General features: G+C 41.9%; 4 protein-coding genes across 4 annotated transcripts in view; 2 read left to right on the top strand and 2 right to left on the bottom strand.

Moving 5' to 3' along the window:
• The first annotated feature begins 21,526 nt into the window (after positions 1-21,526).
• Positions 21,527-37,229, top strand: LOC147863099 (kinesin-like protein KIN-12F). Its single transcript, XM_087321771.1, has 35 exons — positions 21,527-23,041; positions 23,158-23,313; positions 23,400-23,483; positions 23,565-23,684; positions 23,833-23,946; positions 24,068-24,160; positions 24,388-24,477; positions 24,586-24,656; positions 24,747-24,821; positions 25,145-25,232; positions 25,311-25,369; positions 25,537-25,600; positions 25,719-25,784; positions 25,944-26,282; positions 26,365-26,600; positions 27,074-27,143; positions 27,226-27,294; positions 27,375-27,428; positions 27,513-27,614; positions 28,085-28,165; positions 28,266-28,343; positions 28,628-33,877; positions 33,960-34,067; positions 34,196-34,332; positions 34,405-34,492; positions 34,587-34,661; positions 34,741-34,962; positions 35,039-35,137; positions 35,260-35,334; positions 35,411-35,469; positions 35,541-35,763; positions 36,067-36,237; positions 36,326-36,391; positions 36,487-36,606; positions 36,760-37,229. Exons 1-35 carry the CDS (start codon positions 22,040-22,042, stop codon positions 36,883-36,885), a joined length of 9,930 nt encoding a protein of 3,309 aa, XP_087177897.1. The 5' UTR covers positions 21,527-22,039; the 3' UTR covers positions 36,886-37,229.
• A 1,305-nt stretch (positions 37,230-38,534) lies between these two features.
• LOC147863098 (uncharacterized) lies at positions 38,535-40,161 on the bottom strand. Its single transcript, XM_087320722.1, has 4 exons — positions 39,921-40,161; positions 39,719-39,817; positions 38,948-39,096; positions 38,535-38,861 (listed from the first exon to the last, which is right to left on the bottom strand). The coding sequence occupies exons 1-4, from the start codon at positions 40,144-40,146 to the stop codon at positions 38,706-38,708; spliced, it is 630 nt and encodes a 209-aa protein (XP_087176848.1). The 5' UTR covers positions 40,147-40,161; the 3' UTR covers positions 38,535-38,705.
• A 26,322-nt stretch (positions 40,162-66,483) lies between these two features.
• Positions 66,484-71,039, top strand: LOC147863097 (pentatricopeptide repeat-containing protein At2g03380, mitochondrial-like). Its single transcript, XM_087320803.1, has 2 exons — positions 66,484-70,753; positions 70,917-71,039. The coding sequence occupies exon 1, from the start codon at positions 66,662-66,664 to the stop codon at positions 69,773-69,775; it is 3,114 nt and encodes a 1,037-aa protein (XP_087176929.1). The 5' UTR covers positions 66,484-66,661; the 3' UTR covers positions 69,776-70,753; positions 70,917-71,039.
• The window catches only part of LOC147863096 (uncharacterized), an 8,338-nt gene continuing 7,115 nt past the window's right edge, over positions 70,867-72,089 (bottom strand). The window contains exons 12-16 of the mRNA XM_087321769.1: positions 72,049-72,089; positions 71,881-71,957; positions 71,661-71,808; positions 71,419-71,580; positions 70,867-71,160 (exon numbers count right to left, since the gene is read on the bottom strand). The exon at positions 72,049-72,089 is cut by the window's right edge and continues 30 nt beyond it. Coding sequence (XP_087177895.1) covers positions 70,867-71,160; positions 71,419-71,580; positions 71,661-71,808; positions 71,881-71,957; positions 72,049-72,089 — 722 coding nt within the window. The remainder of the gene's footprint in view (positions 71,161-71,418; positions 71,581-71,660; positions 71,809-71,880; positions 71,958-72,048) is intronic.

Genomic DNA, 72,089 nt, shown 5'->3' with positions numbered 1-72,089 from the left:
AATGGAACCCCAGGAAGGCGAAATAATTTTAGCAACTCCATTTGATTTACTACCACGAGTCGAGACCCACGAAACACTCGTAGAGCCCTCTGAGGGCCGTGGCAGTCGATCTTCATCAAACCTGAGAATGGTTAAGGCCTGGATCAGGAAAGGGAAGGACAAGGAAAGTGAAGTGGACATCAGGAATACTGAATCGCAAAAAATGCTCACACGGATTGAGGTTGGAAATCCCTTGTCTGTGGGTGTTGAGTTTGTTATGTTGCAAGCATTGAGGATGCAAGATACGCAGGTACCCAAGATCGTGGTGAACATTGGTAATCCAAGGGGAAGAGTGCACGGGTGGACTAGAGCACACATGGTCCTCTTCAACAACAACTCAGGTAGACCGGAGACTGGTTATTCTTTTGACTTGGAGCCTGATTTGAAAGATGAAAGGGGAGAAGACTCGTCCTTGAATTCGTTTTGTAACAGGGCGGCATTGTGTCTCCAATACCTTACATTTGAAAATGAGGTTGTGGGGCTGCAAACATTATGGAAGAGCTCCCCGATACAAGGGGAGCTGATGGAACTTGCTCAAGATGTTCCAGTGGTTTGCATATGGAAGGTACAGGATCTAGGGCTAAAGCCTAGTTTGTTCCACTTCCATTGTGCTGAAGTACCCAAGAATCAAGAATGGAAAATAAGTATGGAGTGGGAATTTATATGGCGTATGGTAGAGACATATTTGTCGAGCATGGGAGACTCCCCTTGGCTTTTTTTGTGAACCCACGTCAATGAGAATTTGTTCTTGGAATGTGCAAGGACTTGGTGGGTCTCAACATCCGCTAGAGAAGCGTCAGTTTAGGAGAGAATGGGAAGTTGATGGCCTTTGTAAAACGATTGATATTTTGCTCTTACAAGAGCATCACCTTGGCCGAGAAAGAACGAAACTTTTCAAAGACCCGTTGCCAGGGGATTGGTACACATGGTGGGCTCCGGCTCACGACATGTTAGAAAGGAGAGGTGGAGTGTGTATTTCGGTGAGGAAATCAGCGGATATCACCACCTTGGATCATGGCATATTGATCGAAGGTAGGGCCATGTTCTGCTACTTGGAATGGAGGAATGTAAAATTTGGGGTGCTGAATGTCTACGCACCTAACATTAGCAATGAGAGGACCTCATTTTGGAGACTGTTGGCAAACAAAATTCTCTCCTTCGACAATTGGATTGTGGCGGGGGATTTTAACATGACAGAGAGAATGGAAGATTGTCTTGGGGCTCATTCGAACTTGCTACAAGGGGAGGAGCTTAGAGCGTGGGGTTTCTTAATTTCTATGTTGGGAATCCGGGATTCATGGTACTCTAGTATGGCGGTTGAGGTGAATTCCTTGAGGTTCTCACGATTTGGTTGGAAGGAGAGTGAAGGATGTCACTCTAGATTGGACCGCATCTATGTGAGCCCCGGGATAGAGGAATGGGGTGGCTACTCATCCATTCTAGCTGGTTTTACATATTTGGATCACCTTCCAATATCCTTGACTCTTGAACCTATTTATAAGAAGAAGAGTGAGAGCAATTTGAGGATTCCTCCGAAGATTTTTGGTATCCAGAAGGTTAAGGATGCAATGAATACCATTTGGACGACATCCCCATCAGCCCACGACCCAATATAGGTATTGGAGGAAAAGATTATTAATTCTTCTTTGTTTCTTCAGAAAGTGGCTAGGGAGGAGCTGGTAAGGTGTCAATACCGTTTGCAATGCCTGAGGAAGGCAGTCATCTCAACTCAAAAGCTCACGCAAGTGGACCCATGTTGTGCTTGGGAAAGACAGGCTGCAGGAGGCCACTAGGTTGTTGCAGGAGGTTAGACAGCAACGTGAGCAATTCCTCTTCAGAAAGTCGGCAGCATGGTGGGCTGTCAAGGGTGATAAAGTTAACATGGAGTTTTTTCTTACCAAAACTCCGAAAAGGAGGGGAACACATATTCAGAGTCTCAAACGGGAGGATGACTCAATGACATTTCATCAAGAGGAAATCTTGCAAATTGCGACTAATTACTACATCAACCTTCTAGCTCCTACGTTGACAAACGACCCTCCGAGTAACCTGATGCATGATGTAATTACATGCTTGAAGACCAGGATCGGAGAGGCAGCTAAAGCGTAGTTGTCAAAAGCCATAGAGGAGGAAGAGATTGTAGCGGGGCTAGACAAGATACATAGTATGGCTTGTCTTGGTGCTGACGGCCTTCCCAAAGCCTTCTTCAAGGAGTTTTGGGAGCAAATTTTTCCAAGCTTGAAAGCTGGACTACAAGAGATGTGGAGAACGGGACGGATGTCGAGTAGCTTCAATGAAGGCTTGATCTACTTGATTCCGAAATCGGAGACTGCGTTGCACGAGATTAGACAATGGAGGCCCATTACAATTTTAAATCTAATTTATAAAAAATTTGCTAACATATTAGTGCAGAGAATCAAGCCCTTCCTAGGAGATATCATCCAATCCAATCAAACCGGTTTCATGGAGCATCATTCTATTATGGACAATGTGATTTTGTTTTGGGAGGCTGTTGCAACGACGAAGGAGACCAATCAAAACTTAGCCTGTCTGATGCTCGACTTCGAGAAAGCCTATGATCGAGTGCAATGGTCTTTCTTGGAAGAAGTGATGAAGGTCATTGAGCTACCTTTGGAGTGGAGGTGTGTTGCCCAAGCCTTATATTGGAATGGCTCGAGTAAGGTGTTGATTGCAGGGAGGAAAGGAGCTCGAATCTTTCTAACTCGATCCATCAGGCAGGGTTGTCCTCTTGCCCCCGTTCTTTTCCTTTTTATTACTGAAGCAATGCCTGCCCTTTTTAACAATCAAGGGGCAAATCTTCATGGTCTGTCGATCCCTAATTCAAGGAAGTCCCTGCTAGACTCGGAGTTCGCGGACGATACAATGCTATACCTCCAAGGAAATGAAGTGAATCTTGAGAGGGCATAGAGTGCTATTGAGCTCTTTTGCAAGGCATCAGGAGCATCCATCAATTGGAAGAAGTCCAAGGGTTTTTGGATTAGCTTGGAGTCCGAGCCTATTTGGAAGCCAAATGTTGAATTCAAATGGATTGCAAACGGGGAAGCCACTCGGTATCTGGGAACGTGGATTGGGGTAGATATCGACAAAGGAATTCAGTTGCAACAAATTCAAAGCAAAATTTGTGACAAAATTCGCAACTGGTCAGGGATGAACTTATCATTAGCTGGCAGGATCATAGTAGCTAACCATGTGCTCTTGTCTACGTTATGGCATGCAATTTCAGTGTGGATGTTTGACAAGCAAGCTATTCGTAATGTTAAAGTGTGTATTAGGGGATTCCTTTGGGCTGGGATGAGGAAAGACAACGCGGCAGCTAAAGTATCATGGTGTACGTTGGTTCTTCCCAAGAGTAAGGGGGGTTTAGGATTTATTGACCCTGGATTGCAAATTCAGGCATTGTTATGTAAGGTATTGGTAAGGAGCTTGCTACCTGGTAACGAGTTATGGAAAACATTGATACATAATAGGAGCATTGTCTGGAGTCCAAGAATGGGTGGGCATTGGAAGTCACACAAAGCGTGGCCTTTTTGTATGGCCTTAAAGTTGAGGAAATCTAACCGGTTGGCTGATTGTACTTGTATGTCAGTGATGTAGGTGTGGAGTATGCTCCGTGGGCATCTAAGTCGGAATCGTCCAAGTACTAGTGCTGAATGGATGCGCCAACCCCTCCTGTGGAACGAGATCGTACAATCGCCAGAAGGAACGATGCTTGGACAAAGCAAGCACATGTCGTGGGCTACATTGTATTGTCTAGGGATACACTCGGTGGCTGATTGGATGCGGCTGTCTGGCAATAATCGTGATCAACTATATGAAGACTTGGGAAAGGTCAGAAATGGCAGAAAGATGCTTGACGTAGTCAATACAACTGTCTCCTCGCTTCCTATTGGTAATGAGGAAGAGGGTGAATGGTCCGGACAATGTGATGATACCAGAAAAATTATCAATGTTAGGGGTCTATGAAAGAATGGGAAGACCGTCCAAATTGGATTATTAGATGAAAGTGCAGGTTGGTACCCAATTAGAATTGTGGCAAGAACCGGAAAGAAATGGAAGGTGAATCCACCAGTCGAAGAGGTTGAGGAGGATTGGATCTTGTACGTGGTTGAAGGCAAGCCTCTTGAGCGCGTAGAATGGGATCTCGTTGAATATACTTGGAAGGGAGAACAAGATAAATCATTAGGTTTCTTCGAATACTCGACGCGGTTGGGGAGAAAGTTAGGTTCGTATCGTGAGAAGTGTGCCAACAAGTGGTCCCATGCAGCTATCGATTCAGCCTTCGTGGATAGAACTAGGAGTAGGATATGGAACTCATCCCTTCCCGAGTGGATCAAAGTGTTTTTCTGGTTAATCACCCATCGGGTTGTTCCAACGGGAGAGTGGCTTGGGAATAGAGGCGGCATGAGTGGTTGCAAGGCCTGTAGTGCGAGCTTGGAGGACATCGCTCATTGTTTGTGGTGCTGCCCTCGAGCGCAAGAAATTTGGTTGAGGAGCTTAAGAATCTTGGCTCGGTTCGGGGTTGAGGTTCATGTATCGAGCGCAACAATCACTTGGTTGGCCATTGAATCGGCCTCGTGGTTTCAAGGGTGGAATGGAAATAGTCCTTCTTTAAAGGTGATGCAAGGATCTGTGCAACCAACGCAAGGAGGTTTATTCTTCTTACAGGAACGCTGCGTGGACATATGGGTATTAGTGGTCGGCCTTACGGTCTGGCAAGTATGGGTATCTAGGTGCAAGGAGACCTTCGCAGGTAAACGAACCCCACCGGTTGAGAATCTAATGATGATCTGGTTCAATCTTATTTCTACGTTGCGAGGTGAGTTTGAAAGTCTTCAAGGGCCATCTGACGCAAGTGAAGAAGCGAGAGCTCGTTTCTTGCTGAAATGGAGCGATTCGTCGATGCTACAGATAATGGATGGTAAAGTGAAGTGGAATTATCAACCACCACGGTGGTTGTTCCCTCCAAGTGTACCTAACATCTAGATGGGTGATGCCTTGAGGAGTGAATGGAGGACATCTATTCTGAATTCTGCTTGTATGAGGCTCACGTGGAGAATATGCGTTCGAGTTATGCTATACACATCGAATGATGTGGTGCTTTGGAGTTGTTTTTTTTGTTGTTTCATCTACACATATTGTTTTCCTTCGACATGCAAGATGTCTTATAAGATATGAGTTGTAAATTATCCTTTGTACATTGATTAACTAATGGAAGTAGTTTTTTTTTTGGAAAAAAGAGAGAGTCTAAATTGGAAATATAATGTGCATATTGCTCAAAGATTCTCAATTTGTATGGGCTCTCAATTCTCAAATATTTGATTCTTGGAAATACATACCTTTGTAGCAAAATGTTTTTTGATTGAAAGGCTAGCCTTTAGAGGACTTTCAAGAGGTTTGGGTATTTGTAAAGAGCATTCGACTTGACTGAAAACTAGAAACTCATAGATAAACCCTAATTTAGAGATGATTGTGCAACAATATCTATCCCCTCAAATTATGGGATCAAGCACTCATAGAAATTAGATTGTGATGTCACTTAAAGAGAAACTTGTAATATAACTTTAAGAAATACATTGGTAGCAAAACCTAAACCATTTAGAAGTCTTTGTTTGGATAACATTTTGTGGGATAACTTTCAATTTCAAAGGTTTGGACCCCTTAAGAGGTTGATTAATGTTTTGGGTAAATTGTCAAGATACCTGACTTTGTTTTTCTATTTGTAAAAATACCCTCAACTTTTGAGAAATGGTTTGAACGATCCTTTTCCCCAAATATAAAAGACAAAGGGGGCACAAATTGAGTTTTTTTGAGACTTCAAGGCTTAATCCAAGGGAATATGATTTTCTTCGGATTTGATTTCATAGAAATGATTATTGCTACAGAAAAGGAATATTTCACTTCAAAATTGGAGATGAAAATGGCAAAGGAAACCAATTTGATTCATTACTTGATCTAAAGAATGTTTCTAAGATACACGCTCTTTCATCACACATTAAATTTATTTTTGTGAAGTTCAACTAGTGTAGATTCAAGTTGCAATGCAAGAATGCAGTTTCCATAGAGAAGCACATTTCACAGCTACTTAGTTCCTTAAAGGTGAAATGTGCTTTATGTTTGTATTAGATCGAGATAAAATTTGTAAGAGGCATTGTATGAAGTTTCTAATGGGTTTCTAAATGCCTAATGCACAAGACAGAGAAAACTACGAGGAAAAAAAATGAAACAAAAGTTCACTCATTTCTTTTGGATGGGAGCTAGAGTAAATACAATTATTGAATATGAAGAAGATATTGCACACATGAGAACAATAAATAGTGCAACAAGTGATGGGCTTAGAAACCGCAAAGCCAAATAGTTGGGCTACAACATACTTTCATTGTGAATCCTTTGGGCACTATACTTCTAACATAACAAAGTTCTTAACATTGTCCTATTGAATGCTTTGATGGATAAATTCCATGTAGGAGTCAACTAAGGTTGGGTTGCATGGTAATTTATGGGGCAAAATGCATGTAATAGATTGGTTCCTAAAGAAGAGGAGTGCATAGCTAAATTTGTGAATCATGTTAGTAAATATAGAAATTCATGCTGAAATGATACTCTCTTTGAAGTAAACATAGACATGATACTTATTCGGAAAACAAATCTTGCACTTGTTCTATTTGAAAACATAGAGGAAATCCATGTGCTCTTCAATAGAAGCAAATTTGTGGTGCGAGAGAAGACATTATAAGTACAATTATCTTGAATATTCATTGAAATCATGGTGTAATGCATATGAAGGTGTCAGTATCTCATTCAACGATGTTTTAGACGAAGAAGAAATAAACATGAAACCTCATTCAACACTCAAGCCACCTAGGAGACTAAATAAATAGGTGTTTTCAAGTGTTCAAGATCTAGGCAAATTTGTCAATCATAATAAGAAGAGTTTAAGAAGTTGATTGTTGATTGAGTATGAGTGAAAATTCTAATACATGTAATGGACAATTTCTCCTTACTATGAATGTATTCCCCAATGTATTTCTTTGTCTTTCAAGTTCACAATCTTGTATGTGTGTGTATGTATATATGTGAACATGACCTTTAAGTTGAAGTGTTTTGGTGCCTTTGGGGTATCTTAACAATTTTTAGAAAAATCAAGTGGGGTATTTTGATAACTTACCCTGAAATTTATGTATCTATAACATGTGCGTGTCTCCAATTGCTTTATCTTGCACTCTGACAAAAGTTGATCTAATTGTTATTATTCATTAGCACACACGAGATCCTCGTCATGTTTTCAAAATCATAAAAAGTGGGGCATTTTGACTATTTCTGGAAATTGGTGTGTTTGATAGTTTCTTAAAAGTTTACCCATATTTTGACAAATATAAAAGTAAAACGGAAATTTAATTTACCCATAATTTGTTTTGCTTCTTATGTTTTTATCCCCTTTATCAAACTTTTTCGTGTTCATCCCTATCACTTCTCTTGTAGATATCTCTTTATACCTATTATCCTATTTAACTTGTATCCATTTGCAATATCTAGTACACTATTTGGAATATTTTCGAATAATAGGAGGGAATTTCTGGGAACTCTTTTTTGTTTTTGAAAGATTTTCTTCAATAATATTAAGAAAAAACGCTCGAAGGCCACAACTTGAATTTATCTAACTAGAAGCTTACAACTTTTTATGTACAATGATGTATAGTAATCCTAAGACCAAATATAGGAACTTGTAAAGGGTGTTGGTGATGGAGAAAGATGTGGAAATGTTGGTGTAGAAGATGATTCAGGAACAACATGAAAGAGGATATGCAGGATTACACAGAGAGAGAGTATGCTCAAAGTAAGACTATGTTACATTTATCTTCGAACTCAAGAAGAATTGTGTTACAATGTTAGGGTGAGCTTATATACTCAAGCCCTAGCTCAAGGACGTGTTCACACTTAGGATACAAGGTAGAAGGAGTCAACCTTTTATGCCAACAATTGGAATTTGTTGATGTACACTGCCATAGTGTATTGATATTCAAGAAAGGATCCATGAAAGTCAACAGTGCCATTGAGGCCCTTGATCTGACACTGCAAAGAGGGGCAACTTTCTCCATAAGTGAAGAAGCTTCTTCCTCCTCTTATTAACATTCTTTGGAGAACCATGCATATTGTCATATTGACCACTGACTGCTGCCATCAAGTTCTCCCATATCTCGCACAGTACATCTGAGAGACGAAGATATGTTGACATTGTTTTCCAGACCTGGACAGATCGCACCTGCGTTAGAGGTTGCTAAAAGGGACTAACTAATATCAATCTTCTATTATGTACCATCATGGCCTTGTGAACATCGTCTGCCTCATACAACATCAAGCTGGAATGTAAAACTCCCCACATCGTTGATCCCAATGAAAACAAGCAACCGACATTGATCGTTAGGAATAAAGAAGGGACTTTATTACATACTTGTTGAGCCAAGTGACAAGACAAGAGGACATGCTTGGTGGTCTCCTCCCGGTCTCCTAAGCTGCATGGCAAAAGCCACATTGCCTGAGATTGGGTGAAACATTCCTTTCAATGAATGATGAATTGGTAATGCCATATGCACTAATAACCACCTAAAGAGAATAAATCTAGTTGGCCCCTTGAATGACTAGATCCATCTCTAGTAGGTTTTCAAATGCAAAGTTGAGACACCCTAGTTAGTCCAATGTTTTTGAGTTGTTGATACCATTACATTCTTAGACATACGTAATGACTTTCCAAGTTTCACTAACTACTAAAAGAAGGGAACCTTTATGGCTTGTTCCCCCAAGGAATGTGACCAAAACAAACCCCCTATATCCCATATTAATCTTGCAATAGGTTCTTTTGTGTACAACCACAATTTATCACACATATGAGTGATGGAAGGATAAGGATCCACCCACCATTTCTTTCCAGTTTTAGCAACCACTTTGACTGGTGCAACTTGCAAGTTTTGTAGATAACTGCAATCAAAGGCATAAGGTTGCAATATGTTGTTTTGTCTAGAACCTCAAAATAAGAAACACACCCATTAGGTGAGACACCCTTGATAACCAACAATGTGTCATTTAATTGGCACCATGAACAACTTGTATGTGCAAGATGATCTACGTGTGACATCTACTGAAATTGAGTCCAAGTTCTTACCGATGGGGCTGGCCCATTATCCAATTTACCCTAGACAAGGTGAGTTCTAAGGCCTAACACTTTTCCTGCAGTATCCTAAAATAGAGTGTTACCCTGTGGGACAAGAGTGACAAGTGTGAAACGAACCAAAGGGAGCTAAGCACTAACAACCGAAGAAGGGAATCCAAATATCAAGGAAGGTGCGGGTGGAAAGCGTTGAGCAGAAGGGAGCTATATATATCAGGGAATAACAAACATAGAGGGAGTGCAGAAGGATCTAAGTGACTACGAGTAGGGATCGGCTAATAGAGTGTGAGTGAGTGTTTACTGATTATACTCGGTGTCATGGACAAGTAGACGAGGCTCAATACTAAGAGAGTGCGAGAGAGAGATCATAGACAAGATAATAAGAAAGAGAGAGAGAAAGTAGTCAAGAGAACAAGAATTGAATTATGATTCCGTAATTGGTGTTGTTCACCTTGATTAAGGCCAAGGTGAACCCCTGTATTTATACATGTTTATGGGCTCTAAATGTAGTCCCATGCAAAGACTCATTTTCATGCACAAGCTTCTGGAGATTTTTGGAAGCTTCTAAAATACTACATGCAGAATAGATAACTACAATAATCTAGTAAGGTAACATGATTATGTATTGGTTAAAACATATCGATTAAATACAATGGGTCAAGAGTTCGAATCATGACATGGATGTTGTCATTTTCATGACATTATCCCCCTACTAAGGCTGCCTTCGAAGATGCCTCCCCGGTTTTTGTGGATATTGGTGATGAAATGCGTGAACATCCGGTGCATTCTCCAAGTGTTGGTTTTTGTGGAAAGCTTAATTGGAGGTGGAGGTGGAGAGTGTTTTCTATGAATAGTGGATGGATGATAAGGTTCGAGAAGAGAGGCATGGAAGACATTATGAATCTGGAAATGTGGAGGAAGTTCCAGCCGGAAAGTGACGGGATTGACACACTCAATTATGCAGAAAGGCCCCAACTTCTTGTAATCCAACTTTCCACAAGGTCGAGTAGTATTGACATGGCGACGTAAGAGCCAAACTTGATCACCCACTGCAAAGGCGGGTGTAGCGAAACAATGTCGATCAGCTTGCGCTTTATACCGGTCCCTTGCAAGGATGAGTTCGAGGGAGAGGTCTTGATGAATGTCGGCTAAAATACGAGCACACCCTTCCGTTGATGGGTTCACAAAGTTGTTAGGAATGGAAATGTTGAGGTGAGGATGGAAACCATAGTTGGCGAAAAATGGGGTGACCCCAATTGAACCATGTCGCATATTATTATATGTGAACTCTGCCAAGGGTAGGATGTCAACCCAATCATCTTTTGGTAGCTAAGAGAGCATTGAAGGTATTGCTCAAGAATTTGGTTCAACCCACTCCGTTTGGCCATCGGTTTGAGGATGATAGGATGAAGAAAAATTCACTGTTGTGCCCAATGTTTGAAGGAGCAACCGCCAAAAATGAGAGACAAATTGGGGTCTGCGATTTGAGGTGACATCATCTGGGACCCCATGAAGCCACACCACATTCTTTAAGAATAGATCGGTTGTTGCTTCTGTTGAAATAGTCTTTGCACAAGGGGCAAAATGAGCCATCTTTGTAAACCAATCTACCATGACGAGCACTGTGTCATATCTGTGGACAAAAGGCAAGTCAGTGATGAAATCCATGGAAATTGATGCCCAAGGCCGGTTGGGAATGGGAAGTGCTTGGAGCAACCCATATGGCCTATAGTGGACGACCTTGGATCTAGCACAAGTATCACATGTCTTGATGAATTCCTTCATGAACTTCCATGGTTGAGGCCACCAATATCCTCGTGAGATTAATTCAAGTGTCTTTGTAACACCAAAATGACTAGCCAAGACATCATCATGACACTTTTGGAGAACTTGAGTTCGACATTGGCCATCCGAAACATATAAGAGTTGGTCTCGGTAAAGCAATCCCCCCTCGAATCTGACGCGGTCAAGGTCTTCCTTGGTCTTGGATTTAGACGGATCAATAAGACCTTCCTAAATTGTGTTGGTGAATTTGTTGGTGGGAAGTGCTTTGGCTATCTCCTCAAGCCAAGAGTCATCATGGAGCATGCATGTGGCGAAGAGCTGGAATTGATCTGGTTTAAGCAAACATTGAGATTGTTGAGTGCCATGCAGGACGAGATGGATTCCCTGCATGAGAACCACACATATGAATTGACTGAGTTGCCGAAAGGGAAGAGAGCACTCTAGAACAAGTGGGTGTATAAGCTGAAACCGGGAGATGTCGGAAATCCACCAAGGTATAAGGCCCGGATCATGGTGAAGGGCTTCCAGCTGAAGAAAGGAGTGGACATCGATGAGATCTTTGTCCCGGTAGTAAAGATGACATCCATCCGGGCGGTATTGGGAATAGCGGCAAGCATGGACCTCGAGGTAGAGCAAATGGACGTCAAGACGGTGTTCCTACATGGCGACCTCGAAGAAGAGATCTACATGCATCAACTGGAAAGATTTGAGAAGAAAGGGAAGGAGTACCTGGTGTGCCGGCTAAAGAAGAGCTTATACGGATTAAAGCAAGCCCCCCGACAATGGTACTGGAAGTTCGACTCCTTCATGACCGACCAAGGGTACCACAAGAGGCAGGCCGATCATTGCGTGTTTGTGAAGAAATTTGATGGAGGATATTTCCTGATACTCCTCCTATATGTGGATGATATGTTGATCGTCAGACGAGACCAAGGCAAGATTCAGATGCTGAAGAAGGTTCTGAACCGGACCTTCTCAATGAAAGACTTGGGTCCGGCAAGATAGATATTAGGAATGCACATCATCCGGGACCGGTTTAAGAAGTTGTTGTGGTTATCATAGGAGAAGTACGTGACAAAGGTGCTTCAAAGGTTCAACATGTCGGAGGCGAAACCGGTCGGATCGACACTTACGGCAAATTGCAAGTTGTCCGGAAAGAAAAGCCGGAACACAAAGGCAGAGAAGACGAATATGATGAAGATACCATATGCCTCTGCCGTCGGGAGCTTGACGTATGCGATGGTGGGTACCCGGCTGGACATCGGTTACGTTGTAGGAGTAGTCAGCCGGTTCATGAGCAATCCCAGAAGAGAGCACTGGAACGCGGTCAAGTGGATACTCTGGTATTTGAAAGGCACCTCGAGTATGTGCCTCCGGTTCGGCTCTAGTAATCCCCAACTTGACGGATTCACGGATTCAGATATGTCAGCTGATGTGGATACCAGTCGGTATACATCTAGATATGTCATGACTTATGCAGGGGTAGTTGTTTCGTGGCAGTCGAGACTATAGAAGACAGTTGCGTTGTCAACTACGGAGGCGGAGTACATGGTAGTTGTAGAAGCCGACAAGGAGATAATCTGGATGGACTTCATCGGAGAGCTAGGAATCCAACAGGAGGAATATCGGCTCTACTACGACACTCAAAGTGCCATCCACCTTGCAAATAACGCGGCCTACCATTCCCGAACGAAACATATCCAGCGGAGGTACCGTTGGATCTGGGAGAGAGTAGAAGATCAAGAGTTCGTGCTGATGAAGATCCACATGGAGGAGAACGGGTCAGATATGCTGACCAAGGTGTTGACAACTGACAAGTTGGACGCATGCCGATAGCAGATTGGGCTGATTTCTTGATATTCTCAATACTAATTATACTAATTCACTATACTTGTGAAATTCACGAGACTCCTACCTTTCTCTTTAATATTCTTATTAGCCTTAAATTTCTCCTCCTCCTAGTCCAAAGCCTCAACGGTTTCCATCTGACTCACATAATGATCTAGCGTCGAAAGGCACGACACCATGGAGAAAGAATTGTTATGATGAGCCTTAGCTAAAGCGAGAACACGAGCAATGACTTGCTTGATTGTGTATTGTGAAAAATCCGTAAGGGCCAACGTCGTGCTCAGTGGCTCCGGGAGTTCGGCAAGGAACGTATCTTTTAAATGATTGACAGACACATCCTGTGTGAGTTGTCGGTAGAGGTCTTGGAATCGGATGGTAAACTGGGAAACCGTTTCATTGGGTCCCTAGGCAATGGTATAGAATTGGCGGAGCAGTTTGCTCTTAGGGATCTCTCGATGGAAAAACTCCAAAAACTGTGTGCAGAAAAATTGGAATGTGGTAAACTCCCCCGAATCGTGGCGAGAATACCATCATGCAGCGGGGCCATCGAGCGAAAGGGTAAATTCCGCTCAGTAGTGAGACGTTGCATAGAATGGTTGGCTTGCCACGTGGAGAGAAAAGAGCGGATGTGAGATTTCGCGTCGGGATCATCCATGTAGCGAGTATAGGAGTGGTACGACATTGTGTCAAGATCTGGGTCGTTTGGTAGGGTCGAGAAGGGGTTGAACTCAGATTGTTGAGAGACTGTCGGCCGACTTGAAGGAGTGACGAGTTCGGGGCCGGTATGTAATTGTGTATCGGGGATGATTGGTGAGGGGTGCGATTTCGGGGTTTCTGGTGATGAGTGCTGAGTGATCGCGGAGTCAGCGGTATCCTCGGCTAGCTCGGCGCGGCGGGATGTGAGCCGAGCGCGGGTAAGACGATTGGGCGTCGTACTAGTGACTAGGGTGTCCATTGACGTTTGTTCGTTGTGATGCAGAGCGTGAACCAGGCGTGCCAAATTGTGTTGTTCCCTTCTTCAAAAGCAACACCTTCGATTTTCCTTATGGAAATCGGATCAAGGGGTTGTGCTATGTGCTGGGAAAAAATAGAATGTGCATGAGATTTGCTCTACAGTCAGTGCCGTGTAACGAAATGATCGGCGTCACTTAGTCGTAGCACACGATCTTAATTCAAGAATCAACTTCTCAGCATGATAGTAACACAGAATAGAATAGACCCAAAACCATATATATTTATATTACGAGTGGAGGGACAACGATACAAGGCTCATGACCGGAGTTACAACAAAAGTATAATCAGATGCTTATAGTATCCTATTCTAGCTATGGGGTAGATATCAACACCAATAGGGTAACCAAAGTGTCGACACACATTCCCTTGATCTAATATTTGGCCACCCCATCCAAGATCCACCAAATCACTTTCAATGCATCTAATGAGCATCTACTTTTGCATATTTATATGTAATCTTGACGCCAATGCAAACACATTCCACACCTCCATGGCTTTAGCTATGTTATTAGGTGTTGCTTTGAGAAATAAAAATGAATCATCAACCAATGCTTGGGCAATCAAATGTTTCCCTGATGGTAGAGTTAATCCAACTATTTCCCCACATGTCGCCAACTCATGCATCCTCACCAAAATCGGGTGTGTAGCAATTGCAAATAATAGTGGACTCAATGGGCATCCTTGTCTAAGTGATCTTTTCAATGGTATTGCCTTAGTAACTCCACCATTTAACATAACGTGTGAGACTGCACCTAATCCCACCAACAACGATATTTGAGACATCCTTTCCCCAAAACCCATATGAGACATAAGTTGAGTAATAAAAGACCAACGTACATGATCATATGCCTTCTCGATGTCGAGTTGTATCATTACAATTTGCTGTTTGGATTCCTTTGCATAATCCACTTCCATTTGCACATTCAAAAAATTATGCAGGATGTCTCTTCCCTTAATAAATCCATATTGCATTGGATGGACCATAGACGACAACACCTTTTGAAGTCTATTTGCAATTACTTTGGCAAAAATCTTATACATCCCACCCATTAATGATATCGGTCTCCATTGAGCAAAAGACGTAGGAGATGCAACTTTTGGTATAAGTTTAACCAGACCAAGTTTCCATGAATCGGGCATTTTACCAAAACTCCATATTTCTTGGAATAGCATTGTTAGAGGGGCTTTGAGTTCATGCAAAAAGGCTTTAAAAAACTCATTTGTAATGCCATCCCAACCCGGGCTTTTATCACTTGCAAGATGTGATAATACATATTCCACCTCCAATGCAATCATGTCATGTTGCCCACCACTCACCTTGACTGAGTTAAATAACATCGATTGCGCTTGTGTTATGCCATCATTCATAATACAATCTTGCCCAAAAAGATTCGTGAAATGTTTAACACAATTATCAATAATCACTTGTGGGTTTGTATTCAAAGTTCCATCAATCTCTACATTTACCACATTCATTCTAGCATGAGATGCCTGCAACCCATGGTAAAACTTATGTGAATTACATTTGTGATCATGTACTTCATTTTTCATAGCCCTCACTCGTGATTGTTGATAAGTGCGAACCTCTAATACTAGTAAGGCCTGTGATAATGTCTCTTAAATATCCAACAACACATCATCCAATGGATCTTTACCAACAATGCATTACATCTATCTAGGAAGTGTTGTAACAAACTCATCTTTTGTTTACGGATAGATGCTTGATAAATTCCATAATAACGTGTAAACCGTTGTATATTGGAAAGACAAATATCCCATGACGAAACACCATGGACATTGACTTGTCTGGTAAACTCCCCCACCAATTGTCCCATAGCATGCTTAAATATATCATGTCCAAGAAAAGATGAATTAAATCTCAATGGTTGTCTCCCCAATAAAGCTCTAAAACCATCCACAGTTTGATGTGTGCATTCCAAAACAACTGGAAAATGATATGATGATCCAATCCCCCTATGCACTTGCATAATCAAAAACTCTTGCAAGAATGTATCATCATGCATAATATAAATGCGATCCAATCTACTCCAAGTTTATCTATATTGTGCCGACTGAAAGGTATAACCAACATCATTTCCATTGATCCAAGTCCATGCATCATACCTTACGACATCCATCATAAACAAATCCCATACCTCTCGTTCAGGAGCATCCATCAAGCCATGCCTCGAAGTAGATTGGCGCACCTCAGAACACATATTAAAATCCCCTAACAAAAAACCGAATCTCCCATGAAGCAAAACTTGATTTAAGCATCTCCAAAGTTCCATACGATGTCTTGCAACATTCGATCCATAAATACCAACCACCCAAATCCGTTTCCCTTCATAATTAACTTCAACCACCAAAAACCGACCATGTACATCTCTTTGAGCCACTACCGGTTTCAAGCTATCCCTTATAATAAGCATTACACCTGAATAAGGGCTCCCATTGACTCCAACATAAAACACGTGATATTGATTATGATGAAAAGAAGACCCAGACTTAGCATGCTCCTTATGTTCTACTACACATAATATATCCCATTCACTATTAAAAATACTTTTCCACATACCATACTGCTTGGATGGAGAACAAATTCCCCTTACATTCCATGTGACTATCTTCATCACTAACTAATTATATTGCTTCTTGGCTTGTTGTTCCCGTTGTGCCAATATCTTTGGTATATCACCGAAATAACACTTAAGATTGCAAATGCATTTTGCACAGATGGTTGATGATTATTGGTGGATCCTATTGTACCCCATGAATTATCTCTTTTCCAATTTTGTTTTTCTAATGGTAAATTGATTTTACCGTTCTTATCAAACCTAAGGTTGAAAGGTTTTGTCCCTTGATTGGATTGTTTATATTGTGACCCTTGCCACGGTTTTGACCTTCCTTTCAATTGATCATAATTATGTGCATGTGATAACCCCATAGGATCCCTAGAGGAACTACCCCTCTCTTGTCCATTATGTGCATAAACTTTGTCTTTTTGGTACCTTGGATGATTTACCTTAGAGGCCACCTTAATCCAAGATCCACCCTCATCCATTAAATATTTTCTTGTTTCTTGAATATCTTTGTCATTATGTTCCAAAATTACAACACTCTTACCTTTTTCCACATTTGCCTCCTTAGTTTTCAACACGTCATTATCATTTAGTATAGAGTCTGGCATTAACTCATTACCATGGGAATTATTAGTCACCTCCATTTTCGGTGTTTGATGACATTCCGCCATGAAATGGCGTAAATGACCACATCGAAAGCAATGACTGGCAAATGATTCCCAATGCAATTGGCAACGGAATGACCTCATCTCGTAAGTCTTTATGTTTAGCCACAAAGGTCTCTTTTTTGTTGTATTCCATACCATACATAACCTATATCTATTATATGCTTTGGCATTTGGGGCTACTATCACCTTTCCCAATTGTTCCATGACACCTTGAATTATAGGTCATAAAATGAAAGTTGACACTCTAACTCCACCCATATTGGACACTCTTGTTTCAAAATTTCCTGAAACTCGACTAGTGGTTTCCAAGGGACAATATAGACTAAATTATTATTGTAAAGACAAGCAAACGTGATAACAATCTATCCCGTTGTTCTTCGGTTCGAAAAATAATCTCAAAAACCTCGCATGGACCTTTATACACATCTTCCACACTATTCCTACCAATCATTGCATTTAGCCATTGCGCCACCCAATTTACTAAAGGATTTTTCCCTATAAAGAAACAAATAATGCCTCTCTCATGAAACATGGAAAATGCCTTTAAATTTTCTCTATGTGGCATCTCCACCTCGACAATCTCATCCTCTTCTACATTGGCCACCATATCTGTATCATCCGATAAAATTTCATGGAGTGCTTCATTAGCAACTACATGCATTACATCCCAATATTGTGCATTCCTCTCCTCCTCCCCTTCTCCCATCACATGTGCATATGATGGTCTTGGCATCATATCTATATCCCCCTCATGCATATTATTAATGCCAATATTTTGTTTCTTCAAAATAACCTCATATGCTCCTTCTCCTCTCTTAATTTGTATTTGTCTCTCAATTATTCCTTCATCCATTGCTTCCATATATACTACGCCCTAATTATAAGGAAAAGGAGATTAATAAGAGGATGATTAACCTGAAATAGACCCGATGACATTCAAGCTTGCCGTTGAAGAAGAATGTTGTTGTAGCACTTGCCCAATTATGTCGATGTAGCCGCGAATAATTGTCTCTCACGTCTCCTCGTCCTTCTTCTTCGTCTTCTCCTCGTCCTTCTCTTCCTTGTGATTTTCTGATTTTATCCTACTTTGTTTCTTTGATTTTCTCGTTTCTCCTACTCCCCTCTCTCTCCCTCCTTGTTTTTTGGTTTCCTTCTGCTTCTGATTTTCTTCTCTCTCTCTCTCTCTGTCACTCGTTCTTTGTTTTTCTGTCTGTATGTCTCTTTCTCTCTCAGATATATCCAAACATTTACATATATACATACACACACCCATACACACACATATATATATAAACACGTTGTCGTGTGGTCCTTCACACACAATATGAAAAATAGTAAAATAATTATTTAAGATTAGCTTAATGGATTGATATAGAAAGATAAATGTCATCAAGAGCTTCATAACGCATTTTATAACACATGAAACGGATAAACAAGTATCAAGTTATGTGAGTGTGAAGTTTAAGATTATTGGGAAAAACAAAACTGTGAGATATCCTACATAGATGGGACAACATTGGATCCCATATTATATAAGGAGAGCCAGAACCTATTACTTTATGTTTATGTGTGAAGCATAGAATGTTCAAGGTGACTTTGGGCTGAACTATGTGGCTGATTGGCTCAAATGATTTTGGGTCACGGTGTACGGCTCGGTCGGGACGCGTACACAGTGTAGTCGGGACTCGCGTGTACCGGCTGAACTTTATGGATGATTGTGAATCATGTGGCTGAATTATACGAACGGTCGCATGCAACTAAAAAAGGACGCCATGGAACTAAAAGTAAAGGCGAAGCAACTAAAAAAGGATGCCATGGAACTAAAAATAAAGGCCAAGCAACTAAAAACGGAGGCCATGGAACTAAAAAGGGATGCATGCAAAGGAACATGGGAGGCTATGATCAACAAGGAACTCTGTATATGTTCCACTTTTTTTCTCTCAAGTTTTTTTTTCCCATTCTCTTCTTCTCTCTCCCATTCCTTAGGGAAGAATAATCTCTCATATTCATATCGGACCACTCCTTACATGGTGGTGGGCTCCTTTCTTTCAAGAATGATCTTTCATATTCATATCCAATCCGTTGTAACATGATTCTAGAATTATAAAGAATCCATTTTCTTTTGCAATAAACGAATATTTTCTTTTACCTACTTGTCTCATGTGTAAATCTTGCTTGTGCTAACCGTGTGAGCCTTAATTCCGTCCAGTCCATAACCCCAGTGGTTTCGCCTCACGATCCGCACATAGTGTCGGATTTTTCACGACAACATTATTACATGAACACATACATACACACTTGGGCATTCACATACGTGAAAGGTCATCCTCACGAGAATACTAGAACTTAAAAGTACTTAATTTCCCTCATAGAAACCAAGTACAAGAGCTAACATCAACGAGCACTCTAAAGTCACCAACTTTAGTCCATTCCCCATCCTCTCTAGTTTAGATTCTCTGATGGTTCCACTCTCAATTCACACACACATGAGTATCTTTGTGACATCTTATGCTATTTGAGTGGGACCACGTGTATCTTGAACTAGGGAAGATGCTTTGTTAGTCTTAAGGATTTTTGGACGATCATTTTTCTCATGTTCCCTCTCATGCAATCCCTTTTATGCCATGTCAATACTTAGTGTGTTGTCCTTATGCCTAGCTCTTACGCATCAAGCCCTCTATGGGTTCCCCTTTGTCAGCTTTCATCGTACTACATTGGTTGACTCGAGGTTTCATCTTAGATCAAATTTCTTATTGGCTTGAGGATTGGCCTAGCCTCAAGTTTTGGGTTCAAAGGCTTGGCTGTAGGTTTCACATGAGTTGAGGTTTTGCCTCGGCTCGACTTTGGATTCTCTTCGAGCTTTGAGTTAGAGGGACTTCCTACAAGATTTGGGCTCAAGGATGGACTTTGAGCTTTTGGGGCTCGAGCTTTTAGTTGCATCGCTCTCTCCGAGCTTTAGGCTCAAGCTTCAATCTCCATGATTCAAGTCCTCCCATGAAATTGTTTCCACTCAAGGAACAAAATCTCTGATAACTTAACATGAAACATATGATAATGAGAGGGTGGATTCAATTAATGACAAGCATAATATATTACAATAGGCTTGTGCTCAAGAATGATAAGGTTAACGTTCAATTACAATCAAAACCCCTATTATATAGGGTGTAAACTATGGTGAAATGGATAACTAGCGATGAAGAAAGAACGAAAAGGGATGGGAGAATCTTCGAGTTTCAATGAGTTGAGCTTTCGATCCACGACTAGCTGCATTTTGTTGATGTTGTTCTTTAGCACGCCACTTGATTTGGTCCCTTCATAGACATATTCCGCAACCCTAATAATTTGATCAAACAGCAGATGCGTCATCGAAGCATTATACAGATATATTGCCATTGCGAGGAGAGCCTCGAGTGAAAAAAGCATCGAGAGGCCGTTTCAAGTTATTCAGGGGGAAGTGAGGTGAGCGGCACGCCCACTTTCGTTAGTCACTCAGGATGCAAAGCGGAAGGCCGGATGTGTGTGTGTGTGTGTGTCCTAATCTTGAGCTTAGCCATGGTCCACGGAAAGCAAAAGAAAAGAGAGAAAGGGGGGGGGGGGGTTGGATTTATTATTATTATTTAAATATTTGTTTTTATCTGTTGATTGATTTATGACTTATGTACATATTATGTAATTTGGTTTGGGGTTTTTGAAAGGAAAAGACAGAGAGAGAGAATTCAAAAAAACGAAGGTGTTTGTGTTTGCCCGGGAGAGAGAGAGATTCAAACAGAACCGTCCGATCACATCAGTCATGAGCCCCTTCGATGATGCCATCGTGCGGCGGACAATAAAAATATAGTCTCTCTCTCTCTCTCTCTCTCTCTCTCTCTCTTTGTGTATGTTGTCTGTGACTGTGCAGCAGTAGCAGCGGGAGGAGGAAGACCTTTTGCTTGCTTGCTTGCTTGCACAGACAGACAGTTTGTTTTCTCTTTCTTTCTCCCAAATTTTGTTTTGTTTTTTCCATGGCCACCAGCAGCAGCAGCAGCAGCAGCAGCCGAAGAAGAAAGGGAGGCAGCTCCATCGCCACTATATTTTGCCTGCCTTCCATTCTTCCGAAATACATATCTATTTATTGTTTGCAGGTTCTCCACCATCTTTAGCTCTGCACAAAGAACTCTCGGTTTGTCTACAGAAATATTTCGCGCAGCATTGTAACTGCTGAAGAAAAACCAACCCTGTCTTCTTTACATTCTCCGCAAATTGACGCTACAGAAGAAGAAATCTCTTCTTCTTCTTCTTCTTCTTCTTCTTCTGCAGATTATCCACACTTTCTGTCTTCTGCAAGTTTTGTACCGTTAAAGCTGCAGAAGAGATACGATATCTCCTTCCACTAGATTATTGCAAAGTCTAGAGAACATCTTGAAAGCATCATTCTAAAACAACAGAGTGGCGGAAAGGAAGGCAGAAAGAGACTTCTTTCCTCGCTCCATTATTACTACTACGCTTTTAACATTCAAAGTAGAGGGATATTGAGATTATAACTAAAACTGTGTATTCTGCAACGTTTTCTACCCATTCAAATCTAAATTCATTCGGGTATTTCCATGAAAGAAAAAGGTCTCTTTCTGCGCACCGTTTAACCAGAGTTCTCGTTTCCAAGTAGACTTTATCTTCTGCAGATTTTACAAGCATTAAAACTGCAGAGGATCATTCCCTAGCTGACGGATACGCCATCTCTATTCATTTGATTCTTTCAAAGAAGAGAGAAGACGAAGGTTAAGTCATCCCAGAAAAGCTAGAAAGAAAAACCAGATCCATGGGAGGAAAGCTTCTTCTCTAGTAGATCCATTCCAACCAAATATCCAGATTATAGATAAATCTTCCAGTAGAGGTAAAGGATAAGTTCTCTCGAAGTAAAGGACAAAAAAGGCAAAGAAACTATGGCGTCTAAGCTTATGTCTCCATCAAAACCTCCTGCTTGGAGCTCTCCTAGAAAACCAACACCATCTCAAGAGGTTGGAAATGATCATAACCTTAACCATCCAGCCACAGATTTGTCTTCCTCTAATTCTCTTCCATCTAGAGTTCCTCTTTGTCCTATTCCTCTGCCGTCGCAGGTGGCAGAAACTGTTGATAATACTGACTTATCTCGTTTCAAGGGTAAATCTGATATTTCTACCCCCAAATGTAAATCAAAGACACATTCTCAGGGATTAGAAGGTATGGAGAATCCTGAATTATTGCAGTTTAAAGGAAAGTCTGACGCTTCTACACCGAGAGGCAGATCAAAGCTTTATTTTCAGGTAAATGAAGGAATAGAGAATCCAGACTTGCCTCGAAAATCTGAAATTTTGACTCCAAGAGGTAAATCAAAACTACATCCACAACCCATTGTTGATAGCTCTGTTAGAACTCCAGATAAACAAACACTACCAAGGAATCGGTTCGGATGGAATCAATCTGTAGCTAATTTAGGAAAAGAGGTTAGTTCATATGCTGAGGTTAGGAAGGATGCACAAACACCATCCAAACTTTCACGAAGCTCTTCAGCTCGAGAATTTTCAAAAGAAGTTGTTGCTACAGCTGGTGTAGAAAATCAACAGTATGTAAACCCTGGACAATTTAACTTTAATAGAGTTGGGACTTCAAATCATTCTACTCCTTGTGCCATTCGGAATACAAAGGCTTTGGCCAACGAAACTGAGACGTCAGGCCTCATTCAGTGTTTAGGCACTCCTAGCCGGAATGTTTCTAGGGTGTTGAAGTATAGTGGAAACAGTGGATCTGGAAATGGAAATGCTCGGCTAGGACATCTCTCTGTTAGGTCTGCTAATGCCATGTCTCAAGCGATAAGATCTCATAGTTCAGATTCAAAACATGTGGATGTGCCCTATTTTGATCTCGAAGAGGATCCATTGTTCTGGAAGGACCATAATGTGCAGGTAGGAAAATTAGTAGGCTGTATATCAGTCAATAATGTGCACGAGATCAATTTTTTGCTGCTGGAGCTTTTGTTTCATTCATTAACACATTTGTAATTATGTTCTATGGATTTCAGGTCATAATTCGATGCCGCCCATTGAATAGTGCAGAAGTCTCTTCTCAAGGTTATAGCAGATGTATTAGGCAGGAAACATCTCATACACTGACTTGGATCTCACAACCAGAATGTAGGTTCACCTTTGATCATGTTGCCTGTGAAAAAATTACGCAGGTATGCAAGATGTTAATTCTGTAAATTGTACATTGACTCTATTGAAGAACATGGTAATAATATTTATTTCTATTCTTGTTCTATAGGATAAATTATTTAAGGTAGCGGGTATACCGATGATAGACAATTGCATGTCTGGTTACAACAGCTGCATGTTTGCATATGGACAAGTACGTGAAATTTGTCAATTGCGCATCTTTATTGATCATGATTTCAGAATCTGGACTAATGAAGTTGTTACATGCATTCAGACAGGAAGTGGCAAGACACACACCATGCTAGGGGATATTGATGAATTAGAACATCGGCCCAGCGACAATCGAGGAATCACTCCCAGAATATTTGAGTATCTATTTAGGAGAATTGTGATAGTGAGTTATCATCCCAAGCAATTAAAACTTTGTTCATGAAATGAAGATAGAATTTTGCTGCTGTTGTTTTTTTCTCTTTCAGATTGGTTGCTTTGTTTCAAAATTATCATTCAATGTTTTAATGATATCGCAAACATAAATGCTACAGGAAGAGGAAAACCGCAAGAATGAGCATCTGAAGTTTACTTGCAAGTGCTCATTCCTTGAAATATATAATGAACAGATTACGGACCTCTTGGAGCCATCTTCCACAAATTTGCAAGTAATCTATTAACACATTGGCTTTGTAAAGAATCATTGTGTAGAAGAAAGATAAATAATGGTATTTTTAACTACATCCCAAACACCGAATTCAGTTTTAAAATTCGTTATGAAATCTGCAGATGCGTGAGGACATTAAAAAGGGAGTTTATGTTGACAGCTTGAGTGAAGTGGAGGTCAAAAGCGTTCAAGATGTTATATTTCTCCTTCTGCAGGTGCCCTGTGCAAATTATCATTTTGGACTAACCATATGATGCTGATATTAATATATAATTGAGGTTGCCTCATAACTAATGTCTATATTGGGTGAATCTAGCATTAATGTAACAGTCAGGCACACACAGAACCTAGTGAAAACATAACGACCTTAACAATCATGGTTATATGGGAAATGTAATGACCTAAAACAACCGTGGCAATGTTATTGAATTCGGGGATGTAGGGTGCTGCCAACAGGAAAGTTGCTGCTACCAATATGAATAAAGAAAGCAGCCGTTCACACAGTGTCTTCACCTGTGTGATTGAGAGTCAGGTAATTCTGCACGATTTTTAAAAAGTTTATTTAGAAGAAGACTTCCTGTGATAATATTTTTCTTCTAGGATTCATCATTCTTATTTATGAGATCATTTCTCTTGGCAGTGGGAAGCCGATTCTATGACAAACATTAGGTTTGGCAGACTAAATTTGGTTGATCTGGCAGGATCAGAAAGGTTAGCAATGTTAACAAAAAATGGTACCTCCTTTAAATCACTTTCGTATTTTTTCAAATGTGACTTGACCAGTCTTGCCGTTTTGGACAGACAAAAGAGTTCAGGTGCAGAGGGTGAGCGTTTGAAGGAAGCTGCCAACATCAACAAGTCATTATCCACTCTGGGGTATGAAAGCATGCGCTTCTGAAGGAGCCTCTTATTGTAGTTTATCTTTTTCTCTGAAATGAAATACCCTTCCATTTGTAACTATTTATGAGCATATTGCTTTCAATTAAAAACTAAGGTATGGGTCTTGATATGATTGCATATTGAGATCACGGTTACCAATTGCACAAATGAGTTGCAATATTTTAGGAAAAGGCATCTGCTATAGCAAATTATGTTGGAAAATTTGTGGCATCATAATGTGTGGATTCCTCATTATGACGACAGGTTTCTTTAATCAGTGATTCATTTTCTAAAGAACTCGTTTTTTTGTGCTGCTTCAGATTGGTTATCATGATACTTGTCGATGTTGCTCAAGGGAAGCAGCGCCATGTTCCATATCGTGATTCAAAACTTACTTTTTTGCTGCAAGTATGAATATTGTTTTGCTCAGATATTCAAGGTTCTATATAGTGACTTAGAGAATGCTAACCATGCATGCTATCCCAGGATTCTTTAGGAGGCAACTCAAAGACAACAATTATTGCTAATATCAGTCCTTCAATTAGGTAATGTGGTTTGTGGGCTATCATGAGAAGTGTTTTACTCGTGCATTTTAAAATAATTACGTAATAAGCGCCAATAAATATATTTGAATATTCTTATAAAAGTGGTGCTTGGTAAATCTAGAGAGAGAGAGGGTTAATGCACTAATTTCTATTTTGAATTTCATTAGTTGCGCAGCCGAGACATTGAGCACATTGAAATTTGCACAAAGAGCTAAGTTTATTCAGAATAATGTAAGTTTTCCTTATTTTTCAAATAAAAATATAATAACCAGAAGGAAGATTCACAAGCGAAATTGGCATAGAACCTTTTTTCTATTTTATTTATTTATGCGATGATAATAACTTGCAGGCCATTGTGAATGAAGATGCATCTGGTGATGTCCTTGCTTTACGGTTGCAAATACAACAGCTAAAGGTTAGAATACGGACGTTTCATTTATCTTTGGCTGAATATAATGTCTGTGTGAAATGCTATGGCCTAATTGTATCATGTATATATGTGCCATTATCTATATTTTATGATGAACTTCACAGATTATAAACCATGTTTTGTGTGCCACTATCTATATTTTAGGATGAACTTCACAGATTATCTCGGCAAAGCATTTCAAGAATGCCATTATCTAGTACAGCAAATCTATGTCAAGTAGCTAACCAAGAAATTCCTGTGGGGAGTCAGGCAAGTGTTGCAGTTGAAAATAAGATAGAATCTATTTATGAGAGAGATCCAAATTTTCGTGGGATCTCGATATCATTCCATGTTGCTTATTTTATGGAACTGAATGGCCAACAACATAAAATTTTGCAGGCCAACGCCCTTGAAAGAATTGTTGCTGCCTCATTAAGGAGGGAGCTTGCTGCAGAGAGTACGGCAAAGCTCCTAACTGGGGAAATAGAGCAACTCAATCTCTTGGTATATGTGCTTGATTGGCTACTGTTTGGCATATTTTGTGTTTAGCTATTGTGGAAACTTTAATGACTCTTTTGGCTATCAGGTCAAGCAAAGAGAAGATGATGCACAATTCAATAAAATGATGCTGCGTTTTAGAGAAGATAAGATTAAACGTTTAGAATCAACTCTTGAGGGCACACTGTCTTCAGATTCTTATCAATCAGATGAAAACCAGACATTAAAAGAAGAGTTGCAGTTATTACGTGCACGTCTTGACAAAAACCCGGAGTTAACCCGCTTTGCTATAGAAAACATTCGGCTGATGGATCAACTTCAAAGGTAAATTCGGATCTTAGAACTAAAAATTCATAGTGATGGAAGCCTTTTATATCAGTGAACTTTGTTATCCTCTTATCATATCTCAATTCTATTATAACATCCAGTAAAAGTCCTTTGAAAGGGGGGTTGTAGAGCAATTATTTAAAAGTAAACCTATCAAAGATTTCAGCTTATGATTTCACCTATTTTAGCATGCATTGCCATGTTTCGTATATATTAAGATGAGTGTGCCCAATCATATATCTGGCTCTTATTTAATCCTTCTACAGGCAATCTTTGCCCCTCTCCTATTTGATCAGACATAATTCTCCTTATTGCTCCACATCTCTGTCTCTGTCCTACTTCCCATGTTTTAGTAGCTTGTTATTGCCATACATCACATGCCTCTAAAGTTTGTTCTGATATCTTCTCAATTGAGAAGAGCAAGAATGAAAATAAAGTTTGCTAATGCAAGAGAGAATGTTGTCGATCAGGCTACAAGACTTCCATAGTGGTGGTGAACGTGACTTATTGATGGATGAAATATCTACCTTACGAGAGCAGGTGGTTATTGTTGATTGCAACTTTTGATTGCAAATATGTATCTGGTCTTCACTTGATAACTAGCTCTTTGCATGCCTATTAGGTATTACGGTTGCTTGAAGGAAGGCTCCATGATAGTGCTTCTACATCATTAGAACACAAAGATGATAAGGTTTATAATTTTTTATATAAGTATCTTTGATGGTTGCGATCAGGTTTCTGAAGAATTCAACGACTATTTGTTATATACAGGGACTATCCGAAGATAGGGACGGTGTCACAGAATTGAAGGGTCTTCTGAAAGAGGCATGCCCTTTTTTACTTTTCCATGATTTCAAGTAACACGTCAATGTCTCTAGTTTATTATAATATCATTCAGACTCTTAACAGAAAGAGGAGAGAATACAACAAGAGATGGCCAGAGCTGACGATCTGAACAAGAAACTTACTGATGCCATGAACAATATTCACGTTCTAGAAGAAGAACTGAAGGTTTGATTTTGTTGAGAACATTTTAGTTTTTGAGTTTTTCTTTGTCATGGAGAATGATTGGCTATTTTAGTATAGTAGTTGTATTCATCGAATGCACTCTTAGACAAGAAATCACTGAAAATAAATTGCAGCAAAGAATGCTTTCTGTAGGGGCGCAGCTGAATTTTAAAATATGGAAGTCATCATCATCACATTGTTGTTACTAATCCTTTGTTTGGACCATAGTGATTTTTTTCATCACAATGTGTTCATTTAGTGTCTAGAATACTAGTACATTTTGTGCTAGTTTGAGAGGAGTGTTCCATGTACAATGTTAAACCTAAGAAAACCCATCTCATTTTTTATATTGTTTTGTGTCTGATAATTGTTTCGGAACTGTAATACTCTTTCTTAGTCAGTTTTCACTATTGCTACAGTAGCTTCTGCCAGGTTTGCTGATTTATTGATTTTGTTTTGGGTTGAAACTGCAGAAAAATAAAAATGCATTGGAAGATGTAAGAGGTCTTTTTGAACGCCTCCAGGTTACTGAGACCAAGCTTGCTGAAATTCAGGTTTTGTTTTTAAGTAGTTTAAAATCTCAATCCATTACATAAGAAGACTTTGATTTTGTTGAAGTGGCTGACTTCCTTTCTGTATCTCATATATATTTAGGACACGCCTATTTCTTCCCATGGAGAAGTCATCAATGGCACACATCAGAATGATTCTATGAACATGGTAGAACTACAGGTAGAATGATTTGTAGTTACATTGCATACCTCCTTATATTCTAAATATCAGACTGGTTATATAAAATTGGATACCACATAACTAGATTTTCTAACTGCATGTATGAGAGGCTTTATTATAGGTTAACCTTACTTCATATCTTAAAGTCTAGATATATTGGATATATATATGAAGGCCAGACAATGGTGTCTCCCAAAGCCTTAACAAAATATGTATTGTTTTAAAGTATGAGTAGACATATAGAGTTAAAACAAGAAATCTGAGCCATTCTCGTTTTCGTGCAGGGAAAAGTTCAAGATCAATGTTCGATCCAAGAGTTAGGAACAGTATCTAGTTGCATAAACCAAAAGTCAACGCTTCAGGAAAAACTGGCGAGAACAAAAGTGGCTCTTAAGGAAGCATTGAAGCTGAATAATAAATTGCAAAACGAACAAAATTGGTATAGAGAAGTGGAACATCAGAGAGAACAGATACAAACCGATGCTGAAATGGAAACAATTGACGCGATTACATTGCTCCAGTCAGAAATAGTAAACCTTCTTGAAGATCAGAAGATAGCCCAACAACGAGAAGTGGAAAGTGAAGAGAAAGTCATGAACCTAGAAAGGGAGCTAGAAATACTTAGAACGGAGTTGAGGCTTCAGTCAGAAATAACCAATTGTCTTGAAGATCAGAACTTAGCCCAACAGAAAGAAGTTGATGCAGAAGGAAAAGTACGGAACCTTGAGATGGAGTTAGAAGCTCTTAGAAGTGAGTTGTCTGCCTTATGTTCAGAAAATGCAAAAATAAGTGTTTTGTACGAAGATGCAATCAAAGCCAAAGAACAGACGCAGTTCAATGCAGAAAGGGAAGCAACTGAAGCGATTACACTGCTTCACTCACGTGAAGATCAGAAAATGACCCAACGACGAGAAGCAGAAGCAGAAGAAAAAGTCACGAATCTAGCGAATGAGTTAGAAACACTTCAAACTGAATTAAATGCTTTGTCTTCAGAAAATGCAAAGATAAAGGCTTTATATGAAGATGCAGTGAAGGCAGGCGAAGAGAAGGTAAAATCAGGTGAAGAAATGGAGACAATTAAAGTAATTACACTTCTTCAGTTAGAAATAGAAAACCTTCTTGAAGCTCAGAAGACTGCCAAGCAAGGTGAAGTAGAAGCTAAAGAAAAAATCATGACATTAGAGGGGGAGCTACAAATTCTTAGAACCGAATTGAGTGCTTTATCTTCCGAAAATGCAAATGTGAGTGCCTTATATGAAGACGCAATGAAGGCCAAAGAAGAACAAGCACAATCCGATGCTGAAACAGAAACAATCAAAGTGATTGCACTGCTTCAGTCAGAAAATGTCAGTCTCCTAGAAGCTAAGATGATGGCCCAACAACGAGAAGTGGAAGCTGAAGAAAAAGCTGTGAAGCTAGAAATTGAGTTAGAAACACTTAGAACTGAGTTGAGGCTGCAGGAAGAAATAACCCAACAGCAAGAAGTGCAAGCTGCCGAAAAAAGAAGTAATCTTGAAAGGACGGAGTTAGAAACTCTTAAAATTGAGTTGAGTGCTTTATCTTCAGAGAATGCAAAGTTGAATGTTTTATATGAAGATGCAATCAAGGCCAAACAATCAGAATTCTCAAAACTAACTGATGACTGGGAAGCATCTGCGATTAACCTTATTGAGTGTTTATCTGAGGGAAACCTTGCCTTAGATGCTGCTTGTCATGAAGTTGATAGCATAGCTAATGAAAACGCTTCTTATAACAAGTATAATGTGTTCCCAAATACACTAGATGCTGTAAAAGATGACAGCCTTGTAGAGATCCTGCAGAATAAACTTATAGCAGCACAGAAGCTTGTGATGGAAACTGAAACGAAGGTGAGAGTTTTGAATGATGTTAGTCTTGCTATTGCTGATGTCCAGCAAAAGGAGAAAATGACTATTCTGAGGGATCTAGAAGCAGGGAAGCTTGCACTTGAACAGAAAACATTGTCTATTGAGGCTCTACAAAACAAGGTTGATGCTTGGGAAATAAAGGCACTCAAATGGGAGAACATAATGGTTGCAGCATTTCTTGTCATAGATAGATTCTCTCAGCTTCACAATGAAATGGCTACAGAGAAAAGCAGGCTAGAAGATTCTCTTGCCACAATGATTGCAGGGAGGGAGAATGAAATGAAGAGTTTGCATCTTCAAGCCATGACAGATTCAGCGCAATTAGAGGAAAAATTAAGTGTTATCTCTAAAAATGAAGAAGCCATTCGGAATCTACATGAACATATTTGCCACTTAGAGTCATGTAAGGAGGAATCCATGGTTAAAATAGATGCATTCATGCTTGAGCATGATATGCTTGTCACTAAACTGGAAAAAGCAGAGGAACAACTGGAATATTTAAAGCTACAGCTTGAGATAGTTGAGCAAAAGAATGTAATGCTGCTTTCAGAAGCCCATCATGCTGTAGATGATAGAACTATCACATTGATTGAGAACCAGCTGCTTAATGATATTTATACCTGCAGTCAAAATCTTGTAGTAGAAGAATTGCTAGAAAGTAGCCATATGCTGTCTACCATGGAAATGCAAAATCAGTTACTCAACAAGAATTTTGATGAAAAGCTAACTCAGCTTAAAACCGAGAGATCTATCTTGCTCGAGAAGTTGGAGATAGAGAAGGTGAATGCAAAATCTCTGATTGATGATCTGGAAGCAGCTGAAAAAGAGAAATATGAACTAGTAGCTCAGAATGAGAAGCTACAGAAAGATTCATCAGATAAGCACCTGCACTTTGTCCAGATTATAGAACAGATGGAAAAAGAGAACTTCTCTTTGCAGGACGATGTAAAGACTCTTAAAGATGCAAGTGCCAATTCTTCTAATTGTCTGAATAATCTCATGGAAAATTGGACAAAAGATAAGACTTTGCTGATTTTTGAGGCTGAGATCACCAGGAATATGTTGCAATTGCTTGAATGGATGTTAGACCAAAATGAGTCTCGACATAGCAAAAGGCTGCAGTTGGACGAAGAGCTTCATAAAACACAGAATATTTATTATGAAGAGCACAAAATTGCATTAGCAAATAGGATAGCTGAACTTGAGACAGTTATACAGGGTTTGAATGAGAAGATGCAAATTTCTGAAACAAAACTTAGCAAAGCACAACTACATTTAAATGAAGAAGAACAGAAGAACACCTTCCTTTCAAGGAATTTACGAACTTTAACTGAGGAATTGGATGACTGTAAACTTGGGGCAGTTGTGGAGATGCACATAGTCAGAGATGTGCTAGGTAATGAGCTTCAGAACATCGAAAAATACTACCAGCAGCTGCTGTTGGAAAGGTTAAATATAATTTCTACATTGGACACATTTAAATCAGAAGTTGTAGCTTTAAGAACCGAAAGCTCATTGCAACAGATCCTCCAAGAATCTCAAGCAGTAGAAATATCTCATTACCATAATAAGATAGCAGGACTAGAAATGCAAGTAAAAAATGAGCAAGAGAGGTGTTCTAGTATCTCCTTGGATTTTCAGGAACAATTGATGACTGTGAAAGTTCTTCTGATTTTTGAGGCAACTTTCTCAAAAGATATGCTACTTCATATGCAGGAAAGTTTCCAGCAGGAGAACTCTGATTTTGCCCAGATACTACAGTGTAAATTGCATGAAGAAATAATAGCGCATGAGGAAAAGACGACAGACAAGGAACATGTTATAGCTCAACTTCAATTGGAAGTCAGTCATCTATATAAAACCTGCGAAGAACTTGATGGGAAGTACAAAGATACGCTAATCCAACTGCAGCTTCGAGATGAACAAATCAAAGACCTTTGTAAACAGCAGGAGGAATCTAACGATCACTTTACTCTTCTGCAGCAGGAAAAACAAATGTTAGAACAATTCATAGCAACCACAAGGTTAGCTTGCAAGACTCTGGATGGAGAAGGTGTGGATTCACCAAAAGCTTATGTTGAAGAGAATAGATCTCTTTTAGGAAATTCCATATATTTTACTGCTGATGATGAGCTGAACGCTGAAGTACAGTGTCAGGGGAGAGATATGGAAATCCTCAAATATGAACTTCAGAGTAGCTGCGATATAGTTGCGGAATTGAAAGCATCTCATTCCAAATCTCTTGAGCTTTTGACTCAGAGAGAACAGGATCTGATCTATGTTAAAGAAAGCCAAATTAAATTGGAGGAAGAGAATTTACTTCTGCGAAAGCAGAAAGATAGTCTCTTGATAGCCGTGCATAAAAGAGAAAATGAGATGTCTAAAGTTCAAGAAATGTTTGCTGCGTCCAGAGAAATTAATGAAAATATTGTGAGGATATTTAATGATGTCGAAATCCATAAAAACAGGTACACTGATTTCCATCATAGAGCGGAACATCTGTTAACATCAGCCATAGTCAATGAAGGTGAATTCAAAACTTTGGAGGGTATTTTATGTCAACTAAATCTTGTTCTGAATGACATTGAGCCACTTGTTCAGTTTGGCAATAAAGTAACACAGGACCTTGAAAATGTGAAGGAATGCCTTCACCAAAAAGAAATGCTCTTGAATGATCAACTCATGGAGATGGATGCCATGTCAGGGTTAATTATGGATGTTAAGAGAGAGAGGGATATTTTACTGGAAGAAAAGTATCGTCGTCAAGCAGGGATCAAGGCTTTGCAATTTCAGAGAGATCAGAATGACCACATTGGAGGTGCCATTGCAGTGACACAAAATGATTCTAAAAATCTCTTGGAAATTGTTGAAGGGCAGGAAATGAAACTGATAGGATTACATAGAAAAATTGAAAGAATTACGAAGTGGCTCTATAAGGAAGTTTGCCATGATGTACAAGTTGCTTTTACTGAAGGCTGCGAACTTGTTCTGAGTGAGGTGGAAAGGGAAGTTGAGAACTGCAGAGAGCAGACTGATTTAGCTTGGAAAAAGTTTGAGTTGATAAGTGATGAGAAAGAAAAAAGAGAAAAAGAAATTCTGCACAAAGATGAATTGATAAAGCAGTTGATATCTGAGATTGCCACATTTCAAGAGAAAGCAGCAAAGGCAATTGAAAAGCAGGAACCAAATGTTATTATGAGACCACTTAAAGAAGAAAATCATCAAATGCAGCTAGAAATAAACAGCTTAGAAAAAGAATTAGAACAAACTGATCACTCCAACAACAACAATCTCGCCAATATGACGGCCACAATAGTAGAGCAGATGAACAATCTATCTTTACTGGAGAAAAATAATATACACCTAAAGGCCCAGGTGGAAGAATTGACTTCTAAAATTAATCTGATTGAAGAAGAACTAGAAGAGAAAATGGAGAGAGTAGAATTGCTTGAAGTGGAGTTAGTAGAGTTGAACAATGTAATACAGCAAGGAAAGGCCCTTTCTTCAGAGCAGATGCAGAATGACTTATATGAAGTTATGAAAGAGAGAGACTCGCTTCAAGCGGAGTTGGTAGTTCTAAATGAGCAGTTGGAAATGGCACAAGAAACGGCTGATGAACAGGAAGCCTTAGCAGTGGAAGCTCGCCAGGTATGTCAAGTAACTACGTTAAGGTTTATTATAGTAGCTTGATACAGAATTGACCATTTCATTTTGTATTTATGCTAACTAGGTAGCGGAAAGAAGTAAAACACTTGCAGAGCAAAAGGAAGAGGACGCAAAGTTTCTGGAACAGTCTGTCAAGGACCTAGAAAGTACAGTAAATGCATTGGAGACTCAAGTAATGAATTCTGTTCTTTTTAGTTATTCCAGATCTTATTAATTTTGGTAGAAAGTACTGTTACTATTACGACTTAGCCATGAGGCAAAACAATGCCATATTTGATATAGTTGCATTTTCACTAACAGCTGGGTATGCTGAAAATTGAGAAACGACAATTAATGAATGAAGGTAAAGAAATGGAAGTAGAAGCCTTAAAACACCAACTGTGGAACCTTCAGCATGGTTGTGAGGCACAATTTTCCATCTCAGAAAAGAACCAAAGGTATTATGTCCTTCAGATGAATGTTCCATGCTTTTTGTAAAAATTTAATGATGCTCAAAATTCAACCTACAGAGATTTGGAGGTGACGGAGATCAAACTGATGGAAGCTGAACAAAAAGTTGAGTTTCTTGAAAAGATATGCATAGAAAAAGATGAGCAGGTGAAGTTGTACAAAACCTGTTCTATGTATGCATACCGCCCTATATAGCTTTTGTAGAGGTACTGAAGCGTTCATTACCTTCTTGTGACTACAGATCAAAAGGTATAAAAATAACATCGTGGAGGTGATGGCCGATGCAGATAGGCAGGCATCTGAACACCAGCAGATTGTATGACCTGAACAGCATATCCTCATCTAATCATCTTGCAAATTGTAATTACTAAACCCTTCTGTGTTTTAAATAACAGCTAAGGAGTCTTGAAAACATGAGGGAGGAACGATCAAACACTACATCAATAAATCCCAAGTTTGTCGATAAAAACATTTCAAAACCACGCGGAGGTTCTCCATTTAAGTGCATTGGTTCAGGCTTATCACAACAGATGACTCATGATATTGAAGAAGAGCTTTTCTCTAGTCGGCAAAAGATAGAAGAACTTGAGGCACTTGCATCTTCCAGGCAGAAAGAGGTTGGACAAGTTGCGTTATTTCGCTAGTTATTCCATGGAGAAACTGTACCTGAATTTCTGTTGGTATTACATACAGGTGTTTATGCTCAATGTTAGGTTAGCTGAGGCTGAGAGCTTAACTCATGATGTAATTAGGGATCTGGTTGGTGTTAAGTTAGACATCACAAATTATGCGGTAAGAACATCATCTTAGAGTTTAACAAGAATTTGATGAATGCAATTATCATTTCACAGTGGATATAGGAGTGATTTTTCAACCTTTGTTCTTTCTTAATATGGTGACTCAAAACTGTGCAGGCATTGATTAACAATCACCAGGTACAGAAATTCGCAGAGAAATCTTTTGCGCAGTGTGAGGAGACAAAGGAGAAGGTATGGTTTAATTTGAGAGATAATTAACCATGCTTTGCTGTGTCATTTATATCTGGAAACTATATTTTCAATTCAGGAAAAAGAATTGCTGACGTTGAAGGTCAAACTTAACGAATTTATTGAAGAAAGAGAAAGGTATTCATTTCCTTGAACGAACTATTATCATTTCTGAGAACAATGGATTAACAAGTCGATGGATTCTGCAGTTGGCTTGAAGAGATCAATAGGCGGCAAGCTGAAATGATGACTGCTAGAGTTGCAGCTGAGAAGTTACGACAGCGTGATCAACTTTTTGGTGCAGAGAATGAAGCACTGAAAATTGAAAATGCAGCCCAGAAGAAGAAGCTTCTGGAGCTAGAGGCAGAGGTCAAGAAACTTTCTGGGCAACAAAATCTTCAACAGAGGATTCACCACCATGCCAAAATTAAGGTGTCTTTCCAGAGAGCTATGATGAAGTTTGATATATTGTTAATGAAATGATCAAGAACTGTTAATCTCCATGTTCTTAGCGTTCATTACTTGCAGTAATCATTACAACATGCTGGTAGATAAGTGTATCAATGATGGGAAAGTTTTCAAGAACACTATAATGTGTAAATGATGGATAAGTGTTCAAACGATGTATGGATTTTAAATAAACGATGGCTGAGCTTTGTGAGTGAGTGTTTTAAGGACATGCCTGTTAAGTGTCAAATAGGCAATAATATCTGTGTATTGTTTTCCTCAATGAAGGAAGAGAACAACTACCTGAGGTTGATGAATGAGGACCTAATGTCTAAGTTGAGGCGATCTGAGATGGTCCTTAATCGAGTAAATGAAGAACTGGCAAGGTATAGGGCAGCTGATGGCAAAACTCCTCACCTAGACCTCGACGAAGAGCAGAGACTGCGATCAAAACTACAGGTACATATTGGAGTAAAGCAAGAGATGCAATTCATAATGTATGCTTTAAAATTGGTGCAGCTGTCTGATTGTATTTCAACATTCCCAGGAAGTTGAAGAAGAAAAGATTCAAGTTGCCCAAGAGCTGATTACTCTTTGCACACATGTGCTTCAGGTAAGCCTTACAGAGGTCATTGGCAGTGCTCTAGAATTAGAAGTCGGCCATTGATTACCTTCTCTTATCTTTCTTCTCTTTCTTGTTTTGTATAGGTAACTGAATTTCAGAGGCCAACAAGAACTGTTGACCACGTGACTGCAGCAGAAGCTCTAAAATATTTTCGAAATCGATTAGATAATACAGAACGGGAGCTTGCAGATCTCAAACTTAAGGTTTGATGCATCATCATTTTGTTTGATAGTTTTGTTGAGTGTGCACCGATATTGGCTTTATGCTATCACAATAGTAAAGACATTCTTAAATGTACATTTATATGGATTCTATCACTATGTAATGCCCTAACCTAAACATACCGGTTCTTGCAGAATAAAATTGACTTGGAGAAACGGCACCTTAGTGAGCTACGTTCCCTACATTCACCAATGCCAACATGTCAAAGAACAGGGCTGTGTGCAAGCGATACTCCAGGGTCATCAAGATTCCTAACTTAGCTTTGATCACACAACTGTATCAATATACGAAACCAATTCTGTAAATATCTATACATGTGTGTGTGTGTCTCTATATTCCCAATCCCTTTAATGGGTCCACCAATGTACAGCAAGAGAACTTGATGTACTCTTCGATCACTACATGCATATGTAACTCAGGTAGGCAAGAAACATTCCAAACTACCATTACTGAGATGTCAGAATGACCGCATCCTTAATTTATATCCCTAAAGAAGCCTTTAAGTTGTGTTGATTATAAACTACAATTGTATCATACTGTATGTATTATTTTTACTGAAAGGAAAAATATCCTGCTTGATTGGAGCAGAATTCTATGATAAAAATGATGTTTCATAATGTTAGTAGGTGAATCACAGGAAAATATCAAATGTATTGGTGGAGAGACTGGAAACCAATCTGTAAAATCACAGGGTTCTGAATGCTTTACCAATTGTCTTGAAACAAGTACACCAAGCGAAATTTGTTTGAGGATGTTATCTGAGAGAGAAACTATAATGAGAAAGAAGACTTTAGTGTTGCGGGATATAGTATTCATTTATTATTAAGCATCATGAATGCTCCAAAAACCATGATTTCATCTTTTATCTCTAACTTACACATATCGCAACCAAGGCTGTCCATCGACAGTCATTTTCCTGTTATTGGCCGTCATCCGAAGTGAAAAACGGAAGGCTGACCTGCATTTTGAACGTTGTATGTATTATAATTTGTATGCATGTACATATTAAATACTTATGCATTAGGTAATGTATGAGGTGGTTGCATTAAATGACATGATCAGTTCAGACAAAAGTTTATCATGTAAATATTTTTTTTATCAATACAATAATATTGATAATAATAGTTTTGTATAGAAACTAAGAGAACTGGTCAGAGATTTATCTTTATCTGTGAAACTCTTAACCTTTATTAGTTCTACCTTCACTATATCCATTTCCATGTGTTTTGCAATGTGTAAGTTAATCTGCACAAAACCCTAAATTATAACCACCATTCCTGTACACGTGTCTTTGACTGTTCAAAAGTAGGTTTTATTCCTCAATTTGTTCTTTTTATTTTCTTGTTAACGGAATGTTTGCATCAAAACATCACGCAAAGTGTAATAAAAAATCTACCATGAGGTTCTCTATTACATGCATAATGCTCTTATATTTTTTGTCTGTAGCTTTTTATTTATCAAGCTTGTCATTCATAAGTTCATATTTTTTTGAGTAATGTGTTTGTTTAGTTGAGCTTTCATTATCAGTATTTATACTAAATGTTTTTGCTTAATGTATTTATAGCATCAGTTTTTCACGTAAATGGGGCTCAATGAAGCTCTTGTTGTAAAACGTGAAGACTAATTTGGTATTTATAAACCCAACATTAGTGATCTTAGTAAAGAGAAGGATATTCCCTTATCTTATTCATCCTTTCCATAATGTATGGAAAGTGTTCTTTTATAGATAACCGAGTATACAGGAGTGTAGAATCAACATCCAATTGTCTTACAATTAGGTCATGCCCATTGTACATATACATTTGCACTTGTTAGCTTTTCGAAATGAAGGATGTTTCCGATACAAGAATTTACATAAGAACTTGAAAATGAAGGGCACATTTTATACTTAAAAGTTTAAAAATACATGTGACGGGAAAGTGCGAGAATCAAATTGAAGCTCTGAACCCAGCCATATATAGAGATGGTAATAATAAATCAGACTACAGATCAATCCATATTTTATACAGACTCATATTTATCATGGTTTTGTAGCTCGTTGTGTATTCCAACTAATTACCCATTGTAAATTGAAATCATTTTACACGTTTATGATCTCAGCCTGATTATCTTTTTGCTCACATGCATCGCAGGACAGGATTCCCACGCCTCTACAAGACTTGCATGGTGTTGCCTTTTCATTTCTTTCAAGTATAGTTTCCCTTTGAAGCCAACCCATACTCCATCTTTCTCGATCCTACGTAAAGGACGGCACAAAGGGGTTAGATAGAAACACTTCCGAGAGAAGCATGTGATGTTTAGTGCATGTGGATGGCTGGCTACCTTGAGGTTTTGTGAATTTACCCAAAATTGGGTGTTCTGGTCGCATGTGGCAACAAGTTGCAAAAACCAGTCTTTGCCTTGTTTCTGCTTGGATGTACATTCAAAGTGGCGCCATCCAAAGGTGGGCTCCATTGCCGTCCATTTGGAACCTACATCAAGGAAACAAACAATATTAGATTAATGGAACAACAAGATCATGTTCTTGTAGGACTTATTAATTATGCAGGAAATATAATGCAAGCTCATTGAGAATAGATTGCCACTTTGCTATCGTCCCTTTGATTGATAAGCTCCCCTTTACAATAGATTCATAATGAGAAGCTGGATATGTTGTACACAATTATTTGTACGAAACAATGGGAAACCCAAGCGTTGAATGAACTGGTTTTGGACTCCTAGAGTGCTGTTCTCGTGCTCAAATGTGGGTAAGGTGCCTGTTGACAGTTGGAAGGTGTATGGGGAGATAAATATACCGAGAAGCTCGAAGACATTCCTTTAGGGAACAATTTCCGCATAGACAACCTTTATTTGACTTGTCAATGCGCAATGAATTTTGAAATGCTTGAGCAAAAGAAAATTGTAGGGGTTTGTGGACGATCATGTGAAGGATCTGATGAGCGTTGTGAGGTAGAGGAAGGTAAATAAATCCTACAAGTCTAGGTAATCATCATCATCATCATCATCATCATAACAATATGCTTGTAGAGGGGGTGGGCAATTGTGGAGTAAATGAAGAATGAGTGATGATATAGAACGGAATCTCAGACATACCAATGATCCGAGTGAGATCTACACGATTGTTGGCATGGAAACCGCCCTTAGCAAGTACACCTTTGCCTCCACAAATTGAACAAGGCACCGTTCCTGCACCTGCCTGTTCGGCAACCGAAGCTCAGACGAAGAGAGAAGGAAGGAAGGCAAGAAATAGGAAGGGGGGGGTGGGGGGGGGGGAGATAATGAAGGGAGTATTTACCTTTGCAGAATCGGCATGGTGCAGGAGGGTAGATGGAGGATAGGGGCTTGGCAAATGGCTCTGTTCCTGTTCCTGTTCCTGATGATGATGATGATGCTCTGGAGCAGAATGGTGAAGAAGCGTGATAAGGAAGGGTGCGGGTGCTGAGGGCCTTGTGCAGAGCCGTGGCGTTCATGGAGAAGTCATGGCGATGAAGAAGAAGCTGCTGCTGCTTCAATGTCTTCATTAGTTTTGTGTGAAGAAGAAAGAAGAAGGAAGAAAAAGATGGAGAGGAAAAGGAAGAGGGAAGAGGAAAGAGATGGAGGTGGGGGGGGGGATGGGCTTTTCGTTCTCCATAATATAATATAATTCTCAAACAAATGGCTGTGAATACTTTGATTGATGGATGGATTGACGTGTCTATTTCAGGAGTCCAGGCGAGGGAATGGAATCCAGGCCTCTGATGGTGCACGACAATTAGCTAAGGGCCCGTGCAATCTGCACCATCCGATCTTTATCCCTAAAAAGCGTGCTAGTACAAAAGCTAACAACCTCCTCCCTGACCATGCACCCGACTATTTAGATATTACTCGCTCGCCATCACAACCTGCAATCGCTCGACTCATAGGAAGTTGTCTTACAAACGAAGAGAACAATACGACAAGGTTTCGTCGAGAGATAAGTATGGTGGAGAACGCTAGAACCCTAGAAAGTGTTGGCATAAAAGGCCGACTCCTTCCACTTTGTATCCTTACTAGTGTGAACACGTCCAATAGTTAGGGCTTGAGTATATAAGCCTTAACCTAACGTTGTAATACGTGCTGCTTGATCATTCTTGTATCTTGAGTCTTGTAGAGTGAGGGAGAACAGAAATAATGAGAGTTTCCATTAAAGCTTTGAGTTTGTCTATCTACTATTTTCTCTGCCATACTATCTGTGTTGTCTGTTGTGCATAACCGACAGGTCCTCACATACTTCCGCGTACATTCAGAACACAATATCTCCCAAATCAGCTCCTTGCTGGCCTCTATCGCTGGCATGTACTCTACCTCTGTGGTCGACAAAGCCACAAACTTCTACAGTCGTGACTGCCACGACACTGCTCCCCTTGCATAGGTCATCACGTACCCTGATGTGGATTGGCTTGAGTCTACATCCCCTGACATGTCTGAGTCGGTAAACCGTTCGAGCATGGTTTTTCCGACACCATACTTAAGGCACACACCCTTAGTATCCATTTCACCGTTGCCCAATGTTCTCGTCTTGGATTACTCATGTATTGGCTTAATGTTCCCATAGCAAATGCAATGTCCGGTCTCGTGCAGACCATAGCATACATTAAACATCCGAAAACTGAGGCATATGGTACTTTCCTCATCTCAGCCTTTTCTTTCTCCCCTCTCGGGCATTGCTTTGCATTTAACTTGCAGCTAGTCAGCAACATTGAGCCAACCGGCTTTGCTTTCGACATGTTGACTCTTTCTAGGATCTTCGTCACGTATTTCTCTTGTGACAACCACACCAGTTTCTTAGTTCTGTCCCGAACTATGTGCATTCCTAAAATTTGTTTAGTCGGTCCAAGATCTTTCATGGCAAACGATTTATCTTGACTGACTATCAACATGTCATCTACATATAACAAGAGAATCAAGAAGTCACCTTTGTCGTACCTTTTGACGAACACACAGGGATCAACCTATGTTTTCTGGAACCCATGTTCCACCATGAAGGATTCAAACTTCTTGTACCATTGACGTGGACCTTGTTTTAGCCCATACAAGCTTTTCTTCAGTCGACACACCAGATTCTCTTTCCCTTTCTTCACAAAGCTTTCGGGTTGCTGCATGTAAATCTCTTCATCCAGCCCCCCGTGCAAGAATGTCGTCTTGACATCCAATTGTTCGATCTCTAGATCCATGTTGGCAATTATGCTTAGAACAGTTTTAATAGATGTCATCTTCACGACTGGAGCGAATATTTCTTCAAAGTCAACGCCCTTTTTATGTTGGAAACCCTTCACCACAATGCGGTCTTTGTACCTAGGCACACTATCGACTTCTCCAGTCTTCACCTTGTAGACTCATTTATTCTTGAGTGCTCTCTTACCTTTCGGTAGTTCTACTAGGTCATAGGTGTAGTTCTCATTTAGGGAGTCCATCTCATCCTACATTCCACTTAGCCATTTTTCTCTGTGCTTGTCGGCAATGGCTTCGTCATAGCACTCGGGTTCACCTTCATCAGTCAAGAGGATGTATTGACTGGCATATGTCGTCGGTGCTCTCCTTTCACTGAGTGGGTATCTCCTTCCACTCGTTGGCTCTTGTTCAAATGTCTCTGCCAACTCTTCTCTCGTCTCGGATTCATTCATGTCGATAGGTTGTTGAATGTCCACTGACTCCGATTCGTATTCCTCGATCAATCTTAACAACACTATTGACTTAGACTCATAGTCGGTTGGTCTCTCCGAGTCGACCAACTCGGAATTGGCTGTGCCAACTGCCTGTCTCCGAACAACCGACCGTGTCGGTTCACATGGCAAGTCGATAGTAGTGGAGGTTGACTGGTTAGTCATTTCCGACTTCTGTTGCTTCCAGTCCTTCAATGGCTTTGAGGGAGACCTGTTGATCAGATAAACAGTTGTATACATCGCCCCAGCCCAATAGGATTTTGGCAGTTTAGCATGAGAGAGCAAGCTCCTTACTCTCTCCATGATTGTTCGATTCATCCTCTCTGCAAGCCCATTCAACTCAGGGGTCTTTGGTATGGTGTATTCGATTCCTCAAACTGCCCTTTATATTCGCCACCATTGTCGGTTCGGACAACCTTCAACTTCCGACCTAACTCCCGTTCGGCTCTTGCCTGGAACTCCTTGAAAAACGACAACACTTGATCTTTTGACTTCAGTACGAAAGCCCACAACTTCCGACTTTAGTCATCGATGAAGGTCACAAAGTACTGTCCGCCTCGGTGTGATGGAGCATCTACATAGCACACATCCGTATGTACTAGTTCCAGTGCAACTTCTCTTTTTCTTGGCGGCTGTGTGTGGAATGTTGCTCTTTTTTGCTTTTCGACCAAGCAGTCGACACACTTCTCCAGGTGCATTCCCTTTACTTATGGTAGAAGCTTCTGGTCAGCCAACAGATGCAGTCCCTTCCCACTCATGTGGCCTAGCCTCTTATGCCATATCTGTCCCGCCAAGTCGACTGCCACATTCACTTATGACTTGCACAGTCGGGCTTGCATCATATACAATGTGCCTACCTTCTGTGCTCATGCCACTATAAGGTTTCCTCGGCAGAACTTCCACTTGCCATTCTGAAAACTACCATTGTAGTCTTTGTCCTCCAGTCCTCTAGTTGATATCAGATTCAATCTGATATCGGGGACGTGTCGAACGACCTTTAGAGTCAGTCGACACCTTGTCGACGTCGTCAGGCAGACACTTCCGATTCCAGCTATCTTGCACTCCCCAATGTCACCCATCTTTACATAACCATGATCACCGGCGATGTAAGTCGAGAAATACTCTCTCGACGGAGTTATGTGAAAGGATGCGCCGGAGTCGATCACCCAAGTGCATCCTTCACTTGCAAGATTTGCACTTGTTTGTTCACAAAAGAACAAAAGTTCTTCATTGCTCCTAGCAATGGCTGAAGTGTCATTTTCTTCAGGAATCTTCCTGGGTTCAACATTATTATCGACATTGTTTTCCTTTTTAAGGTGTCGGTAGTCCTTCTGGAAATGTCTAGGCTTTCCACAATAAAAGCACACGAGCTTTCCTCTAGACTTCGACCTGGCTTGAGACTTTTCTCTCCTTGGTGGACTCCTTTGCCGGTTTCTTCCTTTCTCGATATGTTGAGTCAAATTCGACTACGAATGGACTAGGAAACCCTTGTCCTTCCTTCTCGCTTCCTCGTTTAGGATGCTTGTCTTCACCTCTTGTAAAGACAAGTTCTCTTCTTGACAGGAGATGCTGAGAGTAACAACCAGATTCTCCTAGTTGTCCGGCAGTGTGCACATCAGTAAGATGGCCTGCATAGCATCATCAAGGGGAAACTTGGTTGCGGGAAGTTGGTTTACATACCCCATGAATGTGCTGATGTGTTCAATGATGCTCTCATCAGTGAGGTTTTATTGAGGGCGTTCTTCATCTCATATAGACACGATAGCTTTTGCCACATCTCGTGGGCATTTGTGTTGTTTGGCACATGCTGAAGGACACTTACATCGACACACTGTCGGATGGTGGCCACCGCCTTTCTGTTAAGAAGTTTCCATTCCGACTCTAACACCCTCATGGGTATTTCTGCTCTGTCGATAAGCTCGTACAAGTCTTTGACTATGAGAAGGTCCTCCATCTTTATCTTCTAGTCTGCATAGTTATGAGAGTTTAGAACTATCATTCTTGGGAAACCACTCACACCTCCTTCCATGCTTGCACCTCAAGCTCTGATACCAGTTTGTTGAGAAACGAATTGTCAATCGACAAAAAAAGGATTGCACTGAAATACACAGTTCGGAAACAGAGAAAAAGTGTACACAGATTTTACGTGGAAACCCTAAAGCGGGAGATAACCACAGAGAATGGAGCTTCACTATACAATGGATATACAATGACGAGATTAGAGTACAACACTCTCCACACCGAGTGTATCAGCCGTGTAGGGCTATTGGCGTATGCTGTTACAGAACACAGCTATGGCGCCGCTTGCTCAGTCTCTCTTCACGTTTTGACTCTCCTCTATCGTTGGCAACAACGGAGGATCACACATTGTTTTCACATATATTACTCTCCTGCTTGCCCTAAGTGTATTTATACTTATACCCTGTATGGGCTATTTACAAATGTAGCCACTACTACTATCATTCCTATTATTATCTAATATTAATAATAGTCCTACTAATCAACCAACTCATCCGATCAGTCGGCTGCTCCCTATCTTCGACTATCGGCTCTCTCCGAACAGTTGGCTCCTCCTGCGCAAGACTCACAACGTGGTTAATGGACTCTGGTGCCACATTTCATGTAACCCCGAACGTCGAATGGTTTTCTAACTATTTGGCCGGCGCCAACGACACAGTCCGACTAGGCAATGGGCAGGAATGCAGAATCGCAGGAATTGGCGAAGTACCAATTCAATTGTCAAATGGAAACACAATTGTCATGCACCAAGTCCGGAATGTACCCGTACTGAAAAGGAGTTTGGTCTCCATCGATATGTTAGCCGAAGACGGGTACAGAACGACTCTGAACGAGTCGACATGGATGATCAGTCATGGAAACCTAAAAATAGGAAGCAAACACAAGTACAAAAACTTGTATCCAATGACGACGATCAATCTAGAATGGGTCGTGAACGTAGCCGAAACGATCGCCCCGAACCTATGGCATGGCCGACTCGGCCATATGTCTCCAACCGGCTTAGATCGGTTGGTGGCGGTTGGCTACATTCCAAAACTCCAAACAAAAATGGACTTCTGCGAGCATTGTTGCTACGAGAAAAAGACCCGAAGTCCACACTCTCTCCATTACGAAATGGTACGACAACCCCTAGAGTTCGTGCACATAGATATATGTGGGCCTATGCTTGAGAGATCCCTTGGAGGCTCCCAATACTTCATGACATTTGTAGATGATTGTACACGGTGTCGTGAAGGATTTGCTTCACGATATAAAAATAAATTTAAATATTGAATTCAATAATATTTCAAACACTTGAACCCACAACCTTATAAACCAAGCACAATGTATATACCACTAGGGTAGGCTATTTGTTTTTAGAAATGTTGTCAAGAATGTGCTTCACTATATAAGAATAAACTTAAATATTGTATTAAGTAAAATTGAGGGACTTGAACCCTCAACCTTGTATATCAAGCACAAACCATACACCATTAAGCTAGGTTATTTGTTTTAGGGTTATATCCATCATTATACTTATCCCAATACATGGGAGCTCAAATGAGCATGATGGCTATCATGCATCACATGCAATGCATGTGCGCCAAATGGCGATCATGCATCAGATGTAACTCATGCATTACATGCATGACATTACCATATGCATAGAAATACTTATAAAAAGAGGGGAAAGGAAAACAAAAGGGAATCAAGAGAAAGTTAGATAAATAAGATAATCAAAGAAACAAACAAGTTAGCTTGTTGGTGAAGAGGCTCGTGTTTCCAAGTTGGAGTCAAGAGTTTGAATCAAGGGTTGGTAGAGAAAGGGTTCATCTTGCTACCAAACATTGTAAAGTTGGTAAAATCTTGTATTCATAATATACATCATGTTCATATCATATATATTTTTTTCTTAAATCATACTTTGTCTCTATCTTGCTTCTTGAATCATATATTGTCTCTATCTTCTATCTATTCTCATCTCTCTCACACACACACATTACTCGTAACTCTTCGTCTTACTATCCTTAACCATTCTATCATCACCATACAAGCCTTATTAAAAGTTAAGTTTCTTCAACTCCCCTTGACCTTAGTCCCCACGACTTCGCCGCACGAACCAAAACTACCCCGACAACGGAAAGTCTGAGTCCTGTCCCAGTCGGAGTCGAATGTAACACAACATTCAGACAGAGGAAGGAACCGGCAAAGAAGTCCACCAAGGAGAGAAAAGTCCCAAGACAGATCGAAGTCCAGAGGTAAGCTAGTGTGCTTTTACTATGGTAAACTTGGACACTTCTAGAAGGACTGCCGACACATGAGAAAAGACAAGGGTGTTAGAAACAATGTCGAACCCAGGAAGATTCCTGATAAGAAGAACAGTTCTGCCATTGCTACGAGCAATGAAGAACTGTTGTTCATCTATTAACAGACAAGTCCAAATCTTGCAAGTGAGGAATGCACTTGGGTGATCGATTCCAGGGCATCGTTCCACATAACTCCGTCGAGAGAGTATTTCTCGACTTACATAGCCGGAGATCATGGTTATGTGAAAATGGGTGATAGTGGAGAGTGCAAGATGGCCGGAGTTGGAAGTGTGTGCTTGACGACGTCGACAGGGTGTCAACTGACTCTGAAGGATGTTCGACATGTCCTTGATATCAGATTGAATCTGATATCGACTGGAAGGTTAGATGACGAAGGCTATAGTGGTAGCTTTCGGAATGGCAAGTGGAAGTTCTGTTGAGGAAATATTATAGTGGCCCGATTTGCATGCCCGATTGTGCAAATCGGAAGTAAATGTGGCAACCGACTCGGTAGGAGAGATATGGCATAAGAGGCTAGGCCACATGAGTGAGAAAGGAATGCACTTGCTAGCCGACCAAAAGCTGCTACCAGAAGTCAAGGGAGTGTACTTGGAGAAGTGCGTCGAGTGTTTAGTCGGGAAGCAGAACAGATCAGCATTCCACACAAGACCACCACGAAGAAGAGAAGCTGCACTGGAACTGGTACACACGGATGTGTGTTATGTAGATGCTCCATCGCATCGAGGTGGATAGTACTTTCTAACGTTCATCGACGACTATAGTCAGAAGACATGGGCCTTCGTACTGAAGTCGAAGGATCAAGTATTGTTGGTTTTCAAGGAGTTCCAAGCTAGAACTGAACGAGAGTCAGGTCGGAAGTTGAAGTCTGTTCGAACTGACAACAATGGTGAGTATAGAGGGCAATTCGAGGAATACTGCAAGTGCCAAGGTATTTGGATCGAATACATAGTGCCAAAGAACCCAGAGTTGAACGGGCTTGCAGAAAGGATGAATTGAACAATCATGGAGAGGGTAAGGAGCATGCTCTCTCATGCGAAACTGCCAAAATCCTATTGGGCTGAGGTGATGTACACAACTGTTTATTTGATCAATAGGTTTCCCTTAGTACCACTAAAGGGTGATGTCCCACAGAAAGTGTGGATAGGGAAGGATGTCTCCTACCAACACCTGAGGGTGTTCGGATGTTTGGGGTATATGCATGTACCGAAGTGTTGAGATACAAGCTCAACATTGGCTGGATCGGTTGGGATCGATTGGTTAGGTCGGACCGGTGCGTAAACTGGTGCACAGACCGGTACGCAACGAGACGCTGTAGCGGTGCGTAAACCATGAGGCTGTTGGGAAGATATTCCACGTAGGAATATATTTTGGGAATTAGTGTAGAGCTCACTCGTGAGCATTGAAGTACATGTCAGTACTTCTGTCAGTCCGTATGGACTTGTATAAAAGTGCTCACTGAGCACATCCTATGTACAAATTGAGTGATATTTTGAATTGAGTTTTTCCTGTGTTCTCTCTGTGTCTCTCATGCGTACTGTGTATACCCTAAGCTCTCCATTAAACCTGCATATTTTCTGTGTTCGGTTTTCTATTGCTTCCACACATATTCTTTTACATGGTATCAGAGCGCGAGGGTTGAGAACCTCTGCAACCGACATAGCTTGAAAAGAAAAACCAACCGATAAGAACAGGTAAAAACCGATGGATAGAGGCATGGCTAGCTCGCTTCCGACGGAGAAGCTCGACAGAAACAACTTGGTCCTACAAGATGCACCAGTACCTGCTCGGGTACAATTACTGGAACTATGTTGACGGAGCAAATGACATAGCACCCAAATCGACACACAGAGATTTCCCAGCGTGGGAACAGTCGGCGAGTAGAGTATTGTACTGCTTCACGTCTTGTGTGGGCGAACAACTCCTAAGCTACATTCAGGATGCGAAAACGCTGAAGGATGCTTGGGGTTTGCCGCAAGCACTACAACCAGGAAGCTTCAACTTTGACAGGAGCTGAGCAACCTACGACAACACGACTTGTCGGTGGCTGATTACACCTCGAAGATCAAAGATATATGTGACTCCTTAGCCTCCATCGATGTGAATGTCGAGGAAGGCGAGATGGTGTAGATTTGTCTCGGGGGACTGGCGTCGAAGTTCGGAGCATTCCGAACTGCTGTGTGTACATGGGAGAATAAGCCGTTGTTTTTCGACCTACAGTCGATGCTCCTTATAGAGGAAAACCACGCGGGTGCGTCAACGAGCATGCATGCCGACAACAAGATGTTGTACACGAAGGGAGAGAGGTCCCGTGGTCGTGGTGAACGAGGCGAGTCGGTGCGCAATGGAGGCGGTCGACGGGACCAAGGAAGAAGGCACCGAAGTGATGCCGACAACAACTCTGGACCCTCCAGAAATAGGGGGAGTCGAGGCGATGAGAACCGGCAAGGGAAATCCGCCATGGAATGCTGGTAGTGTGGCAAGAAAGGCCATAGGGGGAGCGAGTGCTGGAAAAAGCGCGCCGACTCGGAGAGAACCGGGTTCGGATCAGGTTCCATGCAGACCGACAAGGGTAATCGGCAGTGATCGCACTACGCCGAAGGAGCCGAAAAAGGGCCAGTCTTCGTGACGAGACACGAAGCAAACTCGATGAAGAAGATCACTCCGAAATCGGACGAGGTGCGGTACGTCGACTCCGGCGCGTCAAACCACATGGAAAAACCGATGCAACCGGGAGTAGTCGCAACCGGAGATGACACTCCGCATCCGATCGCGCATGTCGGTGAAGTTCCCTTGAGCCATGTCGGGCAGAAAGGGAAATTCATGAACGTGTTACACGTCCCGACAATCACAACGAACCTGGTGTTAGTCAGGCAGATCGTCGACCAAGGGATGCAGGTTCGGTTTAGGCATCTCGGGTGCTTCATCGAGGAAGAAGGCCGAGTTATTGCGCAAGGGCGCAGAGATGGGAGGATGTTTATCCTCGACTCTAGCGACGGTGGCACCACAATGTTCATGAAAGGACAAAAAGTCGAGTTGGATATTGATTTATGGCACAAGCGGATAGGCCACGTCAACTATCAACGGCTTCAGGACCTGCAATCGAAACAGGTGGTGTTCGGATTGCCCAAATTTGTGAAGCCTGCCAGCTAGGGAAGCAACACCGACTTCCTTTCCCAAACGAGCATAACTGGACCCGGAACAAGCTCGACTTGATACATTCCAATGTATGGGGACCGGCACAAAACATTAGTCTTGGCGGGAGTCGATATTTTGTCTCTTTCATCGACGACTATACGCGGCACATGTGGATCTACCTCATCGAGAAGAAGAGTGAGGTCTTCGACTGTTTTCGGGACCTCAAAGGGTTCGTGGAAAGGGAAACAGGAAGAAAGATCAAGTGCCTGTAGTCGGATGGCGGAAAAGAGTACTTTTCCGGTCAATTCAACGGCTATGTGCAATAGATGGGAATTCGGCGCGAATTCAGTTGTAGATACACGCCGGAGCAAAATGGCATGGCCAAGAGGAAAAATCAGTCGATTGTGGAAGTGGCATGGGCAATGCTGGAGGAAAAGAGCTTGCCAAGGTTCTATTGGGACGAGGCGGTACGAACCGCGGTATGCATCCAGAATTGGATCGGAGAAAAAGGGTCAGCGCATGAGCTGTATTTCGGAAGGAAACCAAATCTGCGACACTTGAGAGTTTTCGGTAGCATCGCATATGTGCACGTGCCAAAGGAGAAAAGGAGGAAGTTGTATGCGAAAGTCGAGAAGTGTATCTTAGTCGGCTAGTCGGACGAGCAGAAGGGTTATAAGCGTTATAACCCTCGCACCAAACAAGCGTGCGTGAGCCGCGATGTTGTATTTGACGAGTACACGTCCTGGTACTTGCCTCCGACTGTAGACCTCACTTCCAATCCGAGTTCTGACGATGAGGTCAGCGAGGCCGAGATGCCTCCGGATGAGCCTAAAATCGGGACCCGCGAAGAGAGTCCGATTTCATTTCGGTTAAGCGGACTGGATGGAGGACTGAGTCGATTCGACCAGTCCGATGAAGAGTCGGCGAGTAGTGGAGACTCGGCCGTGCATTCCCCGCGCAGGAAGCCGAGGAGACGTCTTATGCGCAAGGAAAAAGGGAAGAAGAAGGTGTCGGCATACGACACGGATAGGAACAAGTCGGATCGACGCGAGTCCGACTTCGAGGGAAGTGGTGACGAGTCTTCGAGACCGAAGTCTAGGCCGGCGACGAAAGCCTCAACATCGGCTAATGAGCAATTATGCTGATCTACCTGCCAGAAGAACCCTGTTGTGCGGTTCGGTTACAACGAGTGTCATGATATGGCAAGACTCGAACCCATGACCTTATATTATATGGGTCGAGCTATTGACCATTATACTATCTATTGTAATACGTAGGATATTATTTTCATTTAAGTTTTATTATAGGAAATTAATGTATATTCTAGATTTCTCTAGAACATTCTAGAAGCTTCAGGATTACTCCTGAGAACACTATAAAAGAAGGCACTAGGCATTATGTTGAACCAAATTGGTTCAATGCCAGTCTTAAGCCTCTTAGCCACTTTGTACTTATCCTTCACATAATACATTAGCTGTTATCATCATCTCTCTCTCTCTCATCCTCACTGTCTCTCTCTCCTCTTCTCTCTTTCTCTCTCGGGAATCTTACGTAGTCCCGTCCTCTTAGTACTAATAGTACTTCCCTTCTTTAGTACTAATTCTCTCCGCTTTAGTACTATTCCTGACAGTTTGAACTAATTTTTCCTCAAGCCTACTTGTCATTCTCCCTCGTCCTCCTACCCTTTTCCCTATACTATGGCTACTGTTAGCGCCCAAGAATATCAATCCGTTTTCTCCGAGCTACAGTGCCTAAAAGAAAAATTTGTTGCCTTGGAACAAGAAAACCAACGACTGATAGGGGATTTGCAACAAATCGCCCTAGAAAAACAACAAACACAACAACAACATGGGGAGTTAGCGTTACGGGTACAACAACTCGAAGCAACATTGCAACAACAAGGATCGAGTCCCCAAGGATTTCATAAAGATCCGAAGATTGGACTTTAGCTGGATCCATGGAGATGCCCTTTGAGGAGATGACGTAGCCTAGAAATTCTACTTGCTTGCAGTCAAAGCTACATTTTTCTAGCTTGGCATAAAGACCATTCTCGCGGAGTCGTTTTAGTACTAATAGTACATGAGAATCGTGCTCTTCCTGGTACTTCGAATAAATCAAGAGATCATCCAGATAGATGATCAAACAGATATCCAAGAGGTCTCTGAATATATCATTTGCCATTTGTTGGAAGACTGCGGGTGCATTGGTTAGACCGAACGGCATAACAGTATATTCGAAATGCCCATACCGCGTGCGAAAGGCGGTCTTCCATTCATCTCCCGGTCGGATCCGCACGAGGTTATACGCTCCTCGTAGATCGATTTTTGTAAAGAACTTGGCACCATTAACTCGCTCTAAAAGACTTGATATAAGAGGAAGTGCATACCTATTCCGGATGGTGACTTTATTTAAGCCGCGATAATCAACGACGAGACGAAGTGAGCCATCTTTCTTCTTGACAAAGAAGATGGGTGCACCAGTCGGAGACTTCGAATGACGAATAAACCTGCTTGCCAAGTTCTCCTTTATGTAGGCTCGAAGGACTTCTAACTCGGTGGGGGACAAGTTGTAAATTGGTCCCCATGGTGGCTCTGCTCCCGGTTGTAGATCGATGGGACAATCATAGGGACGATGATGAGGAAGAGTACCGGCTTTTACCTTGTCAAATACATTGGCATAAGGATGATATTTTGCCGGAAGTTGTACTAAGGATTCCTCCTTAATAGGGTTAGAAGGATGTACTGATATTGCAAATAGGAACATTGCCTCCTTGTGTCCTTCTTCGCGTAATTGACGTAGTGAAATGGTCGAAACTTGATGAGTAGATTCTTGGGGTTATTGATGTCGAACTTCTCTTGTTCTCCAATCTATGTCTGGATTATGTAATTCAAACCAAGGTAATCCCAAGACAATGGGATACTCTGGACTACTAATTATATTAAATGCTACTACACACACCAAACTACCTAGGACAACTCGAATGGGTTCTGACTCTTCTACAATATTCCCGGAAGCAATGGGAAGACCATCAATGACTACTACAGATGCGGGATAAACTGTATAAACCGTGCTAGAGTGGCAAATTCTTCGGATACATCCGGTCTTCCATAGTTCTCTTCTTGAACCTTATAAAGCGAACACTCTTCCCGATCGTGTTACACCACCGCCACCCTCGCTTGAGTTAGACGCCGGCCCAGAGTATGAAGTTGCCGTCATCCTCGACCAAGACTCAAACCCATGACGTTATGTTATATGGGTCGAGCTCTTGACCATTATACCATCTATTGTAATACGTAGGATATTATTTTCATTTAAGTTTTATTATAGGAAATTAATGTATATTCTAGATTTCTCTGGAACATTCTAGAAGCTTCAGGATTACTCCTGAGAACACTATAAAAGAAGGCACGACCTACCGAGGAGCGCCTTCAGTGTGCGCAACGCGTACTACGGTACGTAAGAGTCACTAAGGACCGGGGGCTACTATATCAGACCGGTACAACCCTGCAGTTGGTCGGCTACACCGATGCTGACTGGGCCGGCAACGTCACCAATCGCCGATCCAAGTCCGGGTTCGCGCTCTCTCTTGGGAGTGCCACGATCGCGTGGAGTAGCAAGAAGCAGTCGACAGTTGCGCTATGGAGCACTGAAGCTGAGTATAGAGGAGCGCCTGTCACGACATGCGAAGCCATATGGTTGAAGCGACTACTTAGGGATCTACAGGTGGAGGTATCCGATCCAACGACAATCTATTGCAACAACCTCAGTAGTATCCAGCTCGCAAAGAACCCCGTTTTCCATGCTCGGACTAAGCACATTGAGGTGCACTACCATTTCGTCCGTGAGTGTGTTCTCTCCGGTGAAATCGAACTTCAGTATGTTCCGACGGATCGGCAGACCACCGACATCTTCACCAAGCCTCTTGGTTTGGACAAGTTGCGGCAATTCTCGGGTGCGCTTGGGCTGCGTCACCTCGATGTGCCGAACTTGAGGGGGAGAGATGTCCATGATGACCACGGAAGGGAACAGGAAAGGAGCGGAAAAAACCGTGACGCTGAGTCGGATGACGAATTTGATTTTGGATCGGCTGAAGGAGTTGAGGGCGGATCCATGGAAGATTCCGAAAGTGGACACAAGGGGAGCGGTCGAAAGGAAGAGCCGAAGGCAACCAAGTGTGGGGAAGACGAAGCCATCAAGGGCGAGAAGACCGAAGACGAGTTGGAGACAGCCAACTCGGACGAGAGTGAAAACCGATCGGAGGAAGCCAAGTCGGTTCTGTTGTTTGATTCGGATACGCTGAATCAACCAAGGGCCAAGCAGAAGAGAAGGCAATAGAAGAGGCGCCAACACCGCAACAGGAAGGAAGCTGAGAAGGGCCATGTGAGCAGACAAGGCGACTGGAAGTGTCGAGGCCCGTGGAATCGAATAGGTCGAGGAGCGCGAGCGAGGCATGAAGCCAGAAGGAACCGGAGCACAGATCCGGAAGAACAGATGGAACCTCAAGTTGAGCTTGAGGGGGAGTGTTGAGATACAAGCTCAACATTGGCCGGATCGGCTGTGCAAGCCGAGAACCGGATCAGTTGGGATCGATCGGTTAGGCCGGACCGGTGCGTAAAACGGTGCGCAGACCGGTACACAACGAGAAGTCGTAGCGGTGCGTAAACTACGAGGCCGTTGGGAAGATATTCTGCGTAGGAATATATTTTGGGAATTAGTGTAGAGCTCACTTGTGAGCATTGAAGTACGTGTCAGTACTTCTGTCAGTCCATATGGACTTGTATAAAAGTGCTCACTGAGCACATCCTATGTACAGGCTGAGTGATATTTTGAATTGAGTTTTTTTTGTGTTCTCTCTCTATCTCTCCCGGGTACTATGTATACCCTAAGCTCTCCATTAAACCTACGTATTTTCTGTGTTCGGTTTTCTATTGCTTCTGCACATATTCTTTTACACGAAGGATCAGAGGTCAAAACTCGATAGTAAGTTGAAAGCATGCATATTCATGGGATACTTGGAAGATGAGTTCGACTGTAGGCTATGGGACCTAGTCGACAAGAAGGTAGTGAGAAGTCGGGACGTAGTCTTTCTTGAAGATAAGACGATTGAAGACTGGAAGCAACAGAAGTCGGATACAACTCCATAGTTAACCCCGACTATCGTCGATCTAAGGTCAAGTGAACCGACAACATCGGCTGTTCGGAGATGACCAATCGGCATAGCCGAATCCAAGTCGGTCGACTCGGAGATACTGACCGACTATGAGTTAGAGTCGGCAGAGCTGCTAAGGTCAATTGAAGAATATGAGTCGGAGTCGTCCAACCTGGAGATGCTGATTGATGTGCAGGAACCCGAGCAGAGAGAAGAGTTGGCAGAGACATCCGAAAGAGAGCCAACAACGAGTGGAAGGAGATACCCACTCAGAGAAAGGAAAGCACCGACAACATATGCCAGTCAATACATCCTCTTGACTGATGAATGTGAACCGGAGTGCTATGAAGAAGCCCACATAGTGGTGAAGGGTTTTCAATAGAAAAAGGGCGTCGACTTCAATGAATATTCACACCAGTCATGATGATGACATCCATTCAAACTATTCTGAGTATAGCGGCCAGTATGGACCTGGAGATTGAACAGTTGGATGTCAAAACGACATTCCTGCATGGGGAGCTAGAAGAAGAAATCTACGTGTAGCAACCCAAAGGCTTTGAGGAGAAAGGGAAAGAGAACCTGGTGTGTCGACTGAAGAAAAGCTTGTACGGTCTGAAACAAGGTCCACGCCAATGGCACAAGAAGTTCGAGTCCTTCATGATGGAACACCGGTTCCAGAAAACATAGGCCGATCACTGTGTGTTCGTCAAAAGGTACGAAGAAGGAGACTTCTTGGTTCTCTTGTTATATGTTGATGACATGTTGATAGTCGGTCAAGACACAAGAATGATCAGAAGCTTGAAGAAAGCTCTAGGCAGGTCACTAGCCATGAAAGACCTTGGACCGGCTAAACAGATCTTAGGAATGCACATAGTTCGAGACAGAACGCAAACGGTGCTATGGTTGTCACAACAAAAGTATGTGACGAAGATCCTAGATAGGTTAAACATGTCGGACGCAAAGCCGGTCGGCTTGGTGTTACCGACAAATTGAAGGTCGAATAGAAAGCAGTGCCCGAAAGGGGAGAAGGAGAAGGCCGAGATGAGGAAGGTACCATATGCCTCAGCCGTCAGAAGTCTAATGTAGGCTATGGTTTGTATGAGACCAGACATAGCATTTGTTGTGGGAGTAGTAAGCCGATATATGAGTAATCCAGGAAGAAAACACTAGGCAATGGTGAAGTGGATACTCAGGTACTTAAAAGGCACCTCAAGGGTGTGCCTAGGGTATGGTGTCGGAAAACCTGTGCTTGAAGGTTTTACCGACTGGGACATGTCGGGAGATGTAGACTCAAGCCGATCCACGTTGGGGTACGTGATGATCTATGGAGGGGGAGCAGTGCCGTGGCAATCACGACTACAGAAGTTTGTAGTCTTGTCGTCTACAGAGGCAGAGTATATGGTAGCGGTAGAGGCCGACAAAGAGCTGATCTGGATGAGAAATTTTCTCAACGAGCTAGGGATGAAACAGAGGGAGTTCTTGCTTCATTGTGACATCAATAGTGTCATACATCTTGCCAAGAATGCTGCATATCACTCCCGGACCAAGCACATACAGAGAAGGTATCACTAATTGCGGGAGAATGTCGAAGAAGGAGAGTTTACACTTGTGAAGATCCACACAGATAACAATGGATCTAACATGCTCACGAAGAACCTACCTATGGACAGACTTAGAGTCTGTCGACATAAGACATGATTAACTGACTCCCTCTCATAGGAGTGAAGGGGGAGTTTGTTGGGGATATGTTCCTCCAGTGGGAGGAACCGACTGTTCGGAAATAGCCAACAGCCGACAGTCGAAGAGTTGACAACAGAGAATCGATTATTTAAACAAATTATTATTATTATAGTTGTAATAATAGTAATGATATGTAGCAGTGACTACGATTGTAAATAGTTCACATGATGTATCAATATATATATACGTCTAGGGCAAACATACTAATGTGATGATAATAGAAGTGTGCGTAAGAGAGACGTGAGAGAGAGAGAGAGAGAGAGAGAGAGAGAGAGATAGAGAGAGAGGTGCCATAGCTGTGTGCGTAACAACAAACGCCAAGAACCCTGTGTGGGTTATACACTCATAATCAGAGTGTTGTAATCTCTGCCTTGTACATCCATTGTATAGTGAAGTTTTTGCTCTCCCGTTTTAGGGTTTCCACGTAAATCTCTGTGTACTGTGTCATTGTGTGCCTGTGTTGTGTATTTTTTTTCAGCATCGTTTGATCTTGTGGTTTTACGAATCGATTCTCAATAGATACTAAGGCTTTCTTTGCTTCATTTGTCTAGATGTCAAGGCCTTTGAACTCACTATCGAGGGAGTGAGTCGATTCGTTGCCGTCGAAGTGATCGTCTTCATACTCCGGCATTTTCGCCTTCCCTTTGTCCGACTTCGGACTCGACCGAGATGTGCTTTGATCGTTCGGAGGCTCTTGTGGCCCACTAAGCCTTGTCGTAATCGGGCTTTCTTCAAACATGTGCGTGTGCCCATCTTCGGCTTCTATCTCTATTTCGGCGGATTTTGGGTCAAGTGGAATCTGAGTCGAAGTTGTCTCTGGTGCGTACCAAGATGCAGACTCGTCGAAAATGACGTCTCAACTTGCTCGAGATTTTCGAGTTGAGGGGTTATAGCACTTGTACCCCTTTTGCTCGAGTGAGTATCCTACGAGGATACATTTCTCTGACTTCAGGTCGAGCTTTTGTCGCTTCTCGTCGGGGATGTGCACGTACGCAATGAAGCCGAATATCCGAACATGTGATTGGTCCGGCTTCTTTCCGAAAAACTTCTCGATGTTTGTGCACACCCAATGTCGTACACTGATTCATGAGGTATACGACCGTGTTAGCCGCTTCTGCCCAGTACGACTTCGGTAGGAGCTTTTCGTTCATCATGGCCCATGCTACTTCGAGAATGTGCCGATTCTTTTGTTCGGCGACTCCGTTTTGTTGTGGCGTATGTCGACACGAAAACTCTTGCCAAATTCCTTCTTTCCGTAGAAAAGCCGAAAATTCGTCGAAGAAGTACTCCTTGCCTCCATCCGACCGAATACATCATACATGTCGGCTTGTGGCTTTCTCGACTTCATTCTTAAATTTTTGGAAGTGTCCGAACACTTCGCTCTTTTTCTGCATGGGGTAGATCCAGGTGTGCCTGGAGATGTCATTGATAAAGGCCACGTAGTATCGGCATCCGCCAAATGTAGCTGTTTGAGCCGGACCCCATACATCGGAATGAATTACGTTGAGTACGCCTTTGGTCACGTTCCGCTCCTTCGGAAATGGGTGCCGATGTTGCTTGCCAAATTGGCAAGCGGCACACACGCCTTCAATCTCTTTCTCCTTGATTGTCGGGAGCCCAATAACAACTCCTATCGATTGCATTGGCTTGAGCTTTTGGAGGTTGATATGGCCAATTCACATGTGCCATAACTCTATCTTAGAATCAGCTTTCGTGCCCTTTGCAAACATAGCCGATTTCATCTTGTGCGAGTCGAGAAAGAACACTCGGCCCTCTCTTCGTCCACGAGTGATGAGTCAGCCCTCTTTTTCGATGAAGCAACCGTCTTGATTAAATCGTACTAGCATCCCTTGCTCAACAATTTGGTCGACGGAGACCAAATTCTTCGTAATGGTTGGTACCTTCTTTGCCGAATGGGACATTGCCGATGTGTTGAATCAGATGGGTAGTGTCGTCTCCGGTTTCGACATAGCCGGGTCAGTCTGGCTCTCGAAGTTCTGGGAACCATTCTTGATGAGACGTCATATGGTTCAAGGCACCGAAGTCGACGACCATATGTCTTCCGGACCGGAGGCACTAGTTGAGGTAGAAGCCGACATATAATTTGCTCTATGTCTCATCACGAACATTCCACCATGATCGTCATAGTCGGAGTTGGTGGCGTAATTGGTGAGTTGTCGGCTTGTGGAAGCCAACTCGCACATCTTCTTACGGCATTCTCCTTCGTGGTGACCGATTTTTCCACAATATCCGCATTCAACCGAGTTTTGTCGGCTCGGATTGGAATGGAAGCTCCCCCTTCTTCTGAATGTTCCTCGATGGCTTCCGTCTTGATGCCGAAATTGCGAGTTGTTTTCATAAGTCAGGCCTCGTCCGCCTCGTCCTTGGCCGAATCGGCCTCTTGCTCAGTCGCATGCTCTTCCTTTGTTCGAATGTGTGTAGAGCATGTGGCCTTCCACGACGTTGCTCCTTGTTCGAACATGGTTTTCTTTGACCAACAACATGGATTGAAGATCGAAGAAGGAGGGCGGATTCTCCCGTGCTAATACGCCGGTCCTCATCGCGCCGAACCGTGGTGCAAGGCCACCGAGGAATATTTGCACCATCTCATCATCGTCCACATTGACACTTATCTTGCCGAGCGAGTCGCAAAGGTCCTTGATTTTCAAGGTGTAGCTTGTGATGGACATATCCCTTTGTTGGATGTTGTTCAACTCTTGGCGGAGTTGAAGCTTTCTCGCGGTTGTGTTAGCGGCGAAAATCTTTCGTAGATTCTCCCACGCTTCATTTGGCGTCTCGGCTTCTCGAATGTACCCGAGCATGTGGTCGTGAACACATGTCGCCAAACAATACATCATTCGGCTTGCCGCTTGCTCCCATGTTGCATAGTCGACGTCTTTTGGGTCAGGTCAGTTTTCTTGTGCTCCTTTGATGTAACCCCAATAGCCTTGGCCGACAAGGTATTGGAGCATCTTGTACTCCCAAGATGCAAAGTTGTTTCAATCTAGCTTCGGTAAGCAAATCCGGAAACCGGCCGGTAAGCAAATCTAGAATCCGGAAACCGGCCAGTAACCAAAACCGGAATCCGGAAACCGGCCGGTAAGCAAAACCAGAACCGGAACCGGCTGGCAAGCAAATCGGAACCGGAACCAGTCGGCAAGCAAACCGGAACCGGCCGGCAAGCAAAATCGGAACTGGAACCGGCAAGCAAACCGAAACCGGCCGGCAAGCAAAATGGAACCGGTCGGCGAGGCATTCGACAATCGGGTGGAATCGGCTATCGGACGAGGTTGGATGCGGACGGACAGAAGATTGGATCATGCAACAAACTAAAGTAAAGTGAAGAGAACTAAAGTAAAGGCTATGTGGACGCAAGCAACTAAAGTTGGAGTGCATGCAAAAAGTAATTGTCATGTGGACGGTCGCATGCAACTAAAAGAAAAAGGCATGCAACTAAAAATAGATGCAACTAAAAGAAAAAGCTAAGCAGCTAAAAGTAGAGGCCATGCAACAAAAAGTGGACATGCAGATGATCAAGAGAGAACTCCATATAAAATTCCATTTTTTTTCCTACACTCAGTCTCTCTCCATATTATCTTAATTTTTTTCTTTTCCTTCTGAGCTCTCTTATCTTATTGAAGCCAAGAACCCTAAATTTCCTTACGAAAGTCATAAACCCTAATTTTCCCTACGGAAGCCATATAATTTTCCTATCGAATCCGTATCTTAGTTTCTTCTAATCTATTATTCTAGTAATCTTCATAAACTAAAACTTTTGTAATCCCAATCTTGGGATTGATTGTAATTTTTCTTTTCTATTTATTAATGAAATTTGTCAAAATCTTTCTCATTTTCCATTAATTGTTTAATATAAGCATACGAATTTGATATCTTCCAGTCGGAGGCCCCGGGGTCTTGCCTCAAAGTTCACGTATCCTCGTCGTAATTTCACGACACCGCGTTCCAATGCTCTCTTACGGGATTGCTCATGAATCAGCTTACCACTTCAACTGCATATCCAATATCCGGTCGGGTACATACCATCGCGTACATCAAGCTTCCGACGGCAGAGACATATGGAATCTTCATCATATCCGTCTTCTCCGCCTTGGTCCTTGGCTTTGGTTTCCGAACAGCTTGTAGTTTTCCGGAAGTGTCGATCCGATCGGCTTCGCCTCCGACATGTTGAGTCGTTCAAGCACCTTTGTCACGTACTTCTCCTGTGACAACCACAAAAACTTCTTCGATCAGTCCCAGATGATGTGAATTCCCAATATCTGTCTTGCCGGACCCAAGTCCTTCATTGAGAAGGTCTAGTTCAAAGCCATCTTCAGCATCCAAATCTTGCCTTGGTCTCGTTCGACGATAAGCATATCATCCACATATAGGAGGAGTATTAAGAAATGTCCTCCGTCAAATTTCTTCACAAACACATAGTGATCGGTCTGCATCTTGTGGTACCCTTGGTCGGTCATGAAGGAGTTGAACTTCCAGTACCATTGTTCGGGAGCTTGCTTAAGCTCTTCTTCAGCTGGCACACCAGGTGCTTCTTCCCTTTCTTCTCAAATCCTTCCGGTTGATGCATGTGGATCTCTTCTTCGAGGTTGCCATGTAGGAATGCCGTCTTGACGTCCAGTTGCTCTACCTCAAGGTCCATGCTTGCCGCTATGCCCAAATACCATACGGATGGATGTCATCTTTACTACCGGGGAAAAGATCTCATCGAAGTCCACTCCTTTCTTATGCTGGAAGCCCTTCACCACGATTCAAGCCTTTTACCTTGGTGGATTTCTAGCATCTCCTTGTTTCAGCTTGTAGACCCACTTGTTCCGAAGTCCTCTCTTCCCTTTCGGCAACTCTGTCAGTTCATATGTGTGGTTCTCATGCAGGGAATCCATCTCATCCGAATGGCACTCAACCACTTGCGGCTGTGGGTGTCTCTCTTTGCTTCTTCGAAGCTTTCCGGCTCCCCCTCATCGGTTAGCAACATGTCCTCTTCATCCAGAAATCTCCGGGGGGCTCTTCTCTCTCGGAGAGGATATCTCCGTCCTTGGTTTCTGATCACTGGTTCCTCCGTTTGTTCCGAATCCGATTTGGGATCTTGTCCGGTTTCGATGCCTTCTTCTTCTTCTCCTTCGGTCGGTTCGGTTTCCTATCCATATCCGGCTGGTTCGTCGAGTGTCATCCGGTTACCAGCTAACATCCGGTTCTCAACTAGGTAGGTCCTTGTGTCCTCAGGCCGGTTTTCATTGGATGATCCAGAGTTGATCATCTTCTTGTCCGACTCCCAGCCGACAATGGTCCTGTCTTCCATGAAGACTATGTCCCGACTCAGGAACACCTTCTTGTCGATCAGATCCCACACCCGGTAACCGAACTCATCATTGCCGTATCCAAGGAATATGCATGGTCGGGACTTCGAATCCAACTTTTCTCTCTTGTCCTTTGCCACATGCATGTATGCAAGACACCCGAACACCTTCAAATGCCAGTGTCGCGGAAATCCACGCGTGCGTGTTAGATCCGGGGCGAGACCACAGGGGTCTTGGACCTGAGAAAGACGGAGCATGGAAGGTCGAGCTTCACCATTCCTGGTGATCGGCCAGGACACCAACCAAAGTGTTTCCTGATACGTACCGAGAGCAACTGAATGAGAGAGGGGAAATGATGCGCACGAACATTGACTAGACACACACATCCTATGTTCAGAGACCAGAAAGAAGGAACTCCAAAGACACCAACACAGACACAGATGCACATAACTTCACTATATATATACACAAGAGCAAGATACAACTTCGGCCTTGAGCTGGACCAAGGTAGATTAGGTTACAACAACGTTCTGCTGCCAAGCCACCGATCGGGGAGCTCACGGGCTAGTCGCGCCGAGCAGGGTCTTGCACAGGAGACAGAGCGAAAGCAAAACCCCCCTAGGACATATGAGCTCTAAACCAGACTAAACCCTAAACAGACATGAAGACTCAACCCACATGATGATGAAGGAGAAGACCTAGATCAAACCCTAAAGAAAGTAAGAAAGAAAGAAGAGAAAGTTACCATACTTTAGATCTACGTGGTATACCCTCCTAACTCAAAATGGGCATCTCTTTTGTAAGGGACCCTCCCTTCCTTTTATAGCCCAAGGAGGGAGGGATGTTACAATGTGGGATTAATCCCTTATTACATGGGATTCTCTGTCCCAACTTAACTCCTATTCGGCGCCATAGAGGCACCCCCCATTATCTTACACGAGTATACAAGGGTAAGTGCTCACGCCGCACCTTGCCCATATTCCCAATAGGCCCGGTTTTCCCACTATGGTCGCGAATCTTCACGACATCCGCCCTCACCAAACCGCATGTCCACCGATACGTGCCAAATCTGAAGAAGGGTGAGAGATTCTGGCCGTAGTGAGCAATCGGCCTTCTGTAATCTGCATCCCGGCTAATGTGTTGGCCTCTGCCGATCCAAACCGTCAGCTCCGGTTCCATCCTCGCGCTCGCCTCTCCATAGGCTTGATCAACCTGTAATACGCGTGCTCGTCCCATGGCCCTTGATCGACCGTATGCACGATCCTCGCTTCCCGTATACCCGGTTTCCTCTGCGTCCGAGGAACATCCCGTAGTGGCCTGCTTGGCCTCCGCGTCGCATTGGTTGGGTCCAGCGTCGTCGCCCATTGTTTCTCCACATACTGGTATCCTTCACGTTCGAAGAACACCCCGTGTCGCCCTACTTGGCCCCTTTCGTTCCGCGCTACTGCAACTGGTTCGACGCCATACACTTGTCGTCGTCCCCTCGCCCCCACCAGTTTGTTATCTCGGGCTTGGCTTGCCACGCGAGTCGTTGCCACTCCGACTGAGCCGTCGAGATCTCCGAAGTGGGTGTGGAGAACCCTCCTTCGGTCACCGATACCGTTTCTAGCTACCGACGTGTGTAGCCTATCCTGCGCCCGATTTCCAACCCGACACCATTGTGTGCCGTCTTCCACCTTCCTTGCTTGGCACCACTTGTGTCGAACACTGTCCCATACCCGTGCTTTACTTCGGCCCTCGATGGCCACACGCACATCTTCTGATACACTTCCGGGTGTCCCCTTTTCGACTCGACACACCGTTCCCCGCTTGGGTGTCCTTGGTAGCTTTCTGTGTTGCTACCCACGAAGGATCACCCTTGCCTGTTTTGGCTTGCCTGGCCTCTGTAGTCCTTCGACGCCTTGGCCGCTCAGTGCCTCTACTGCTACTGTCTTCATCCCCTCGCCACCACCGTTAGTCTCTTGGTCTTACGTCGGATCCAATGCCAACCGCCGAAGTCTCTAGATCCAATGTGAAGGATCCTTCTTGGGCCTCCGATCTGTTAGGCCACCGACTCGTTCACCAAGCGTGTCCGGTCTTCGTCCTACTGACCCTGTAGATCGGGTCCGGTTCCGGTCTGTGGCCACGTTGCCGGCTTTATACCTCTTGTCTGTTCTTTCGGTCCTCTTGTAGGACCCCGCTCGTCTTCGGTTGTCGTCGTCGTTGTTGCCCTCGTCCCCTCGCTGCCACCATCAGTATCTTGGTCTTATGTCGGATCCGATGCGGACCGTCGAAGTCTTTAGCCCGGTGTGAAGGATCCTTCTTGGGCCCCTCGTCCTTCGCGACCCTGTCTCGGGTTGTCCTTCTTCGCATGTCGAGAGGGTGGCTCGCTCCGCACCCTCTCTCGTGGTACCGATGTACCGTGTTCCGGCCTCCCCATAGGCCTGCCTCTTCCTCCCGGTTCTTGTCCACTCCGCCCGGTTCTCGTCCGTGCCCGTCCGTAACTCTCTGCATTGCCGGGTCTCGTTCTCCTGCCGCCAACGTCAATATCTTGGTCTTACGTTGGCTGTTGATGCCGACAGTCGAAGTCTCTACCCGGTGTGACGTGCAACAACTGAGCGTACAATGGTTGCAATGGAGGATCTAACTCAGTTAGACCAAACAGCGGCAACAATCCAGGACCGAACATGGCAGCAATCGAGCTTCGAATAGTGGCGACAACTGAGCATACAATGGCGGCAATGGAGAAGTGAATCAATCGGAGCGAACAGTGGCAACAATCGAGCCTAAATAGTCACAAAGTGATGGCCAACGTGATGTGGCAATGGATCATGCATAATGAACCTAAGAATTTGGTATATAATTAATGTTTCCATTTATGGTGCTCATTTTAAAAATAAAAACATTATAATGTTTACAATTATGATGTACGTTTATGTTGCACATTTATGGTGCTCATTTATATAATTAAAACATTCTAATGTTTCCATTCATGGTGCAAAAAGACTTTAAATCACTGGTAGCTTTTTGCATAGCTAATTAGCTATGTCAAGGACACAACTAATTGTTCCCACTCCCATGCTTTCACCCTAAATGCTAACTCTCCTATTTTATGTCAGATGATCAAATTGGTAAGGCAAGGTGGCCAATCTTGTGATGTACAAATAAATGGAAGTGGCTTAGCAGCCCTGAGGAGGGAATGATTGTAGAATGTGAAAACATTTGGCCTAGCTCTTTTTGAGTTAGAACTCCAATTTGAGCAAATATTCGCTGTGTTTGATAAATGCCAACAATTGATTTAAAATACCTATTTGTTGCAACAACCTGTTTGTATCTGTCTATTGCATCTTGAATTAGTAGACCTAATAGTGTTATGGTCTACTAGTTCATCTGAGTTGAATAGTATGGTTCATATTTATCTACGCACCACAATTTTAAGCTCAAGAATCTACAATATGACTCTATTGATATGTTTACCAAGTACTTTATAGACACATAGGTACTGTGTGTCTTAACTTCAAGAGCAGCTTAGATGAATCTAGTATCAAGATTCATTATATATTAATTTTGTAAACTTGCAATTGGATCACATAATGATTTGTGCCTTGTGATCTGCAATGAACAATGTATCTTTTTTAACATTCTCTTAAAGTGGCTAAAAAAGTTATGGGGCAATGAAGGTCTTGTTTCAAAATTCACATTTCTGCCCATTGTGTCAACGTGATAGTTTTCTTCTTGTTCAGAACTGAAATTCTTTGGTTGATTTGGTAAAATATGAGTACCAACAAATGAAATTTGAATGCATGGAGCCACCATGTATAGTGACTGATTCATTTGCAAATTTCATTTCTCATATGTTGAAACAAGGTGATATCAATAGGTGTTTAAGCTAGAACACAAGTTTGTCAAATCGTGTGGGATATCGTGCTCGATCAATAATCATTTAAACCAAACCGGAAACTCGTTTAACATTCATATACCGTCACCTTAGTTGATTTTGATTGATATTTGGTAGAGAAATTATTCAACACCATCATTTGAGATTCTGTGATATAAAAGCATTGCAATAGCTCTACTATCCTTCATTCATCCCGCTATGCATAATTTACCGTCGTTCCAGTCCCATCAGCAAATAAATATTGAAAGGCCAGAACTGCACCTTCCTCTCATATGCATCGCTTCACACATATTAATGGCATATGTTTATTCGATCAATGGATAACACATCAGAATATATTAGTGAGAAACCCAAATTAGCTGGAAGTTAGTGGTTCAAAATAAAGATCAAACGTAAAACTTTAATAAGGTAAAATTTGTTACCAATTTAAAACACGAGGACAGATTACTGGTAATTGTGAGAACCTACGTGGAACATGTTCAATTCTGTCTAGACAGAAGCTACCCCATAACAAATCCAATCGCATTGGTGCATCAGCCCCAGTGCAAGCTAAGCTAGCAAAAAACCTGAGATACATGCCAGTACATAAAACAAGTTAGGAACCAATTAGCTAGAAGCTTAAGCACAGACTTAGATCAGATCCAATCGAATACATAACAGAATATCAAGCTCAATGAGCTTTAAAGAGGAAGACTAGCATGGCTTAGCTCTTATTAAGCTTTATGTACTTTCAGATCGTAAGAAGCCGTAAGAATATGTTATACTACCAAATGCAGAAAAATAGAGTAAATGTCTGGTTTTCTCTGGACTCTCGAAGATGTCTATGGAGGGCTTTGCTTCCACCCTTCAGAAGCTCAGGACGGAGAAGGCTCCTTTGCAAGAAGCTCTGAAATTATATAATCAGATGTGTGTATATGGTATAGAAGCTAACAATATCCTTTCAAACCACATGGTTTGTCTCTTTGTTGAGCTTGAAACTACCTATCATCATGCACAGCGGGTTTTTGACAAGTTAGTACTCAGAGATGAGTCTTCATGGAATGCTCTTATCATTGGCTATGTCAAAGCAGGGGACCCACATCATGCATTGTGTTTGTATCATAAAATGAAAGAAGAAGAAGAAGCCTATTTGAGTATTAGTTTATATGCTTTTGTAGCGTTACTCAAGGCTTGTTCAATTATGGAAGATATAGAGATGGGTAGGATAATTCATAGTGAGATCAATAATAATAAAAGATGCTTTGATGCCGGCCATCCTCTCATTGGCAGACACTTAGTGGAAATGTATGCCAAATGTGGCTATCTTGCTAAAGCTCAGGAATTGCACGACAGTCTCTTGGGTCGCGATGTGGTCTCATGGACATTGTTGATTTCAGGATATGTCGAAGATTTGCAGTTTGAACGAGCCCTTAAATGTTCTGAAGAAATGTATTTCGAAGGCATTTCTCCAAACTCTTTCACAGTCGTTTGTTTCTTGAAAGCATGTGCGAGTATTGAATCCTCAATTAAAGGCCATGAAATGCATGCCCAAATCATCAAGAATGGTTGCCTAGAAGGTAACCTATTTCTTGGAAGTGCCCTTGTTAATATGTATGCAAAATGTGGTGATCTAGGTGATGCGCGCAATGTCTTTGACAAGCTGTTGGTTCAGAATGAAGTCTCGTGGAATGCACTCATAGCTGGATACTGTGATTTTGGCTTTGGTAATGAGTCTCTGGTTTGCTTTGAAGAGATGGAGAAACGTGGAATTTTTCTGAGCATCGGGACATTTGTATCTGCCTTGAAAGCATGCAGCATCAGTGGATTGAGAAAGAAGGGGGAAGAAATACATAGTGACGCCTTAAAAAAGGGACTAGAAAAAAATGTTATAGTTGATAACGTATTGATTGATATGTATGTTAAATGTGGTGTGATGGATGCGGCAGAAAATGTGTTTGACAGGATTTTGGTTAGAGATGTGATCTCGTGGACAACTCTTCTAACGGGATATTTAGAATGTGGAAATAGTAAGGACACAGTTGCCTGTTTCGATTGTGCCCTCCATGATGGTGTCAATCTGAATGATGTGGCATATATCTGTGGCTTAAAAGCTTGTAGTAGCATCCAAGCACTCACCAAAGGAAAAGAAATACATAGCTATGTGGTAAAGAAAGGGATGGAAAGAGAAACTTCTGTCATCAGTAGTTTAATTGATATGTATGGTAAATGTGGGTCTCTCCAGGATGCCAAAAATGTGTTTGATGATCATGAATGTCCAACAACAGTCGCTTGGAATGCCCTGATTGTAAGCTACATGGAACATAGCTACTTCACAGAAGCATTTAACTGTTGCACTATAATGCAAAACCATGGTATATCACTGGACGCCATCACATTTTCTTGTAAGCTGAAAACTTGTGCCAGGAAAGAGATTCCAGCAGTGTACATTGAGATCACCATGAAAAGCTTGGAAAGAGAGGTCATGATAAGCAATGTCTTAATTGACATGTATGCCAAATGTGGCATGTTTCTAGAAGCAAGAGCCATATTGGATAAGCTTCCAACTCAAACTGTTATTGCTTGGACTACGTTGATTGCTGGTTTAACTGACCATGGATATGTCGAGGAAGCTCTCCACTGCTTCCAAGAGATGCAAGTGAAAGAACTGTGCTTAAATTCTGTGACATATGTTTGCATCTTGAAGGCTTGTGCAGGCATGAGGTCCTGTATCTGGGGCCAAGAATTGCATATTGAGGTATCCAGAAAAGGACTAGAAAGGGATATTCTTGTTGGTAGTGCCTTGGTTGATATGTATTTCAAATGTCATCATCTTGTTGAAGCACAAGATGTTTTCAACAATATTCTGGATCAGGATGTGGTTTTGTGGAATGCACTGATTGTAGGATATACTGAGAATGGATTCGGTGAGGAAGCTCTGGAGGCTTTTGAAGAAATGCAAAGAGAGGGCATCCCCTCAGATTCTGTAACAATTATGTGCTGTTTGAAAGCTTGCGGAAGCATAAGAAACATGGACAAAAGTAAAGCTATTCATGCTATTATTATTAAAATGGGATTGGAAAGAGAAACCCTCTTGGGGAATACCTTGATTGACATATATGCTAAACATGCTTTTCTTATGGAAGCACAACAAGTGTTCGACATGATTCCTCTACAGGATGTGGTCTCATGGAATTCTCTGATTTCTGGGTATGTTGAACATGGATTTACTAAAGAGGCAGCTGATTGTTTACAAGGAATGCAACAAAATGGTATTTTGCCGGATGTCATCTCATTTGCTTGCATCATTAAAACATGTAGTAGCATTGGATCTGCAGAACAAGGTCATGAAATATACCAGGAGATAGTCATAAGAGGATTAGAGGCAGGATATCTAATGGGTAACATGATCATTGACATGTATGTAGCATATGGCTCACTTCTAGAAGCACAAAATGTATTTGAAAAACTACCTGTTCAAACTTTAGCCTCATGGAATGCATTACTTGCAGGGTATGCAGAGCTTGGAGACAGTAAAAATGTATATTCTGTGTTTGATAAGATAGTGAGATGTGAATCACCTGATCTTATTACATTTGTTACGATACTCAAAGCATGTAGTCATCTAGGTCTAGTGGATGAGGGCTATTCATTATTCAATGCCATGGAAGCTTATTCTGGTTTAGGGCCAGGACCAGAGCATTACTCTTGTTTTATAGATTTATTGGGTCGCGCAGGCCGTATAGATGACTTGGTTATATTGATTGAAAGGATGCCTTTTCATCCTAGTACAGTAGTGTGGCATACCCTATTGGCTGGTTGCAGGAGATGGGGTGTAGTGAAACTTGCAAGATATGCCTTCAAACATATTGTTTGTTTGAATGAAAACTATACAACAGCTTATGTATGTATGCTCAATATCTGTGCAGAATCTGCCCTGGAAGATGAGAATTAAAGAAGCAAGACAGCTTCCAAATTCCATATTGCTCTGTAATAACTTGACCGCTAATTGTACTAGGTATAATGAGGTTATATTGATTGAGAGAATCCCTTTACCATATGCACAGTTGCAGGAGATGGGGTTTAGTGAAGCTTGCAAGACATGACTTCAAACACTTTGCTTGCTTGAATGAAAACCATGTAACAGCTTATGTATGTATGTTCAATATCTTTGGACTCGAATCTACTGTCAAAGATTAGGACTAAAGAACGAAGAAAGCCTCTAAATTCCATATTCTCTGTAATAGCTTAATCCCTATTTACTTAAGGTATGGAGTCAAAAGGAGATTTAGAACTCCACAGAAAGCCGAAGATGAAATGAGGTTAGGATCTTCTAGACATCAGGCATAACCATTAAAATTCTGCTGGCTTTAGATGAAGTCATCATTCATTTTTCATTGCAGGAGCCTCTGGTTATTATCATAGTGCTGGTGATATAAGAAATTTATGTATGAACAGTCATGAGTTTTGCTACCAAGAGATTCCCAGTCTCTTGGAGTGCTCAGTAGTAGCATGAACACAGAATGCAAAGAGCGCCACAGTGGATCATATGTTTTCGTTTGTCTTTTGACGCCACAGGTTTATTGCAAGGATATACAATTTGATGATGGTAAAGGGTTTCTTGCATAGGCTAAAGAACAAGCAGCATACTCTGTTCTCAGATTGAAAAACAAGAGTTTTTCATTTGGCAGAACAATTAATATCCGGCTTGCTTTAGATGAAGTCATCATTCATTTTTAATTGCAGGAGCCTCTGATTATTATCATAGTAGGGATGAACACAGAATACGAGAGTGACAGGGTTGTTCATATGTTTCTGTTTGTATTTGAAGACAATATGGAGACGGAATGTTTTCTTTCATAAGCTAAAGAACAAGCAAAAACGCAATCTGTTCTCAGACAGGCAAAGAATTTTCCATTAGACATTGAAACAGGTACAAAATGTTATTTGAATCATTTACATGACTCATGGGAGTCCAGAGTCTCTCTCAATGCATGTACATGTGTGATGTATAGGGGTGTGCTTGTTTTCTTATGATGCAAAGCATTAATTAGGTGGTGTTACATCCGTCTGTTGTCTAAGCTCTGTACTGGCAGGACAATCACTACTAGATGGAGAAGGATTCAATCCATATTCACTTGTTTCACCACTATTGTATGCGCTGCTTAGTTCACGCTCGCTGCTGTTGAACGCGGCTTTTTGCTTCATCAATGTTCCCATGGATAATATCGATGCATTCTCTGGATCATTGCTTGATGAATCATACAATCTGCCAGAACCTGGATTTATACCTCGATAGAAATCCATGTCGAACCCATCATCCTCCAAAGCCCTAACCACCTATCCATCGGAAACTGGATATGTACTCATGAAAACAATGCATATATAATGCCAAACATAATGCCAGCGCATGTCCAGATGCAAAGGTCATACACTCATGAAAAAAGCACATAAAATCATTCACATATGATGCCCAACATAATGCTGAAGAAAACAACACAAACTTTTTGAGCTATGATGGCACACAATGTCATGATAATGAATGTTCATATCAGATGACAATGATTACACTATTATTGTGGATGCTGAATGGCAAACCTGTCCCATCCGTGGCCGCATTTTTGAGCACCGACAAATGCATCCAGCGGCTACCCGAACCATCCGTAGCATTTCATTTGGATTGAATTTGTCTTCCAACAAAGGATCTGCTAATAGATGTAAGTCTTCTTCTGAAGATATCTGGATTAGTCGGGGTCGAGCCTGCTTATAGTTTAACATTCACTTTAGTTCGTCCTTTTAACAAACAAATAAGATCACATGGTCTACACTCTTCATCATACCCATTCCACCACACTCTCTTCACCAAATGGCTGTGATAGATCCACTGGTTTCCTTCCGGTTATAAGCTCAAGTAGAACCACTCCAAATGAATACACATCAGATTTTACTGTCAGCTTTCCACTTGATGCATATTCAGGAGCCAAATACCTGAGGTGAACAGTATCTCAGAAATGCAGCAAGCCCTAACCACAAAACAATCATGAATGTATACAAAATTACCCAAATGTTCCCATAACGCGTGTTGTCACATGTGTAAATGCATCAGAAGCCATTTTTGCTAGTCCAAAATCAGAGACCTAATCAGGTATGTAGACATTTAATTGTAGACTAGTATTTATTAATATTTTCTTTCCAATTAAGGTCTTCAGAGTTTTATGTCTTACTTACCAGGGCCTCAAAATTGCTGTCCAATAAAATGTTCGAAGACT

This window comes from Azolla caroliniana, unplaced genomic scaffold, assembly GCF_043228905.1.
Source record: "Azolla caroliniana isolate FFs.n. ecotype wild unplaced genomic scaffold, voAzoCaro1.0.p SCAF_6, whole genome shotgun sequence".
In the NCBI taxonomy this organism is placed as follows: Eukaryota; Viridiplantae; Streptophyta; class Polypodiopsida; order Salviniales; family Salviniaceae; genus Azolla; species Azolla caroliniana.
This window is presented reverse-complemented; position numbering and strand designations above follow the sequence as displayed.

Bases quoted from the DNA above. Each gene is read 5' to 3' on its own strand.
- LOC147863099 (XM_087321771.1), top strand. From the start codon at position 22,040: ATGGCGTCTAAGCTTATGTCTCCATCAAAACCTCCTGCTTGGAGCTCT. The intron at 27,429-27,512 runs GCATGCCCTTTT...GACTCTTAACAG, and splicing joins TGAAGGGTCTTCTGAAAGAG to AAAGAGGAGAGAATACAACA. The intron at 27,615-28,084 runs GTTTGATTTTGT...TTGAAACTGCAG, and splicing joins TTCTAGAAGAAGAACTGAAG to AAAAATAAAAATGCATTGGA.
- LOC147863098 (XM_087320722.1), bottom strand. From the start codon at position 40,146: ATGAAGACATTGAAGCAGCAGCAGCTTCTTCTTCATCGCCATGACTTC. The intron at 39,097-39,718 runs GTATGTCTGAGA...TCCTTGATGTAG, and splicing joins AGATCTCACTCGGATCATTG to GTTCCAAATGGACGGCAATG. The intron at 38,862-38,947 runs GTAGCCAGCCAT...TCCTTTACGTAG, and splicing joins TAAATTCACAAAACCTCAAG to GATCGAGAAAGATGGAGTAT.
- LOC147863097 (XM_087320803.1), top strand. From the start codon at position 66,662: ATGTCTATGGAGGGCTTTGCTTCCACCCTTCAGAAGCTCAGGACGGAG.